This window comes from Aulonocara stuartgranti (assembly GCF_965226115.1).
Source record: "Aulonocara stuartgranti genome assembly, chromosome: 19".
Taxonomy (NCBI): Eukaryota; Metazoa; Chordata; class Actinopteri; order Cichliformes; family Cichlidae; genus Aulonocara; species Aulonocara stuartgranti.
Genome location: NC_138955.1, coordinates 30,670,368 through 30,742,456, shown reverse-complemented (window position 1 = coordinate 30,742,456; position 72,089 = coordinate 30,670,368). Strand labels below are relative to the sequence as shown.

General features: G+C 41.6%; 1 protein-coding gene across 4 annotated transcripts; it reads left to right on the top strand.

Annotated features, from left to right (window-relative positions):
* The first annotated feature begins 17,535 nt into the window (after positions 1–17,535).
* dicer1 (dicer 1, ribonuclease type III) lies at positions 17,536–50,319 on the top strand. 4 transcript variants are annotated; one of them, XM_082515712.1, is made up of 30 exons: positions 17,836–17,972; positions 18,065–18,198; positions 20,406–20,510; positions 20,657–20,858; positions 22,124–22,286; positions 22,401–22,531; positions 23,305–23,439; positions 23,544–23,704; positions 28,651–28,819; positions 30,333–30,805; positions 31,361–31,493; positions 31,978–32,220; positions 32,305–32,459; positions 32,953–33,085; positions 33,189–33,264; positions 33,346–33,485; positions 34,347–34,526; positions 34,636–34,849; positions 34,939–35,092; positions 35,204–35,386; positions 35,834–35,939; positions 36,525–36,700; positions 37,146–37,905; positions 38,224–38,376; positions 39,962–40,597; positions 41,504–41,762; positions 41,855–42,123; positions 43,163–43,325; positions 43,527–43,602; positions 44,472–50,319. In XM_082515712.1, exons 4-30 carry the CDS (start codon positions 20,745–20,747, stop codon positions 44,635–44,637), a joined length of 5,721 nt encoding a protein of 1,906 aa, XP_082371838.1. In that variant the 5' UTR covers positions 17,836–17,972; positions 18,065–18,198; positions 20,406–20,510; positions 20,657–20,744; the 3' UTR covers positions 44,638–50,319. The 4 variants fall into 4 exon arrangements, with proteins under 4 accessions (XP_082371839.1, XP_082371840.1, XP_082371838.1 ...); XM_082515713.1 differs by lacking the exons at positions 17,836–17,972; positions 18,065–18,198 and adding an exon at positions 17,536–17,734; XM_082515714.1 differs by lacking the exon at positions 18,065–18,198 and having other exon boundaries at positions 17,835–17,972.
* Positions 50,320–72,089: the final 21,770 nt, after the last annotated feature.

The following is a 72,089-nucleotide window of genomic DNA, read 5'->3' as shown; positions in this document are numbered from 1 at the left end:
ATTTCTGATTTTATCTGTTTTGATTTTATATACTGTTTTGTTTGTTTGTTAAGCTTAAATTTCAAAACTTACATTAACTACTGATTTTATCTACTGTTCTGATTTTATCTGTTTTGATTTTATATACTGTTTTGTTTGTTTGTTTGTTTGTTTGTTAAGTGGGTTTAGAGCTCTGGGTAGCTCCCCAGCTGGGTCTAGACTGGGTCTAGAGAGTATTTTAAATTCAGGGAATTTAAAATAGAAAGTAGCTCGTCCACAGAAGGACTGGTAGCTCCCCTTACAATAAGGGTTCAGATCGCGCGAACAGGTGTGAAATGTGTGTGTTTAGTTAGTTTGTTTGTTTGCTTGTTTTAATCAATTTTAAATCATGCTTTTTATTTGTTTTTGTTTCTAATGTCTCTGTAAAGCACTTTGAATCACCTTGTTGTTGAATTGTGCTATACAAATAAATTTGCCTTGCCTTGCCTTGCCTTGCCTTCTCCCGGAGCATCAAAGTGCTTTATACGACATGCCTGCTTCACCGATTCATACAAGCACTCTTTCAATGCAGAAGTGATCTAACATTCATACTCGCATCAACTTGAGGTTAGTATCTTACCCAAGGATATTTGGCATGCAGATGGAGCAGCCAGGAATCGATCACCACCAACCTTCCGATTAGTAGAAGACTTGCTCTACCTACTGATCTACAGCCACCCCAAACCAGCCATTCATTCCAGCTGAGTGCAAATGTGGTCATCGTCAAATCTAAAAAATTATTTATTTTACATTGGGGCAGAATAATCCTCTGATCTATGCAACGAACCAAAGGGTAGTCAACCCCTAAGGTTGAAGCAAGAAGAGGAGAGGAGCGCAGAGAATCGCCCGTCCTGGAAGATTAGTTGTTTAACTGTAAAGAAGGTAAAAAGCCCTAGTCTGAGCACAAAGGTGGAAGCAGGAAACAACCAGAATGGGGATTGGGGGAGGCTGGAAAATAATGAGAGGTCTGAGAGAATTAGCTTTAATAATAGCCTGTAATTTTTATACTTTGACAAGAGCCCAAACACAGCAGTCATCCCATATATGGCCCACCCGTTAAAGGGGGACAGAGGGTCCAGAGAGGGAAAGAAGCATGATAACTAAGAGAACTGACAAAAATTAAAGATTTCTGGTGTCGCTCCCCTGTCAGCACCTCAAAGAACTGTTTCCGGTCGCTACTCCTGTTCCCAGGGCAGCTGAGGCGCCACTGGTCCTCAGACCCGCGTATGTTTTCTGGGTGGAAACAGAGGGCGTCCAGGCAGTACCTGTGCCAGTCCTGGCTCCCAGGGTCAGGGTAGCCGCGACCCAGCCTTCTCCTGCACCCTTACCTACTCCTCAGGCTCCTGCACCCATGCCGGTTCCTAGGGTGAGGCCAGCCAGGGTACAGCAGAGCTCCGCACCTGTACCAATTTTTCGGGTGGGGATGGCTAGTGTTCGGCAGGCGTCTGCACCTGTTCATGTCTGGCTGAGCCTGTAGCTCAGACAGACATGTCCAGCATCCTGCACCCATCTGCAGCTGCCTTGCCACCATCTGGTCCAGCTCCATCTCCAAAGCAAAGCAAAGGGTGGGTATTTTGAAGAATCTAAAATATAAAACTTTTTTGAGTAATTTCACACCGCTGATATTTACTGCTCTTGGGAGGTAATTACTGAAATAAGCTAACTGCATCCTTGTAATATATATTAGTGCAATATTAGTAGACCACCCAAAAAATCCCACTAGCATGGGTGTATGTATCAAAATGATGAATAAATTGCAACCAATTGAGTTAATTGACTATTTTATTTCCTCAGAAATAAGAAGTGGCGGAGCATTACTCCATTGCCTTCTGGCTGCACTACACCCCTGTGGTGAGGTGACATCTTTTTTGTAGGGATGCACCGATACCGTTACCGAGTACTTAATAAAAACATGATTTAAATTTACAGGTAACAGCTTTAGTCATATAATTTAACAAAAAAACAAGGGACTAGTTTGGAATTAAGAACATTTATTTAAAATGAAAAGCATGTTGTATCCAACATATTACAGAATAAATAATTATTAAAAAAATGTAAACAGTGACAGCGCAACTCAAGTATTTTTTTCAGTTTGTTATAAACTCTGCCGCTTTGGACAACACAAGGGACATTAATAAACATCTTTGCTATTTAGTGCACAATATTTGAATAAACTAACAACCACCAACATAGAACTGTGACAGTCAGTGCAACTGAGGTAGGTATTAACATCAAGTCTAAGACGACTCACTTAATGGAGCATATTTAGAAAAAGTGAGTGGCAGGTTTTTTTTTTAAAGAAAAGTAGCTGTTATGGCCCTGTCCATAATCTGTTTTGGTGGCTGTTATTGTCTGTGTCTTTAAGTCTTGGCAGGCCCCGGATTGGATGAGCTGACGGCTGCCGATTGGTCCGCTGATCATGTGGTCGCATTCAAAATCCATCACCAGCAGTTGTCCCGGGGCAGCCACTGACAGCAGCAGCAGACCTGACCCTGGCCTCCAAAACCTGAGACATTTGTGCGACTTTCTGAGTTCTGTATATAGTGTGTACATTAGTTTTCATTGTAAATAGCACTGGAACAGAAGGGGTGAGCTGCCTTATTGTTTTCCTTGCACTGTTTTCTCCTGTTTATTTCAATTAGGGAGTTAGGTGTAGCGCTTGTCTTTTGTTTGATGTTTGATTTCACATAGGGTTTTAGATAGCACCTCCTCCTGACTTAGCTTGTTTTGTTTGTTATTTTGGCCTTTGTTCACCCCGGAGCTTCATTTTTGCAGTGTAGAAAAATAAACCACCATTCACTAAGAAATTGGTTTTCCCTCTGTGTATGGTTTTGGGGACCAATGCGGGGCAATCTTTTCAAACTTATGTTGCGTTCCTGTACCCCTAGACTGGGGCGTAACAGTAGCTTTTCTGCATTATCAGCAGTCAGCCTGGTTCTGTTTTCATCTATAATGTGTGACACTTGTTATGGTAAGGACTAACTCAAGGGTTCATGCAGCACCCTCTGGTGGTTGTGCCGTGTGTATTGTATGTTGCAGTTTGGCAATAAAGGGAGTCGCCACGATAAGACAGAGCTGTCCCAGTGTCGTTTATGGCGTTGCTATTAAAGTCACGAGAGCTACCAAAACATGGTGTCAGAAGTGCTCGGGAGAGAAGAAGAACATAACGGAACACGGAAACTTCCTCACCGGAGAGAACTCGCCCTGCAAGGTTGCAATAACAGCCACAGTAAGAGCTAAGCTAACAAATTAGCAAGAAGCGCTAACTAGCATCTCGCGACTAGCAACATGGCGGCCGCACCAGCAGCCTTTCAAGTATCACCGCCGTCGAAGTTTGATTTTTCAAAGCCGGAAGAGTGGCCGAAATGGATCCGACGCTTCGACAGGTTCAGGATAGCATCCGGACTCGAGCTACAATCGGACGAAAACCAGGTTAACACTCTGATATATACAATGGGCGATGAAGCTGAAGACGTGATCACCTCGTTGAACCTGACCGAAGAGGAGGCGAGTGAGTACCACACTCTCAAAGACAAACTCGAGGCACACTTTGTAGTCAGAAGAAATGTTATCTTTGAACGTGCAAAGTTCAACCAAAGGCAGCAAGAAGCAGGAGAGACTGCAGACGGGTTTATTACATCCCTATATGCCTTGGCTGAGCATTGTGGCTACGGGGCGCTGCACAGTGAAATGATAAGAGACAGACTTGTTGTCGGAATAAGAGACAAGAGACTCTCGGAGCAACTACAAATGGATGCGGAGCTCACATTAGAAAAAGCAGTGATACGGATTCGCCAAAGTGAACTTGTTAAGAAACAACAGGATCTTCTTAAAAACAACTTCAAGCAGGAGAATCTTTGCAACGTGGACATCGTTAAAGCAAAAACGAAACACTTCAAACCACGAAAGACTGTACCACAAACCACGTAGAGGAATGTGAAAAGCCAATGCAACCGATGTGGAAAGACACCCTTTCACAGCAAACACCAGTGCCCAGCCAGAGAGGTACTCTGCAATCAGTGCAAAAAGAAAGGTCACTACGCAAGAGTATGTAGGTCTGGGGCAGTGTGAGAAATACGTGCAGCGGGTGGTAACAGAGAAGAAAGAGAAATAGCATTTCTGGGAACGGTAGCCTCAGATAGAACAGAGGTTGCGTGGTTGACTAAAGTAAAAGTTAACAATGCAGACTGCTGGCTAAAAATTGATACAGGAGCGGACGTAACCGTCTTGCCTGAAAAAGAGTACAACACTCTAGCACAAAAACCGCAGCTGCAACCCACAGATCTGAAACTATATGGGGTGGGAATGTCTCCATTAACAGTTAGAGGGAAATTTACTGCTAACTTGAGCACTCCAAGCAAAGCTACAGTACAGCCTGTGTATGTAGTAGCAGACCTGACACAAGGATTACTAAGCCGCATAGCGAGCGTAGCACTCGGGTTAGTGGCTAGAATAGAAACTGTGTCACTCACTTCAGTAGAAACAGTGAAGCAGCAGTTTCCAACACTATTCAGTGGGTTAGGCCGGATGGTGGGGGAATACAAAATTGAGCTTAAAGCAGACGCCAAACCGTTTGCCCTGTCAACTCCAAGAAGAGTCCCGCTTCCCCTGTTACCCAAAGTCAAAAGAGAGCTTGCTCGGATGGAAGAGTTAGGTGTAATCTCCAGAGTAGAGCAGCCTACCGACTGGTGTGCAGGAATGGTTCCAGTACCTAAACCAAACAGAGTTTAGGTACTGTGCGTGGACTTGACCAAACTAAATAATTCTGTGAAAAGAGAAAGACACATGTTGCCATCAGTTGAGCACACCCTAGGACAGCTAGAGGGCGCAAAGTTGTTCTCAAAACTCGACGCTAACTCAGGGTTTTGGCAAATACCTTTGTCCAAACAGTCAGCTCTTCTCACAACCTTCATCACGCCATTCGGAAGGTTCTGTTTTAATAGACTTTGTTTTGGCATATCTTCGGCCCCCGAACACTTCCAAAAACGAATGTCTCAGCTTTTAGAGGGGCTGGAAGGAGTCGTCTGCCAGATGGATGACATTCTGGTTTATGCTGACACACAAATCCAGCACGACAAGAGACTGATCGCAGTACTGGAACGGCTCACAAAAGCTGGGGTGACATTGAAAAGTGAGAAGTGTGAGTTTGCAAAGACCTCAATCAAGTTCCTCGGACAGATCATCGATGCTGCAGGAGTCAAAGCAGACCCGGAGAAAGTGAAAGCAGTCAGCAACATGGAAGCGCCCACGGATGTGGGTGGAGTGAGATGATTCCTAGGAATGGTTAATCATCTAGGCAAGTACCTTCCCCACTTAGCAGAGAAAACACAGCCGTTGAGAGAACTACTCAGTACCAAAAACATGTGGTGTTGGAGTGAGGCTCAACAAACAGCATTTGACAACATTAAGGCAGAACTGAGTAAACCACCGAACTTGGCACTCTACAACCCCAAAGCACAAACAACAGTATCAGCTGATGCATCCTCCTATGGACTAGGAGCGGTGCTACTTCAGAAACAAGAGGATGACGCAACCAAACCAGTGGCCTTCGCTTCAAGAGCATTAACCCCCACGGAACAGAGGTACGCTCAAATAGAGAAGGAAGCGTTAGCCATAACCTGGGCATGTGAGCGATTCTCTGATTTTCTTATAGGCATTGAGTTCCATGTTGAGACAGATCACAAGCCTTTAGTACCACTTTTGGGCTCCAAGAACTTAGACGAACTGCCACCACGAGTACAAAGACTGAGAATGAGATTAATGCGGTACTCTTTCACCATCTCACATGTCCCAGGCAAACACATCGCAACTGCAGACGTGCTGTCCAGAGCACCAGAAAAAACTGTTTGTGACGAGACATTAAGAGACGAAATGAACCTGTATGCACATCAGGTGATTTCAGGTCTTCCTGCAACAGAGGAGAGACTACAACAAATAAGAGAGCAGCAAGACAAAGACGAAACACTAAAACAAATCAAACTCTACTGCAAGAATGGCTGGCCGGACAAACTCAAAATACCAGGTCCATGTTTCCCATACCACCAGCATGCAGGGGACCTGACTGTTGAAGATGAACTTCTCCTAAAAGGTATGCGTATAGTTATCCCAAAAATATTACAAAAAGATGTTTTGACACGACTGCACACAGGTCACCAGGGCATTGTAAAGTCCAGGGAACGAGCCAAGCAGTCGGTATGGTGGCCAGGACTGAGCTCTCAACTACAACAGCTGGTAGCAGAATGTGAGACGTGTGCAAAGGTGAGACAGCAACCCAGAGAAACACTCATGCCAACTGAGTTTCCTACACTGCCGTGGGAGTTAGTTGGTGCTGATCTTTTTGAGTGGAGTAACAGCCAGTATTTGGTTGCAGTGGACTATTTCTCACGATACATAGAAATAGCTAAGCTGTCCTCTACCACATCAGCAGCAGTGATTGACCACTTAAAGTCCATATTCGCACGCCACGGCATTCCAACAGAGTTAAGGTCGGATAACGGTCCACAATTCTCCTCAGAACATTTCCAAAAGTTTGCTTCAGGGTGGGGCTTTGCCCACACCACTTCCAGCCCGAGATTCCCTCAGAGCAATGGTGAGGCTGAAAGAGCAGTGAGAACAGTAAAGAGCCTTCTACAGAAAGAAGGAGACCCATATCTTGCTCTCATGGCATATCGCGCCACACCACTTGCCAATGGACATAGCCCTGCAGAGCTTCTGATGGGGAGGAAACTTCGTACCACAGTTCCCATACTTCCATCCTGCCTCAACCCAGGCTGGACAAACATCACTAAACTGAGAGAGAGAGAAGGGAAGGAGAGAGAAAAACAGTGGAAATGGTTCAACAACAGACACAGAGCACAAGACCTCACAGGACTACACCCAGGAGATCAAGTCTGGATAACAGACATGAAAACAAATGGAACTATATCAGGCAGAGCAGAGACGCCGCATTCTTACCTTGTTGAGACCCCGAGAGGACTTCTACGTCGAAACAGGAGCCATCTCATCACACTAAAAGAGACCAAGACGGAACCGACAGAACAACAGATCCCTGCCATACCAGAAGACAGCAGCAGCCCGGTTTCGAACCAGGCACAGCAGTGTCTTACACCACCGAATGACCGGATTACTGAGAAAAGATATCCCACCAGAGACAGAAACCCACCGAGGTACCTTAAAGACTTTGAAGTAGGTAGTAGGTACTCTCGAGCACCTGAGTGACCAGCCAGGGGCAGAATAATCCCCTCACTCAGCGGAAGGATTGGGAAGTCTACCCCACCTTCATAGTTGGATAAGTTCACACAGTTAAATAAAATAATTGTTATAAAGTGGAAACAATAAATGTCCGTTACAGAATAAAAGTTAACGTAACAGCATTGAAATATTCAGCTACAAGTTAAGTTGCAGTGAATGTAGTGTTGACATAAATGTGGATTAGCACAGGAAACATTATGGTTATAATGTACTCAGAAAGGGGGATGTTATGGTAAGGACTAACTCAAGGGTTCATGCAGCACCCTCTGGTGGTTGTGCCGTGTGTATTGTATGTTGCAGTTTGGCAATAAAGGGAGTCGCCACGATAAGACAGAGCTGTCCCAGTGTCGTTTATGGCGTTGCTATTAAAGTCACGAGAGCTACCAAAACAACACTGAGCTAATAAGCCTGTCACTTTCCACACTGCTCCATGGGGCTGAGAGGTATTTACGGGCCATTTTAGCCAAAATGGGGAACCTGATTTTGTTGACACCCCAGTACTTCAGGGGACTGTCTTCACGAGGGCTTGGGGCCTCTCTGAGGTATGTGTCGAGCTCAATGGCAGCACCTGCTACCAGCGGCTGTGGTGCCTGGGGCTGCTCCTTAGTGATTTCTTCAAATACAGTGTCCAGACTGCTGCTAGTGCTGGCCTGGGCCTTGAGGAACACTTTAGCAGGAGGTTCTGCAGCTCCTGCTTCAGGTGCAGCTTGGCCTCCGGAGGAGTGTTGTTGGGGAAGAAGCAATCTTTATACCTGAACAAAATTAATGAATGTATTAATATGTGGAAAAATAGGACTGATTTTAGTTTCCCCTAAACCACTGTCACAAATGCCAGCCATTTGGCTTTCTGGTAGTAAATGTATTTCATATTATACATATTGCATACTTTTGTATTTGTGTATTTTAGTTACAAAAATATAATATTTCAGATGGAAATTAATCTTACATTTAGTACTGTAGTTTATCATTGAATACCTATAGCACACAGACTTTACCTTGGGTCAAGTATGGTGGAGATGAAGTACAGTGGGTTGGTCTCGACGTCACTGAAGCGCTTCTTGACAGCTGCCAGTAAGGTTGCTTTCATTGTCTTGACGCCGTGGTCCTCGTCTGTTTCTCTGTTTAGAAGTCTTACTAGCACAGTCACAGCTGGGACGACATCAGAGGCTAGTGCGTCGTAGCTGCTCACTTTTTTAGTTAGTTCCTCAAAGGGGGCGAGGATGGCAACAGTCTTTTTCATAAGAGCCCATTGGTGAGCGGTGAGATAGGGAGTTCATGTTCAGACACATGCTCTATGAGGGACTGGAGCATGTAATACGTGCTGTTCCAGCGCGTCTGTACATCCTGCTGCAGTCTCTTTATTGGCTGGTTGAGCTGTCCCTGAATGTCCTCGAGGCGGGAGTAGGCTAAGGCGGAATGTTTAAAATGCCCAACTATTTTCCGCCCCACTGCTATAGCATCAGCTATGCTCCTCTGTGCTAATAAGCCCTCGTGAACTTGTGCGCGACTGTCATGAACCAAGCAGCCAGGAACACACAGGCACAAATGTAAACTTCAAAAAATGGGTTTTATTATACCCCCAAAAAGGACAAGATGATTACAAAAATTCAAAATAACAAAAAATAAAGTCTTTAAGAACCAAGTGGGCCCATAAAAGAGGTTAACTTAACAGACCGCTACTCAAAAATCACTTAACAAAAACATAACTCAACAAACTGACCTGCCCAAATGAGAAACAGCTCCAGTTATATAGCAAATGAATAAACCATTATATACACCAAAGGTGAAAACTAAAGAGATAACAGATAACCATCATTCAAGAAGAACCCCATTCCCCCTGCATGATCACAATAGATGGTCCATTCCACTTTATTGGCTTCTGCATTTAAACCAGCTCCACCCTCAGCCTCCTCTTTCAGCCAAACCAGGAAGGACTGGAGCGGAGGTCAGGTAACTCAGAAAGAGCAGAAATATAATCAATATAACATACCTGTATAAAATAACAAACAATGCAAAGGAAAGTCTATGCCACCATTTGGGCTATAGCTTAGTGCTGTCATGCATTACAGGTAAACTCAAAATATCAAATTAATTAACTTATGATCACAGAAACTTTAGAGCATAACGTAAACATAAGACAAAAGACCAAATGAATATTACCTAAGTATCTCAGTTGTGTGGTTGCATGCATCCATCACAGCGACACACGGCAGACTTGGGAGCCCTGCGTTATTCATGGATTTTATCATGTTTTTGGCATTGTCACCAAGCACAACATGTACTGATGTTTTAGGTATACCCCATGTCTGGAGCATTTCCGCAAACACATGCACTATAGCCTGGCTGGTGTGCGAGCCGCGGAATTGTTTTGCATGTAATATGGCTCGTTGTGGCGTGAAACTCTCGTCTATCCACTGGGAGGTTAGGCTAATTAGTGACACGGGGCTAACACTGCTTGTCCAAATATCTGTGGTGAAACTAAACGCAGAGGAGGCTTCCAGTAGGCTGTGGATATGTTTTTTCACGAGCCACTAAACTCGTGTAGTTTAGGCAGCTCCGTGTTAGTCATGTAGCGGCGGCTTGGACATCATATCTGGGCTCCAGAACATGGAGATGATGCAGGAATCCGACATTTTCTACCTCCGAGAGTGGCTGGTCACTCAAGGCAATGTACTCGATAATTGTCTGTGTTATTTTCACAGCACGTGGATTGTCTCTGGACATTTTCTCTCGTCTTGCAAGAGTTTGCTGCAGCATGGGTTGTGTTGGTTTAGAAGCGTGGGTAAACTCTTTGTACTCATTGCCGTGTTGGGATTTTAGGTGCTTGATTAAATCACTTGTGTTAAATGCGCTACCTTTTGAGCCTCCTCTGGACAATTTTGCTGAGCACAATTTGCAGTCGGCCTTTGTTTTGTCGTCTTCACTCACTTTGAAATAGTTCCACACGGCTGACATGTCTCGCCTCGCCTTCTCCCTGCTGTGAGCTGCAGCCGGGGCCTGGGGGCGGGGACTCTGCGCCTGTGATTAACCCCTTACACGCCGCTCAAACATAGACATTTCTCAGAGCGTGGAATCGGTCCCCGGTATCGCGGGACTTTTAAGGAGTACAAGTACTTTAGAAAATGTGGTATCGAGGCAGATACCAGATACCGGTATCGGTGCATCCCTAATAATTACTTACTCTTTTCAGTCGCTATCCACAACAGCCAATTGGTTTACTTGGCTTATTACACCCACAATTTAGTTGCTCTAACGCAGTGGGACAGATCATACACCGCCTCTTTGTCTACAACAGCAAATTGACACTGAGAATTCAAACAACTTGGGAAACAGACGATTTAGATAAGCTCCAATATGCACACTTTGATTTAACAGGTGGTGCTTACCTTTATTTGAAAATGACCCGGGCCTCTGTTCACTTTGCTGGTTGAGCCCCCAGACTGCCCAATCTGTCTTCCTTAGCCTATCGCAATCCCGGATGAGCCCCCAGTTGTTAAATATCAACACTTCAGAGTTCTTTTGATTCCTCAGAGGCATCCGATGGAAGACAAAACACTGCTCATGTCACGGTTCTGGGTCATTTCGACCCAGCATTTTGAGTTCTTATCTTTTGGTTTGATTTTGTATTATGGGCTATTCTTAATCTCTGGTTGTGTCTTGTTGATTATTATTATTCTTCGTCTGTTTCAGTTAAGGGTCTTGTTCTTGTACGCTCGTGTTTAGTATAGCTTTAGTCCTGTGTTAAGTCTGCGTCTTTGTGAATTGTTTCCTGTTTTACTTTGAAAGTCGGTGTCCTTTGTCAATGTATTGAGTTTTGCTTCCTCCTGGTCTTGTCATTTCTGATTACTCCCAGCTCCTCCTGTGCCTAGTTCCCCTCGTTATCCCTCTGTGTATTTAAGCCCCGTGTTTCTCTTTGTCAGTGTGGCGTCGTCTGTGTTTCGTCCCTCAGGTCATGTCAAGTGTTTTTTCAAGATTCGTTGCAGGTCACGTTCTTAGTGTTTATGTCAAGTCAAGGTTTTCTCATGGTTTTTTTCATGCATCTGCACCGAATCTTGTTCATAGTCCTCATAACCATAGTCTCCCTAGTTCTCATAGTTAGTCATACTGTTCTCCAGTTCAGGTTCTAGTTAAGTTTAATCTCTGTCCCGGCTGTTTTTGTCATGTCATTGTTTCAGCCACAATAAAAGCTCGCTTTTCGTTTGAGATTCAGTTTCATCTCATCTGTGTCTGCACCTGGGTCCACCTCACTCTCTCCACTCGGTCTGCCCCGCAGACTGTGACAGCTCAGTAGACCACTTAACACTTTATTTCGCTTTCACAGTACTTCTAGAAGGGAGATGCGTCCTGCATGACATATTGCTGTGGTTCTCAAAATGGTGATGCGGGCTTAACAGTTTTATTACGGAAGCTCTCTCATTCTAGTCTAAACAACAGTGTCCCTGTTATCTACTTTTTCCCAGGCAAGCGTGAGCAAGAGTCTACAGCATTCCACTCCCCAAGGACACATAGTCTAATGCCTTTATTTTTCAGGGCTGTGTCCACTTAATACTATACTATATAACTTTATAACACTTATTAATAAAAGCATAGCATTATTGAGGCACTTCAAATAATTTTATCTCAACAGGACAGACTTTCAGTCTTGAAAGGGGTCCGTTCGGCCACACGAAAAACACTTTTAACATCACTGTCCATGGAAACTACTTAAAAGTTCATAATCAGTTTCAGCCACACAAGACCTAGCCAAAGCATGGAAACATTCTCGAAAAGTCCATAACTTGGTCCCAAGTCAAACACTGAGAAATCTGTTATACCAGGCTCAGTGACTAGACTAGCAGGTAACTGCTGGGCACCAGCTGTGCTCACCCGAGGTGTTATGAAGCTCTTTAAACTACAAGTCACATTTCAAAATAAATTCATACAGGGCTTTATTCTATATACCTGAATTACTTTGTCTACCTCACACCCATAGTGTCACGGTTTGGCATGGCAGACTGTGGGGGTGTAGGGAAGGAGGACCCAGGCGCAGTGCTCGGTGTGCGAACAGTGCGTTTATTTACAGTGTATGGTGCAAAACAACAAGTCCCCGTGTTTCCCAAGACTCCCGTGTCGTGTCCTCCTTGTGCTCTCTGCTCCGTGTCTGCACTCCCGGTGCTCGCTGCCCTTGGGGCCTCCTATGCTCCTCCTGCGGGAAACAATAGCGGCAGCTGTCAGGACGCTTAATAGCAGGCATGCACTAAACGACTAAACCTAAACTGGGTGACTAACGTGGAGTCTCATGCAATGATCCCACGTCAGTGGGAGCTCCAAGACTCTCCTAAGTAGCTCCCCCGACAAGCCCTGATCAGCAGCAGGTGTGTGGCTTTGGGTGTGGCCAGTACCAACAGGGCCACACCCACCGGGCCTGAAGGCGCCCGCAAATCTGTGTTCACAGAAACACCGGCATCTGTACACACGTGTACACACATACACATACACACACACACACACACAGAGTTGTGGCAGCAACACCAAAAATACATATACAATACATATAATATAACATAAGTCCATAGTTGCTCAGAGGACCCTGACACACAGCCAATTTAGAATCACCAATTAATCTAGCATATTTGACCTAGCATGTCTTTGGTATGTGGTAGGAAACACCTGGTCTCCTCCTACAATGTATTCCAAAGAAGCACAGGGAGAACATGAAGAGTTAAGATTAAAAAAAATAAATAAGAGAGTGATATCAAATAAAACCTCTCAATGTGTAGTATATGATAATGACTTTTTTTTTCTAGACTAGAGATGTTGTGTCTGAAATCTGCGACAATGTCTCCTGCATTTATGCTTTAGGAGACTTTGTCTCCTAATGCTCTCATGACCAATGGGACCACTTTTTGTTTTTTTTCACACCCTTCTAGTATGTGTTGAATAGTCTCCGGGGCACCGTTGTACAGTCTGCAACATGGTCCTGTTTCCAAGTTCCAATAGGAGACACTATCAAAGATGGTTAAAAACCAGACAAGGAGCAGAAGACCAAAGCCTAGCAGATAACAACATCAAAAAGGAGGAGGATGAGAACATACAGAAGTACAATGGGGCCAAATGAACACACAAACACATGTATAGAGATTGACAGACCACGTGACTTGCACGCGTTGCATTGTAGGTACCAGTGGCAGCAAAATCAAAACACTGCATCAAGCGCTAGCATTTCCAGCACCGGTAACCATTCATTCTGCAGTTTTAATCCCTACTTGCATTTTATTTGCCCCCAAAACAGTTATGTACAAAACGAAGGAGAAAGCGGCAGGTCTGACACAGACAGACTTGATGAAAAGGCAAAAAAAAAAAAAAAAAAAAAGGTACGAGGAAAAAAATCAAAGGAGTGAAAGGGTTAGACCCATACAAGCATAAGAGTGGCCGTTAGCGTGCTGCCCAGCTTTCATCACGCTCATATTTATAATTATATGGTCTTAAGTGTGAGTGCATACACTCATGAAGTGTTTAGTAACTTCAGATCCCTGCAACAAGCCCAGTTCCAGTTTACCGACGGATGGTTACAGGACACTGACATGTTCAGAATAGCCAGATATGTAGGTGGTTTTATTCTAAGTGAAGGGCAACCCCTCAAAAAACGGACAGAGCAGTGGAGTAGCCAAGGCAAAAGAACAATATAAAACTCGATTACGAAAATATAATTTATTTCACAATTTATTTATTTTTTAAAACAGTTAAACACCCCTGGCCAGGGAGAACACACAGTAAAAACATAAAAACAACACAAAAAATCCAGTGGCGTCAGCCACAGCATTAAAATCCACTAAAATCGGAGCGAGGCAAAGAAAACCCAGCGATGTCCCCGGCCGTCCTGTCTCTTCGCTCTGGAGTACTGGAAGACAGAGGGGGCAGCGACAGTCACTGTTCTTTCCAGTGAAAGGGATTTCTTGTACTACCGTGTGTCTCAGGACTTACCCTGCAATCCAGTCCCTCCGTCATGTTGTCCGATCACCACAACATAACCTAATAGACCTACACCTTAGTTCACAGATTCACTTTGTCTCGGGTTTATTTCTGGGATTTCACACAACCCAGGATTCAAATCATGAATAGATAATGGACTTGGATTTACATCATTATGAATGAAATGCGCTCTATTTGGAAGCAGCCGCCCCCCTCCCCTTTCGATGGGTTGTGTGTGAGACTTTAAATCATCAAACTGTAAATTATAAATTGTTATTGAGCCCTTTACCCCTTTTGTTTTATTTTGCGAGTTGATTATTAGATGCTGCTCCAGCCAGCCCGAGAATCCCCCGCCGCCCCGCCCTCTCCTCTCTGCGCCGCAAGCAGCAGGCGCACCTCGCAAACGGAGGGCGCCCTTACTCCCAGCAAATGGGCGATAGAAAACCGCTCAGTGCCTGTGCCATTCCCAATATGCGCTGGCATGATGTCGGGGCAGCATATTTTTTCCCCCCGCATCTCAGAACAAAAGAGAGAAAGGATTCAAATTCTATATTTCTCAGTATTTGTATACAGCGGTCCCTCGTTTATTGCGGATGTTATGTTCTAAAAATAACCAGCGATAGGTGAAATCCGCAAAGTAGCCAACTTTATTTTTTACAATTATTATAGATGTTTTAAGACTGTAATGCCCCTCACTACACACTTACACTTTTCTCATACAGGCATGAACATTTTCACACTTTTCTCTGTTGTTTAAACACTCTCAAAGTTCAAACCTTTGTAGAAAAATAAGTCGAGTATTATAGAAAGAAACCAAAGATCAAACCCTGTTTTCAGGTCCAGAACATGGGAATAGAGCAGCTGCGAGATAATTCAACATCAATGAATCAGCGATTGATGTAGCGATTCTGTACTGTGCAGGAGAGAGGGCACGGAGGAGATCGACAGTGGTCTGCAGCCAATCAGGACACAGAACACAATGCACTGTAAAAAAAAAAGCATGCAAAATTGCACTAAAAAAATCCACGAAACAGCGCAGCCGCGGAAGGCGAATGGCGTTATAGCGAGGGACCACTGTAATTTTGAAGGTAAGTCACAACATACCCTTTGTAAATACTAATGTATAGAAATACTTACCAGCACGATACATTTATTTTTTGTGGCTTTTTTTTCACGGTTTGTTGACATGCTGTGTAGGTGTGTACTTGGCTAGCTGATATCAACATAACTGGAAACATTTGACTATTGTTCACCTGTAGTTTGAATGCTGAACATTTGCCGATGTGTCTTCTCATTTTGTAATGAAGTTCTGCTTGTGTTGACTGATGTAAACAACCAATCGATCTACAAGCTTCAAAAGTCAAAATTGATCATTTTATTTTTTTTTATGACAGCAGTGGTGAGTGGTTAGCATTATCTCGTGCGGTTTTACCCCGGAAATGACGTCATATTTTCGATCTCTATAGAGATTGAAAATGTGACGTCATTCAGGGGTAAAACCGCAAAGGATTCTGGGAACGAGTGGCAAGCAGTACTAGCACATGAAAACAGTCACACAGCGATAAAAAGAAACACAAAAAATGGCAAGAAGATGTTGTATTATTAACTGCAATAGCCGGTTGCATGACAGCCACGGGAAGCCGACGGGTAAAGAGATCGTTGTTATCGGATTACGTAGTGGAAGAGAAATTGTTCGAGCCATGTTTCCGAAGTAACAGAGCCGACGGATGGCCTGGATTGCAGCCATTCGAAGACCAAACATAACGTCCCAGAACACTCCAGCTCACATGTTAGTCTGCTCCAAGCATTTCCACAAAGGTAAGTCTTCTGTTGTAGTTACTACGTAATTTATCATAACATAATTGTTGATGTAGGTTACAAATAAGTCTTAATTTGAATTGAATTCGTTGCGCTATGCTGCTTTGTTCACTGTGGCTTTGCGGGCTAATGTTTGTTGTGTTTTGTAGGAAAACCGGCCTACAAAATGCTGGAATGCGATCCAGACTGGGCCCCTCTATCAACCTGGGTCATACCGAGTGTAAAGCTGCTACCACGGCGAGATTTGATCGGTTAACAGAGACAGCGATATCAAAACAGCCACGAAAAGTCCCGCTTATATGTGCCCAAGTGTTGTATTGAAGCAATCAAGAGATGAATAACGGTTTTCCAGTATGTTGTTTTGAAATTATTTTTTTTGCATTGTTGATTTGTTTTTCACCGAAGCAGCTAATAAAGCATAATGGAATACAATTTTGCCTCTTTCTTGTAAGATTCTATAATAGAATGAAACAATAATGCCAGTTATAAATACAGATAATAAATTGAATGAATTACGAAACACTCATTTTATTTCTATTAGATCTGAAAATGTTGTGTAATACTACAACCTGAAACGATAAATAGATTATCTCCTGCGCAGGCCAACGCAAAGGGAAAAAAATTAACAACAGCTGTGAAATGGAATAGTCCAAATCACCAAAGTAAACTGGACCTGGGCTTGTTGCAGGGGTCTGAAGTTACTAAACATTTTGTGAGTGTATGCACTACAACTTAGGACCATATAATAATAAATATGTGCGCGATGAAAGTTGAGCAGCACGTCCTTACTCAACTCTGTATGCTCGTATGGGTCTCACTCCTTTGATTTTTTTTTCCTCGGCTCTAGATCAGAGGTCGGCAACCTGCGGCTCTTTAGTCCTTATAGTGCGGCTCCTCGTTGTTTGGTAAAATAAATTAGAAGTATTTAGCTGAAGTGTATTTTGTTTATGTTACAAGTCCCATTGTAAACGTATCACGGCAGACCCGACGATGTTTACATGAACACGCTTTACAGCATCTCTTTATTGACCACTAACGTTGCAACCGACAACACAGCACGTTCGCTTTGTTTGGCCTACTAACATGGCGACTCGACCAAAAAACCTGGTCACGCCCCCTCTCGTGACATCACGCTCCAAAACCCTATATGTCCCTTCCCATTGCTTTTCTTAATTTTGATATTACTATCACTGTTTTCACAAAAAACCCAGAACAAACAAACAAACAGCAAATCCTCAATGATAGATTTTTTTAATGTTACTTTTATTTAACATCCATTGGTATGGCTCAGAAGCAGAGAAGTTATGGTACTTTTCACCCACTGAAAACATTTGTTAAGATGTGAAAGCAACAGTTTGATGCTATATCAGGTAAGAATCGAGAACACAGCATTTGGTGACGTTTGCTGTCAGGGTTTTGTTAAAAGAAACCAGTAGCCAGGCTTCTGCTTGTCTGAATGCTGTCATTGCATCCTGTTTTCACTTACATTTCACACAGACCTATTTCAGAATCAGAATCAGAATCAGAATACTTTATTCATCCCGAGGGAAATTAGGGGTTACAGCAGGCAGCACGCTAATGGCGCATGCGCACTCACAAAGGAACCTTCTGACCAACTTTACACAAACATCACATTGGGCAGACATGTCAGAAGGTAGGCTGATAGGAAAAAAACAACGAAAATACACTACATGAGGTAAGAGGAGGAGAAAAAAAACTCCACTCAGACTGAGCTCCTAGAGGGAGAACAATTTATTTATAGTCTAAATAGTAGTAACGATTAATCCAACAGCAGAATGAAATATTAATAACCTGTAAACTGGGCAGCGTCAGGTTCAGTGTCACAGGTGTTCAGTGTTGCTTTGGTCTAGTTAAATCCGTTAGTGGTTTCCTGTCTGAGATGGTCGGAGGGGGACCTCCACACTTCGTGCTCGGTACGGGGACTGCTATTCTGGTTCGTGTTAGTAGACTGGTGCGCCACTCTTTGACTAGCGGTTGCGTAGCTTACGTGAATGTTTTGTCGTAGCAGAGGCCCAGGTAAAAGGAAGTGGTCCCCCGTGGACGAGTAGCTACCAAATCGGGACGAGAGTAAATGGCACTTAAAATATTCAACGAATGAGTTTAAGCTAATCGAGGTGATAATCAGAAAAGCATCCAGTGGTGAGTTTATAGTCGAGTTGCTTGTTTCTTCTTTGTAAAATACTGCTGTGGTGTTTGGCCTCGCTAGCTGTTAGCTAGCTGGCTGACATGATGATGGTGCATGGTGGCCGCAGTAACCGTACAGATGTTGCACTACATTTAACGCTGTAAATTTCAAGTGAAGCCATGGGTCAGATTCGCCTGTAGCTCAGGGACAATGCGAGGAAAAACACACAGCCAGGCCATTTACCGCCGCAATACACAGGCCCAGTCTTTCATTTATCGTGTGCTAGGCATGCTACGTTCACTTACTGTTTTGGCCGCTGTGAAAAGGTTTTCATTGCAATTGTACAAGTCTCTGCTCAGTCGGCAACGCTTTGTACAATGCTAACGGGTTCTTAGAGACGTTTGGTTCTTTACATCATAGTGTAAGGCAGCATTACGTAAATAAGTTATTTTTTGTAATATGGCACACTTAGCAGTAGCTATCGTTGTACTTTTATAGCAGTTCTCAGGCCAGGGACTTTAAAGTTCTCGTTTTCTTCTAGTACATGTTTTTAAATCACCAGTATTCAAATGTTTACTCAAACTAATTTAATGTCGAGTTCGTGTGCATCAGCTCGACTGGTTGTCTGAAGGTGTTCGGTGGAAATGTGACATTTAGCTGCTAACTAGCCATCCAACACACATTGTGCTCTTTGCCACTTGCTGACAAGTGGAGAAATGCCAGAGTTCGGCCTTGGATTTAATGTAACAATTTAACGTAATATAGAACCTGGGAAGTGGACTTCAATTTGATCAACTAATGATGAAACTGGGACAGCATGGCGGTTAGCACTGTGGCTCACAACAAGAGTCCTGGTTCAAATTCACCATCTGGCCTTACTGTGCAGAGTCTGCGTTGGCTTTCCTCCCACCATCCAAAGACTTGCAGTTAGTGGGGTTGGGTTAACTGGTGATTCTAAATTGCCCATAGCTGTGATTGGTGACATGTTCAGCCACCTCTTGCCCTAAGGCAGCTGGGATAGGCTTCAGTCCACCGCAACCCTGAAGTGGATAATCAGAAGAAAAAGATGTTTTGTGATTTACCACCACCTTTTCAACGGCAAATTATATTTTTTACTATATTCTGTTTTTTGGCTGCAAAATGAGATTGTCAAGCACGCCTAAACTGCTGCTAAAACTTCCCACAAGATAAAGTCAGTCTGCTAAATCATTTGTGACACTGGCGTTGGTCATTGACAAAGACTCATTCAGACTGATGACAACATGTTGGCAGTCTGTCCCCTTTGATAACTTAGCAATTATTTGCTTCAACAATCTCTCTCTGCGAGTGACTGCTGTCAGTCTACTTTAGAAAAAATGCCTCTTATCAGGCAACCTGTGCAATCGCCTTGCGATCAGGAGTGGTTGTGAGTGTGCCACACTCAAACTCTGGGCAACCATTTAGTCATCACAAGTTGCAGTCGGTTTCAGAACGTTAAAAAAAAGTCAATACGGTTTCCAGGTACCCAGTGATATATTGTTTACATTTTTATTATTAATTTTTCATTTTTGTGTAGATGTAAGCAGGTTAACACATTAGCTTCCTCAATTTTGTGATCCAAACAGTTAGCACCATGCACCTGTGTGTTTACATCTGTGTGGCCATTTTTGAGGTGGACTTTGTCCCATGATAAGCCACACAGAGGTCCACACTTGGTTTATAAATGCTACAGAATTTGAGTCTTTCTTTCTTTCTTTCTTTCTTTCTTTCTTTCTTTCTTAACCTTTTTTTCTTTCTTTCTTTCTTTCTTAACCTTTTTTTTTTCTTCTACCTGCATGTTGACATCTTGTATATGAAATGTTAAGGCTTCCAGTATTTGCGTTACCAGTGTGGTCTGCTTTAATTTCAAACACTTACTAGATTTGTGTATGTGAAAGACCTCACTTCAGGCCTGTTGTGTCAGGTTGTAATCTTTTAAATTGCAAGCAAATGTGAACTGCTTCATTTACAGCAAGAAATGCTTGCTGCACCAAGCTGACTGCTGGGAATGGTTATAGCTGCCAGGGCTGAACAGCCTTCAGGCAAGCGTCAGGTGGTCTGGTGACGATTTCAGGTTTAAGATGTGTTGAAAAGTAGTTGATTGATGGATCAGAATAAATGATTCTCATTTATAGATTACTTGAATCTTATTGACTGAGCTATGTTTGAAATACATGATCATAACAATGTTCTGATTTCTCAGGTCTGTTTTGAGCCAAATGTGGGGAAGCATTAGGAGCTGAAGATATATTTTATCATGAAGCCCAGATTAACATTTGTCTGCCTAGCCCATGTGTCTCTGTTATCAGTAAGTATTTATTTATTTTTGCATTTTCCAACATATACTTAGCCATTCTTAAGTCTTAAATTTAACTTGTTTATACCTTAAAACACCCTAATGTTATGTCTGTCATTTGCAGCACCCTAACAAAATCTTTTCATGTCCACTGCCAGTGAACTGTTGAAAAGAAGAGGATGACGAAATGAGATAAAGTGGACGACTGGAGGAGCCTTAGCCCCCTCACCTCCACCAGTTTGAAGCATGGCTGGCCTACAGCTTGTTACTCCTGCCACCTCACCCATGGGGCCTTTCTTTGGTCTTCCATGGCAGCAGGAGGCTATTCATGATAACATTTATACACCTAGAAAATATCAGGCAAGAAGGCTACAATTCATGAGCATTTGAGTGATCATTTATTACTGCTGATTTCCTGTGTGTCTTATTATTATGTTTGTTTTAACTGATTAGACGAAATAATAAAAAAAAAAAAGAAGGGCTCCTATGGCTCTAGTGCAGTCAACTCTATCTTTAGTCTTTACTCTGTGGTCTTCTGAGCAATGTCCAGAGCACAGGATGAGCATGGAAGGCAAACGACCACATTTGCTGTCAGGAGCAAAGCTCAGCTCTTCTGAAGATATGGAGGCAGACATCACTGATGTTGTACAAAGCACAATCCTATGAAAGTGTGCTCCAAGTATCATACATCTTTCTACCAGTAGCAAAAAAACTGAACAAGTAGCATAAGCGGCAAAGCAGGCATTCAGTGACCTTAGCAGAGGTACAGCCACAGGACTAGGACAAGTTACCGAACGGCCACTTAATTGCACAAACCTGTCAATGGAAAGCAATGAAACTAACACCTTTGTTTTGTAATTAACAAGGGAAAGTGAGGACTCAGAATTGTCATTTGAATGTGCCATATTTTGCCATATAGACTTTTTTTTTTATCTGTAAGTCTTTGCAGTTTGATGGCTTATTTAAAAAAAACAACCCTAAAACAATAAAAAAACAAAAAAGTAACACACTTATATAGGGACATTAATGATAAAGAAAGCGTACAATATCGTAGTTTGCTTGTGTAGTCATTCCTCAGGATTTTGAGATGTGTATATTGACCTGTAATTGTCATAAGTAATCCAGTACTCTAATTTTAAAAGACATCTACTACTTTTGTAGTAGACGTCTTTCACCCTGTTTTTATACCAAGGTGTTTTTTTTGTTTTTGTTTTCTTTTGGGGGGCGGTGGGGGGTGTCCACATATGTATACCAGTCCCACGTACTGGTTATCAGTCTAACTCATAATGCTGGAGTCCTTTTCCTGAGTAATACTTGCTGATTGCTTATGGCTCAAAAAGCAGAGGAAAAAAAGGTTCAGGACTATGACATGTGAACGTTCAATTATTCCATCACACACCTTAGTATATTTTAGTGGTAGAAGTATTAACAGAATTTAAGTTATAAATAGTGCTAGATCACACTAATCAGAGTGTTCTGGATGTTGGTTTTGAATCATTTTTGATGAACTGCCCAGCCTTAGTGATCAGTGATCCCCAGTAGTTTTAAAAAGCACTGTGCTTTGTCACTGTGTCCCTAGTTCTGCTATGGGCTTGCTGTCTCTAAATGTGAAACTGCCTCCACAGGTTGAACTTCTTGAAGCAGCTCTTGAACGCAATACCATCGTCTGCTTGAATACTGGCTCAGGGAAGACCTTCATTGCAGTACTTCTAACAAAAGAGCTCTCCCACCAAATACGTGGACCTTACCAAGAAAATGCAAAGAGGACTGTTTTTCTAGTGAACACAGGTACCTGTGCCAGAAATGTCTGTGAACTTGTTGTTTATTCGGATTCAGCTGGTGTGACATTGTGCTTGATTTTTGTCTGTGTGTCATTCTGTATCTCTGCTCTGTGCTCCACAGCTGCTTCTGTAGTTCAGCAAGCAGCTGCAGTCAGGACTCACTCTGACCTCAGTGTGGGAGAGTATACAGATCTGGAGGAGACCTTAGCATGGACTGACCAACGGTGGAGTCGACAGATAATAGAAAATCAGGTGTGCTTAAGCTGATGCTAGTTGCATGCTGGGATGCTCTTACAAGTTTGTCTTCCTTTACACACAGACTTGGAGAGTAAAACAAACTGTATGAAGGGCAATACTGGTTGGATACAATAATATGTCAGATTGTTCATCTTTTTTTCACCCTTTTAACATATTTATACAAACTAATTGTTTTAGCTTCTTTCAGTGTACTCACTTTGAATGTACACAATATGAAACTGGGTCCCATTTAAACACAGATGGAAGTTAAACTTTGGTCATTGTTGTTCCTGAATGTCATCACATTCACATAATAAGCCAACAGCATCCAGTTAAGCAAATATTGTCTGATGCCAGTGTTTTTCTCAGAAACACCATTACTTTGTCATAATAAAAATAATATCTGTACTTGCATTTCTTTTTTCATACCTTTAAACACTGACTTATTGGGCATGGTAAGCCCAGCACTCTGTTTCCCTTCATGCTTCAGGGGGACTCTAAATCCTCCAGTGTACTTTGTCTGTGATTTCACTGGGGTCTGCTTGGGACAGGGTGATAATTGTGTCATTAGATCGTGAGTGCGAGGGTGATTGCAGATGTTTTTGTTTTGTTTGGTGACTGTTCAGATTTGGCTGTGGACAATTTACATTACATACATGGCACCAAATACACATCCAAGGAAGGAGAGCAGGAGAGAGAGAAAAATAGAGATGTATATCTGATAGTTAGATATCCTGTACTCACTGTTGGTAATAATCTATTCCATTGTCCTTGTCACTTTCTGTAAGGTGCTGGTCATGACTTGCCACATATTCCTTCATGTTCTGAGGAATAAAATCTTACCATTGTCGAAAATCAACTTGGTGGTGTTTGATGACTGCCACCTGGCCATCACAGACCACCCTTACTGTCAGATAATGAAGGTGAGATTGTAGTCTTTAAGGAAATGGGATTACGTTTATTGTAATAGTGGCAGAGAATCATGCAAAATCATTGTGGGTGACCTGGTTGTCCTCTGTGTGTGCAGCTGTTTGAGGGCTGCTCCTGCACTCCTCGTATCCTTGGTCTCACGGCTTCCATTCTGAATGGAAAGTGTGACCCATCAGAACTGGAGCAGAAGATTCAGAATCTGGAAAGAATCCTTAAGAGCAATGCTGAGACTGCTACTGATCTTGTGGTCCTGGACAGGTAAGCCTTATAACTGCGTGCATTTGACACTTTCCTCGGCTTAAGGCGCTCACATAGCAGGCGCTGGGGTGAGCATGAGGTTCAGCAAAAATTTGCTTCGACTAGCCACTTGCAGGTTTATACTGCTGTGTAGGACTGGGTTTTGTCACTGATTTCTAGAATCGATTCGATACCGATTCAATTCGATTTGAATCTGGGAAATTTTGAGTCAGAAATATTATAATTCAGATCAGTACATTTACATATTTTTGTATCTATTAAAAGGAAGCTGACACACGCAAGACTTTATCAAAGGTGTGAGCATCACAGCAGATGTCTTTGTGTCAAAGTAGCTGAAGATAAAACACAGAAAAACATGAAGGTGATTTTCCTGGCCTGGATTTTATAAAAATATTCTGCAGTACATCAAAAACGAAAGAAAACCATTAATCAACATATGAACGTTACCTCTGACATTACAGCGGTTTTATTAGAGACACAGCTAAGCGTATTGCATGTTGCATAATTTTAAAAAGTTTAAATTTGTTCAGTATTGAACGGCAGAAATTAGGTTTTCTTTTCGGAAGTAAGTAAAAGGGGAAAAAAAGCAGCGGCCGACAGCCTGTAAACAACAGTAGACTTGTGCGTAACAAGCAAGCGAATAATGCAGAAAACAGATTTTTAGACGGGAAACTGTTCTTGAAGTACAGAGAGAGGGCTGTGCATGAAGTGTGATTTTATCGTGGTGGAAGCAAAACAGCAAAAGTAAGAAGGAATTCATGACGATGTTTATGTGAAGCATAGTTTGGATCTTCTTTTGCTGCTGGTTCAGTCAATATTGTTTGGAGAGAGATAAAACTTACAGCTTTAGAATCAGCGTAAAAGGGCGTGAAAACAAAGCGCGGACCCGCCGAAACATCAGAATCAGCGAGCTGTCGGCTTTCAGCCCCGACCGTGTCCGTGCCGTCGGGTGAGAAAGGCGACATCTCACTGATTCTGATCCGCGGCTCCGCGCTTTGTGTTTACGTCTTTGTGCAGAAGTCGTGTTCCTGCTCTCATTTACTGTTTTAGCTGTTTGGTGGTTGTTGAAAATTTGTGAGGTTTCACCTGAGATTCTGCCGTTTCGGGCAAAATAAATTTATATTAAAAAATCGATTCAGGATTTTAATGAATCGATTTTCACATTATCCAAGACAGAATCTATTTTAATCGATGAATCGATTATAAAAACCCACCCCTACTGCTGCTACTGTGTGTCTGTTTTTTGTTGTTTGTTTGTTTGTGTTTTGTTTTTAAAACAAAAAATAGGGTTAGGGTTCTAATTAGGGATGGGAATCGGGTTCTCTACAAGAACTGGTTCCCAGTTGTCCAGTTGCTTGGAATTGTTAGTGCCTATCGGTTCTTGAGCTCTCACTGCAATCAGCTGATTTCAGTTCACATGTGAGAGGAGGAAAATAGTGGAGTGGTCTATAACCTGAATATAGATGTTACTTTTATTTTTATTTTTATTTTGGTGAAGCCAGCTGCTGCTGAACTTCAACAGGTAACAAACTAATGAGCAGTCAGGCTGCAGCCTCCGTTTCTACCAGTTCGTGTTTCCACAGTAGAATCACTGTGACCATCACTTTGAAGTGTCTTTGTGCTGGTTTTCATCTTTGTTTTGTGTCTAAACTGAAATACTAAGAGAAAAATCACATATGTACTCATTAGGGTGTAATTAAGTAATGTACTGCATTACTTTTAAGTGTTCTGTGTAATACCTTTTTTACTTTTTCAATAATGACTCCAACACTGATCACAACAAAGATGGAAAATTTGACCACACAGCATGTAATTAATTTGCATGAATATATTGTCATTGATATGCTGCGTAGAGATGATGCTGACTCTGTGAAGCCAATGGGAATCGATAAGGAATCTAATCGATAAGCGATATCGACAATGGATTTGGAATCGCTAATTTCTTATCAATTCCCATCCCTATTTATAATAGTGTGAGAAAGTGTTTGCGCCCTTCCCGATATTTAAATAGTAGACACAAAGATAACACAAGTAAACACAAAATGCAGTTTCTAAATGAAGATGTTTATTAAGGGGGGAAAAATTCAAACCCCCACTCCTTCATTATAATGTAAATTAACTGTGGTGTATCACATCTTTGGAAAGCAGAGTTCAATTTCTCTAGCCACAGTCAGGCCTAATTACTGCCACACCTGTTCTCAATCAACAAATCACTTAAATTAGACCTGCCTGACAAAGTGGAGTAGACTAAAAGATCCTCAAAAGCCAGACATCATGCCGTGATCCAATATTTCATCAGAACAAATGAGAAACAAAGTAATTGAGATCTCTGTCTGGAAAAGGTTGTAAAAGCCATTTCTAAAGCTGTGGGACCCCATCACAAGTAATGAAAACATGGAACAGTGGTGAACCGACTAAAATTACAAGAATGCAGCAAAGACTCATCCAAGAGGTCACAAAAGACCCCACAGCAACAACCAAAGGACTGCAGGCCTCATTTGGCTCAGTTAAGGTCAGTGTTCATGACTCCAGACACCCTGGAGTCACCACCTGAGTCAATATCTGAACCCCTGTAGCTTTGTGGGGTGGCTGTAGCTCAGGTGGTAGAGCAGGTCACCTACTATCCGGGTGGTAGGTGGTTCGATTTCAGTCTGCATGCCAAATATCCTTGGGCAAGATACTAACCCCATGTTTGCCCTCCGATGGATGCATCGGAATGCGTGTGAATGTTGTTGTTAATAATAATAATAGTAATAATAGTAATAACTTTATTTATAAAGCGCTTTCAAATAAAGTGCTGTACAACTAAAGGGATAAATGAAATAAAAGTGATACATAGCAATACAGGTAAGAGACACAATACAAGTTAAAAACAATAAAAATTTAAAAACTAAAAGCCATATAATTAAGACATGTAGGATAAGGTGAACAAATGTGTCTTCAACTTAGTTTTAAAAACCTCCACAGAGCATGCCTGCTGAATATCTTGAGGGAGGTTGTTCCACAGAAACGGGGCACGAAAAGAAAAAGCTCTCCAATTGTCTTTTTTCTGGCTCTAGGAACTTTTAGAAGGCCAGAGTCCTGAGATCGTAGAGCACGAGATGGAACATAAAGGTCTAAAAGGTCGGAGAGGTATGAAGGTGCCAATCCGTTTAAAGCCTTGTAGGTGAGCAGCAGGACCTTAAAATCTGCTCGAACCTGACAAGGTAGCCAATGCAGAGATCTCAGAACCGGGGTAATGTACTCAAATTTCCAGTTCTTGTTAAAATGCGAGCAGCTGCATTTTGCACCATCTGTAGACCTCTAAAACTTTTCTTTGGTAGGCCAGAAAGAAGAGCATTGCAATAATCAATGCGGGAAGACACAAATGCATGGACAAGAACCTCCGCAGTGTCGCTTGACAAAACTTGTCTGATTCTGGCTATGTTCCTCAAATGATAAAAGGCGGTCTTTGTTATCTCTTTTACATGAGATTCGAAGGAGAGCACCATGTCGAACCACACGCCCAAGTTTTTACCTTGTTCCTGCAATTTATGACACTGTCATCAATTTTCAAGATGAAATTTTGGGACAAGTGCTGAAATTTGTGTGGCCCAATGACCATCAACTCTGTCTTATCAGTATTTAGGAGCAAGAAATTATCCAATAACCAGCCCTTAATTGCAGATAAACAGCATTCTAGTTTAGAGACTTCAGCACAATTTCCAATGGTTAAAGGAACATAAAGCTGCAGGTCATCAGCGTAACAATGAAAGGTTACATTAAAAGAATGTAAAAGAACACCAAGAGGCAGCAGGTACATAGAAAACAGCAATGGTCCAAGTACGGACCCCTGAGGGACCCCATGCCTCACTGCACAGGTCTCAGAGAGATCATTTTTGAAACTAACAGTCTGAGACCTCCCAAGCAGGTAAGATCTCAGCCATGATAAAACATTTCCTGTAATTCCAATAAAATGTTCAAGCCTATCCAATAAAATGCAGTGATCCACAGTGTCAAACGCAGCACTTGGATCCAGCAGTAATAAAACTGAAGTGCGATCATTGTCTGCATTTACCAGCAGATCATTTACCACTTTGACTAAAGCTGTTTCTGTGGAGTGATTTGGTCTAAAAGCAGACTGAAATGGTTCATACAGATTGCTTGTTGACAAATGCTCAGTGAGCTGCTTAAAAACCACTTAGACAGAAAGCAGTTAGGAACAGCACAGAAAAAACTGCTGGTGTGAATGTACACGTGTGCTCAGAGTAGAAAAGCGCTAAATAGGAACGGGTGTTTTGCTGCCTCACGACCTGGAAGACTTGGTAAGTGGAACCTGCTGTCTACCAAAACACCTTGAAGGAGAATGTCCAATCATCTGTTTGTGACCTCAAGCACTTGGGTTCTGCAGCAGGACAATGATCCAAAGCACTCCAGCAAGTCCACCTCCGAATGGCTTAAGAAGAACAAAATGTAGACTTTGGAGTGGCCAGGTCAAAGTCTTGACATGAATCCGTTTGGGACGCATTGCCTTAAAAAAGTGGTTCATGCTCAAAAACCCTCCAATATGGCTAAATTACAACAATTCTGCAAACATGAGTGGGTCAAAATTCCTCCAATGGCAAATGCTTGATTGCATTTGTTGCTCCTAACGGTGGCCCAACCAGTTATTAGGTTTAGGGGGCATTCAGTTTTTCACACAGGGCCATGTAAGTTTGGATTTTTTTTCTCCTTTAATGGTAAACAGCTTAATTTAGAAACTAAATTTTGTGTTTACTTGTGTTTGTTTTAATATTTAAAATTGTTTGATGATGTGAAACATTTAAATGTGACAAACGTACCAAAATATAGGAAATCAGGAAGAGGGCAAACACTTTTTCACACCATTGTATGTGACACATGTGAAACTAGACTGAAAACCAGTAATGGTGGCAGTGAAATGCTCACAATACAGGGTCTTGTTTTAGATACGCCTCTCAGCCAAGAGAAGTGGTGTTGGACTGCGGTTCCTACGTGGACAAGAGTGGCCTCTCCTCCCGTTTGCAGGCTGAACTCAATGAAGCTCTTCACTTCCTGAATGACTGCAACATATCTGTGGTCAAGGAGGACCGTGATCCCACATTCATCTCCAAACAGGTCAGAGTTCCAAAGGTTTTCTGCCTTTTAAAATTTAGTGTTTCTTCATCTCAGTTTTATTTATCCTACGGTTATTTACTTCATCATACTCTGGAGGTGGTTTCTGTGCCTCTCACTAACCGCAGAAAAGACCAGCATCGTTTTTGCAGGTTTTGTATATTTGTACACGAAGGTTGGGCGATATGTCAAAATTTTCCAACCAACAACCATCAGTCCAATAACCGGCGATAGTCACGCAGGTCAGTTTTTGATGGGTGACCAATGTAATCGTACACAGACTGATTTGCGCATTCAGAATTTGTTTTGTTTGGAGGGAATATTTTACCTTCTTTTCTTCTTTCTTTCAGGATTAATATAGTTTTTGGAATATTCATTTATTTATTTAATTGAGATGCGCCAACTTGCACAGAAGACTGTACATTACGTTGGCGTTTTTTTTATTTTTTTTATTTTTAACTTTTTTAAAATTTATTTTTAACTTACTTTTGGTTTAATTTTGTATTTGTTGTTTGGTCGAGTGTGTAAGTCAGACAAACACTGGAACGGCCTGTAAACACGGTTATAGTGGAAAAAAGAAGGCAGTTTCTCTTTGTTTCCCTCCTCACCATTGTGGGTTTTTTCTTAATTTAAATAAAATGTTTTAAATTTTTTTCTGAACGTAGGCTACTGCCTTTCTTTTTTACTGTTATGAGTTTGAGTAAATGAATTGCTGCATTTGTTTGCAGCTAGAAGAGGATGCTGTTAAAATAGTGTCATTATTTTTTTCGTTGACTGCTTCTCTTAGCTTCAACCAACATTATTAGAAAACTTACTCATGGGCAAATAAATAAATAAATAAATTGCTCTTGTAAAAACGATGGGTGAAAGCCTCAGCCTGTCGGTGATAGTCGATATATACGTCCATGCCCAACCTTACTGTACACCCATGTGTTGGACTCATCAGGCTGTTGCTTTATGCATTTTCTGATCCCTGAGCGTTAACCATCGATGTAATGCCTGAATTATGCTTCAGCACTAAATCTAAGACATAAGTGGACGTGCGCCTCCCGAGAAATGTAACTACTCATCGGGCCGATGCAGTCAGCAGCTATTATGATTTCAGCACCATTAGTGGATTCTTCGCCGCACTTTTTACCTCTCAGCCATAAAATGTTGTGGTATTGTCGTCACCATGCCAAAATTGATACCATACTAGAAGGCTGAAGGGTACAACTGCCAGTATTTTTGAATTCATCAGTGAGAGAATAATGGTCATCATCCCTGGATAAGGAATAATAATTTTATTATCAATATAAGGGAGGTTGCTGAAACAGTCATAATGTGGTATACTGGGTATACCTGAGAAGATTTTGTAATTTGCCATGCTTATTTGGGAGATTTTTACTGGTGGCTATCCAGCCATGATGATGGAAAAATGTCCCCAGAAAAGATTCTAAAATTACAAGTAGAAAGGTGAGCTGTAGAACAGCCTACTCTGTGAACTTGTTGTTTATACTGTGCCCTTCCCGTCCAGGTCCTCAATGACTGCCGGGCCGTACTGCAGGTGCTGGGGCCCTGGTGTGCAGATAAGGCAGCAGGCATCATGGTGCGCGAGCTACAGAAGTACATCAAACACGAGCAGGAGGAACTCAGCCGCAAATTTCTACTCTTCACGGACACTATTCTGCGCAAAGTGCACGCTCTCTGTGAGGAGCATTTCTCCCCCGCCTGCCTGGACCTCAAGTTTGTCACGCCAAAGGTCCTACGGCTGCTTGAGATCCTGCACGAATACAAGCCGTTTGAGCGGCAGCAGTTTGAAAGTGTGGAGTGGTACAACAACCGCAACCAGGACAACTATGTGTCCTGGAGCGACTCTGAGGATGAAGATGAGGATGAAGAGGTGGAAGCCAAAGAGAGGCCTGAAGCTAACTTTCCCTCTCCATTCACAAATATCCTGTGTGGAATCATCTTTGTGGAGAGGCGTTATACAGCTGTTGTCCTCAATCGGTAAGGACTTCAAGGAATAATTGCTTCAGCTTAGAGACTGGTGTTATTTCGTGTGTGTCAGTCAGTCAGTGCTGCAGACATCAGAAGGAAACTGGAGTAATACCAGCAGGAGAGAGCACTGACTCGTGGTTAATCTGCCTGTCATAGTCTGTAATTAGTGGACATAAATGGATGATATCATATAAAATTCGTCTGCGTTTTTACAATTTTTCGAGGTGTTTAAAAAAAAAAAGAAGTATTTTTAAAGCAGTAACAGTGAGGCAAAATAAGATACACTGGCTAGCTTAATGATCGTAGCTTTGGGATTTTAAAAAAATCCCCGGTGTTTAGAGCCATTGAGTTTACATCTTAAGGTACCAAAATACCCTTTCTGTTCTTACTTTGGTGGCTGAGTGATAGAGGCATGTGGTGAGAATGAACGCGCCCTCTAAATCGTCAGTGCAGCAGGTAGTTGGTGATAAATCATAAAAGTTTGGAAAGATGGCGTCTGTTGTTTGACTGGCTGCATGTTTTTGTCCTTGGTGAGTTATCACTGACACTCTTTCTGTTCTCCAGTCTTATCAAGGAGGCAGGGAAGCAGGACCCAGAGCTTGCTTATATAAGTAGCAACTTCATCACTGGCCACAGCATTGGCAAGAACCAGGCACGCAACAAACAAATGGAGGTGGAGTTCAGGAAGCAAGAGGAGGTAAGTGAGAGATAACTTGGGGATGTCAGCCATCACACTCTCTCCATATTAGCTTCTGAGTGGTGTGGCACTCTGTGAAAAGTCAAGTGTAACTATTTCTAAAGAGTCATTCTGACCCCACTGACCTGTGAGGACCTTGGAACAGGTCTTAAAAATGTGTTTGGAGTTATTTAATGGTTTTCTCTAATCCTGTGAGCTAGCACTTGTGGTTGTGTGCACAGTGAGCACCATGGCAACAACACTTTCTCTTTCTAGACTTTTCTCGGTCAGGTGCTTTTCGCAAATGTTGTGCACCTGGTCACCGGGTTCAGACGCTGCCACTGAATCTGATAAGATAACTACAGGAAGAAATTGTGCTGAATATAAAAGAAAACTTGGATTTTGAAAATGAACGATGGAGAGATGTGTGGATACCGTGCTAAATTCTTGGTTGTTTTGTTGTTATCACTTCCTGAACTCAGGACCCCTTTTCCTTCTCTGACAGGTTCTTCGCAAATTCCGGGCTCATGAAACTAACCTTCTGATTGCCACCAGCATCGTCGAGGAAGGCGTAGATATTCCAAAGTGTAACTTGGTGGTGCGGTTTGACTTGCCTACAGAGTACAGGTCCTACGTCCAGTCCAAAGGCCGAGCTCGGGCACCTGTCTCCAACTACATCATGCTGGCTGACACTGGGAGGACCAAAGCCTTTGAAGAAGATCTCAGTACCTACAAGGCCATAGAAAAAGTAATGTTTTCTCTTTATCTGACAAGACTGAGATGCTTAGTCTGTTGGCTTAGGGGCCAAATGACCTAATTTTCTCTCAAACAGATCTTAAGGAATAAGTGCTCCAAGTCAGTGGAGGTGAGTGAGTTTGAAGTGGAACAGGTGATGGATGATGACAACATTCTACCACCCTATGTCCTGCGGTCTGAGGATGGAGGTCCTCGAGTCACCATCAACACGGCCATCGGTCACATTAACAGGTGTGGTTTCTGATTTTCAGAATGTTTTTCTTTCCAGCTCAAATACTTTGTTATTGATCGAGACTGCCGGTTGCTCCAAACAGCCTCTTTTTGTTTGTCACTTTAAATCCATGTGAACTGCTGCCCACGGTTTCTGCTTGCATGGAGCCAACATATACATGATACTGCTGCTTCTTTTTCTCTCACTCATCATTTTACATGTCAGTATAGCTGAAGACAGTACAGGGTTCCCAATCCAGTGAAAGTGTCAGACACGCAGTCCAATCGCCATCGCATCAGCACTAAGTTTGTAATAAAGAGATGAAGTGTTTGCATGTTGTCTCTGTGCCAGTGTGAGTTTCCTCGAGGTGTGTGTGTTTCATTCATGATTCCTGGGTACAAGTGGCAAAAAACAGTAAAGCACTTTGAGATGTGAGAAAGAACCAGCAGAGCTCTGTATCTATCAAAATATTGCCATAAATATTTGAAAAGGTCTTTCTGCCCTGGTGTTCAGGTATTGTGCTCGGCTGCCCAGCGACCCATTCACACACCTAGCACCAAAATGTAAAACCGTGGAGATGGGGGATGGATGTTTCCAGTCCACTCTCTACTTGCCTATAAACTCCCCTCTGCGAGTTCCTGTCAAGGTAAGGAAGGCTGTTATAGTTTTCAAAATTGCCAGTGTAAACATTTTGACGTGCTCCTTTTATATTTCTAAAGGATGATTGATATTTTGACTTGCACCTACAGGGTCCAGTGATGAATTGTGCAAGAGTGGCAGAGAAGGCAGTTGCACTAGTATGCTGTGAGAAACTCCACAAAATAGGTAAAACCACAATAACAATCTTGCAGACTAATCTTGTTATTTTTGTCTTCATTGCTTCATCTTTTGCCTCTTCCTTCTAAGGTGAACTGGATGATCACCTGATGCCCGTGGGAAAGGAGACGGTAAAATACGAGGAGGAGCTTGATCTTCACGATGAGGAGGAGACCAGTGTCCCAGGCCGGCCTGGTTCTACGAAGAGAAGGCAGTGCTACCCCAAAGCTGTACGTCATGCTCATTACAGGCAGGCATTTGATGCAGGGAGGGCACGGCTGAACCAGTTTACAGACTGTTTTTGAAGTAATTCAGCTGCAAAAATCTGAGGTGATATGGGGGGATGGGGGGGGGTCAACTGGCTGTATCCAAACTCATCACTGACTCTCTGGATTGGCAGAACCTTGCTATATCGCACCAGTAAGTAAATGTGTTGGCATATACAGCACTGTGCTCCCCTCATTTCTTTGTATTCTGCTTCCTCTAAAGTAGGCTTTAGCAGTAGTACTCCAGACTTCTTTAAAGAAAAACTGTGAAACACCTTAGATGCTGGCTGCTTTCGTACTTATCAGTCCAGTTTCAGTGCCTGACATTTTCAGAGCCAAGTTAAGCCATTTAACACTGACTTTTACATTAGCAAAGACTCATTTTTACATTGTATCTTTAAATGCTTTACTAGCAGCCTGTTGCTAAAGCACACTATTTGCTTTAGTTTAGCAAACTGTAAACTTGCCAAAATATGACATGGTGACCTTTAAAAAAGGAAGGAAACTGGACAAGTGGAGGTCAACACAAGTAGCAGGCCTAGAAAAAATAATCAGCAGGTGAACGGTATCTGAACGGTGCACTTCATCCAGTGTGGTTGGAATTATGATTGAAGGAATTACGAATGCAAGAAAAGTACAGTCATATTTTGATCCGCAGTGCACTACCATATGGAAAACATGTTACTGGTTAATGTTGAATGAGTTTTCATCCCAAACGCACTGCCAGTGCAGTAAAGGCAAACCCGGATAGAGAAACATGAGGGCTGACTCAATGAGCATACAGTACTGTGCAAAAATCGTGTGTCCCGTTTCTGCCATCTCCAGATACCGGAGTGTCTGTGTGACTGTTATGCAGTACCGGAGCAGAGCTACTACCTGTATGTGATTGGGATGGTGCTCACCACTCCCCTCCCTGATGAGCTCAATTTCCGTAGAAGAAAGCTCTACCCGCCAGAGGACACCACCAGGTGCTTCGGCATACTGACTGCCAAACCCATACCTCGAGTACGTTGCTTCGGCACATTTGAGTACCTCAGTGCTTCACAATATTCTTCAGCATTTATTCTGTAGACGTGTTATACATGTGAAAACGAGCAGCTTTGCTTTGATCCAGATTCCCCATTTCCCGGTGTACACTCGCTCTGGTGAGGTGACCATCTCCATCGAGTTGCAGAAGTCTGGCTTCACGCTCACCACTGCCCAGCTCGACCTCATCACTCGTCTCCACCAGTACATTTTCTCCCATATTCTCCGCCTGGAGAAACCTGCACTGGAGTTCATGCCCACAATGGCTGACTCTGCTTACTGTGTTCTACCTCTGAATGTTGGTGAGTGCTCAGTTCAGTTTGTAAATTCATTTCCACCTGTGTTAAAATGTTCGTTAACCATCTTTCCTTCTCTCCTTTGGCTTCTTCAGTTGGAGACTCCAACACACTAGATATGGATTTTAAGTTTATGGAAGACATTGAGAAGTCTGAGGCCCGCACTGGCATTCCTACTACTCAGTACACAAAGCAGAACCCCTTCACCTTTAAGCTGGAGGACTACCAGGATGCTGTCATCATTCCAAGGTAGTGGAGCGGCACGTGTCTGTACTGGATTGATTTTGTGTGAACGTGTCAGCTGTATGAAGTATACGCTGAGCCAAACGACGTGATAATCGCCTCGCTGCTACTTTCCAGGTATCGCAACTTCGACCAGCCTCATCGCTTCTATGTCGCTGATGTGTACGCAGACCTGACACCACTCAGCAAGTTTCCTTCGCCAGAGTATGAGACTTTCGCTGAGTACTACAAAACAAAGTACAACCTGGACTTGTCAAACCTTAACCAGCCGCTCCTGGATGTAGACCACACCTCCTCCAGGTCAGTGGCACCAAATCTGGAGCCAGGTTCATAATTATGTGGACAAGGACAGTTTTCTCAGGCATGTGAGAAAACACAGAAAAGCACAGAAGCAGATATGCGATTCCACTTGGCTTTGCATAAATATTGTGTTGTTAGGAATTGGAGCAATTTTTATTTTTAGGAAGTACCTCCCTTCCTGAATAATAATGTTATAGCTAAGAGTGGAGTCTGTACTGGTTATTTCATGAAAGGCAATAAACAGATTAATGCAATTTCCAAGTGTGAATATGCTTACATGCTAGCTTTTATGAGAACTGTCAATATGTAATCCACAGAAGTGTGGAATAAAGGTCAGGAGGAAAAAGGCAAACCTGGGGGGGTGCTTGTTTGATACTATGCGTATATATATAAATTTAAATGTTCACTATGGTGACCAGGCTTTCCAACTCTCTTGTCCCATCGCAGACTGAACCTGTTAACCCCTCGACACCTAAACCAGAAGGGCAAAGCCCTGCCACTCAGCAGTGCAGAGAAGAGGAAGGCCAAGTGGGAGAGTTTACAGAACAAACAGGTACTCGCTGCCTCTGTTAGATTGTAGGGTGAGGAGATATCCATCAGTGTAGGAAACCTAGTATAATTTTGTGTGTAAAGGAACATGGGACATGCTCATATTTCATTTTTGTGTGTTTTTAAAGAACGTTTCTAGATATCACTTTACTGCTGGTTAGTACAGTGGTCCTGTTTCCATCCACTGGTCAGCTGGAGTCTTTCTGTGTAGAGTGGGCATGTTCTCCCTGTGTCTGTGTCCGGGTGCTCGGGGTTCCTCCCACAGTCCAGATACTGGTTCTGAATTGGCTGTGGGGTAAACGCTCGTCTCTCTGGCTCCAGCCCTACTGTGAATTTGAACTGGAAAAGAGGATGGATTGATGATGATGATGATGATTATTATTACTGATTTCTATAACCTATTATATCAAAGAATACTATTCTCAAAGATGCATTATTTAATATGGCATGATCATGTGTGTGGACAGGGTTGATGGTGATCTGTTAGCTTTCAGGAATTATTAGACCAGTGAGTGCCAGAGACGAAGTCTTGTTGTGAGTTGCTGTTTATTCCGACAATCCCAGTCTCATGTGCTTTGTTTGTCGTCAGATCCTGGTCCCAGAACTGTGTGCCATCCACCCTATTCCAGCCTCCCTGTGGAGAAAAGCCGTGTGTCTGCCCAGCATTCTTTACCGCCTACACTGCCTGTTGACTGCTGAGGAGCTCAGAGCTCAGACAGCTAGTGAGGCCGGAGTGGGAGTCCAGACCCTCCCCCCTGACTTCAGGTTGCTGTTACATACACAATAGAATAACAGATTTCTGCGTCACACTTTCCAAAAGATTCATACACAAACACAATTAAAACTGTTCATTGGAGTGCAAGTGTAGAAAATGGGTGACTGTTGGTTAGATTGTAAAGCCTTTTGACTTATTAGACTAGGAAAGGACTATATAAATGTTGGTGTCCTCAAAATTGCACATTTTTTCCTATTGCACAGTAAAACGAGTTGATTGCATGATAAAGTTGTTAGAATGCTGATGTGGGTGGCACATGTCAAAGTAACATCCACAAGAATGGCCAGACCAAAGTGTCCCATTGGGACTTGATGAGTTAGTGTTAATGTCTGATCTTAGTTAAGAAAACCAAATCTTCTCTTTTAGGATTTGTTGTTTGTGAACAACTTGTGTGTGTGTGCACACGCTAACATGTAGATGCTCTGTATGTGGCAGATATCCAAACCTGGACTTCGGCTGGAAAAGGTCTATTGACAGCAAAACCTTCATATCCTGCCCTGAGTCCTGCAGCGAGGAAGGTGCCAGTCACTGTAAGCACCAAGAGACTATAAGCCCTGATCCCAGTTCCCTAATGCTTCCCAGTGGTGAGCACTCTTCCATGTCTGAGCAGGAGGACTTCAAAGCTTTAGATTCTGAAGAAGCCCCCTGCACCAGGAACCTAACTAATGGCACTGCCTTCTTTGCTAGCTGTGACGATGGCAACCAAAATGAGCACCTTCCCCAATGTGACAATTGCCAATGCTCCCAGCTCAGCTTTGCTGGGCTGCAGAGCTCCAAATCAGTACAAAGCACTACCTCAGTTCTTGTGCAGCCCCCTCACACCTTGAAGAAGCCCAACTCCAGTCCTCCACAGCCTAGTGATGAATGTACATCGGGGAGGACTTCAGACCACACAAAAAAAGCTACCTCAGTCTGCAGCCGAGCAGCCACGAGTCCCAACACTCTCACAGCACCTTCTGATGTCTGTGCTCGTCCCCAGCATGGATCCCACGCAGCAAACTCACCCAAGAGCTTGGGGCCCAACCCCGGTCTCATCCTGCAGGCCCTGACCTTGTCTAATGCCAGCGACGGCTTCAACCTGGAGCGGCTGGAGATGCTCGGTGACTCTTTCCTGAAGCATGCCATCACTACATACCTGTTCTGTACCTACCCTGATGCTCACGAAGGACGTCTCAGCTACATGCGCAGCAAGAAGGTGAGACGCATGTTATTTCTCTGAACCGTGTGGCAGTAGTAAGGTACAGGCCGTGCATGTGTGTACACAGTAACAGTATATAATGGAATGCAGCCCAGCTGAAGATGTAAACACTTTCATCGCTGTCTACAACAAGGCAAATGACACAAAATGACTTGGATGCATTAGCATTTGGTCTGTTGATTAGTGTCATTTGGGAACAGCTGCAAACCTGTTTAAGAACTCATCTTTGCACTGTGTCCTGGCTTGGCTGATGTCACAGTGTCCATTAAGACAAGATGACTTCATTGTGTTACTCACACTCTGCCTGATGTCCAGGTGAGCAACTGTAACCTGTACCGTCTGGGAAAGAAGAAAGGGCTTCCTAGCAGAATGGTGGTGTCCATCTTCGACCCTCCAGTTAACTGGCTGCCTCCTGGATATGTGGTCAACCAGGACAAGAGCAGCACCGACAGAATGAATTCAGAGGAGGTCAGTGGATTACTGCAGCTTTATACGCTCTGTTTTTTTCTCTTTGTTGTGTGGTAGTCGATCGGTGTGTTCGCTGAGGAGTTTCCAAAGGTTGTTTCATGTAATGACGATGACGGGCCAGTAGAGGGCAGACTTTCTCCGTGTTTTGCAACTCGTGGTGAGATTGTGTGCTTGCATGTCGAACAGGTCTGAACTCTCATCTGAACTCCTGGAGCTCAGATAATGTTTTTCATAATGAAGGTTAAAAACCAAAATCCTTCGACACACTCTTTTATACACCACTTGGGAAAAACGGCTTGAAATAAAACACAGTTAATGGTCAGATGTGAGCTAAAAAGGAACAACCTAAAACAGAAAAGACTAAAATCTTTTCCTTTTAGATAATAACCTTCAGTGAATCAAACCATATGCCCAAACATCCAGTCGTTGAACATTTTAAGGAGATCTATTTTTGAAGTGATGATGATGATACATACCATAAAATTAGATGTTCACCTGACAGTTTGTTCATGGTTCGTGTGGTGCTAGCTTTCTATATACTTTTCATCCCTGGCATCCCTTTTCGTCATCCACATATGGAGGTGGGAAATTACACAATGCTGTATAGCCTTTGCTCCAGATTGTACCAATAATCTATGAAAGTCTGTTGCTAAGAGAACAGGCCAAAGACAAATTCAACTTTATGCTGAACTGAAAGTAACCTGGTGCCCCACATGATTTTAATTAGGCACATTATGTGCATCAACAGTGCTTAAAAGTGGCATAACAAACGAGATGGACTAATGCTGTGTGAATGCAGGAAATATCCAGAGTGCTGAAAACAGGCCTGCGATACTGTGTTTGTGTTGAATGATATACTGTCCCAGAAATAACTGCAGGAAAATGTAAAACAGAAATAAATTGCAATAAAACTAATGCTTAACAATAAAAAGCAGTAAAACACTGAGACAGGCTCATTTTCTAATTTAGTTCAGATAGCAGTCTCCTCTGTGTTTTTACAGAAACACTCACAAAATGGAGCAAGACACAGTCGCTGTGCACAATTAGACTTTTATTAAGAGTTTAGTTATGTTTTTTGATAATGCTTAGGACATATCGTCTGTTAATGTCAATGTGTAGTCTATATATGCATACTTCACTAAACACACATTAAACTGTAGGCTATGAATGACAGCTCACATACTTAAAGTTGCATTTTGATTAATTTTGCCTCTGGAAACCTGCTTCAGCAGACCTGATTACGTTATTGTTATTGGTTATCGATTTGATTCCTTATCAATTCTCATTGGCTCCACAGCATATCAATGAGATTACATTCATGCTAATGAGCTGTGTGCTCAAATGTTTGTGTGCGTTGGAGGCGTTTCTTCTCTTTGTTGTGTGATCAGTGTTGGAGTTATTATTTTTAAAAAGGTAACGTATTACATACATGACACAGAACAATTTTGTTAAACCTAATGCAGTACATTACTTAATTACTCCCAGGAGAAAGTAATTTGTGCTGAAGAGACTTCAGTGATTATACTATAGAAATATGAACTATTGATTTTTGGACTATATTGACTTTTTTTTTTTCCTCATGCAGGCCAAAGAGGAGCTTTTGGCTAACGGGCGATCTGGACACGAATATGATGAGGATGATGACGAGGGCGAGGATGTAGATGAAGATGGCGAGTTGATGCTGAAAGATGAGCCAAAAGATGAAGTGAACATGGAGGATGATCTTGAGTATTACAAGGAGCACATCCGCTTCATTGACAACATGTTGCTGGGATCTGGAGCATTTGGGAAGAAGATCTCGTTGAGTGGCTTCCCTCCCAATCTTACTCCAGCTTCAGGCTCCTCACCAGCTATGGAATCTCCGTATGATTGGAAGACCCCCAAGAAGCCCTCCCATCCAACCGCAGCTCATTACCCCACAGAGCAGGTGCCCAGTGGGCCCTCACCTGAGGAGTTTGACTACAGCTCGTGGGATGCAATGTGCTACCTGGACCCCAGCAAGGCCGGTGAGGAGGATGACTTTGTGGTAGGCTTTTGGAATCCATCGGAAGAGAACTGTGGCACTGAGCTCGGTAAGCAGTCCATATCCTACGACCTGCATACAGAGCAGTGCATCGCAGACAAGAGCATCGCTGACTGTGTCGAGGCTCTGCTAGGTTGCTACCTGACCAGCTGTGGAGAGAGAGCTGCACAAATGTTCCTGTGTTCACTGGGCCTCAAGGTGAGCTCGGAATGCATCGCAATGCAGAAACAAATGAACACGCACAAAAATGAATCAATTGAGAATCCTAATAAAACCACATGTCCTTTTGATGAGCATAAACATGATGTGGAATATTTCCTGCCACTGCTTCTCCCTAAGTTTTTTATTATAACATCTATAAAAGAGTTCCCCGATTTTGGAGAATGCACTTTTTCCTTTGCCTGTTTGTTCTTTCAGGCTTGTTTAGCATTTGCAGAGAACCTGAGTAGTCCAAAGTGAAAACCACAGATGAAAGTGGCTTCTTCAAATTTAGATTTCACTTTTGTAACAGTGGAAAGTGGCAAATACTTTGTTACTCTGTTATTTAATAACTATAGAAAAAACTAAACCTGGGCCTGAACTTAATACATGAATTATAATACTGATTTGGATGTACTTTACCAGCTTTCAGAACAAACTTTTTATTACTGTTCATTGTTTTGCTGTTGGCCTCAGCTTTGCAACACGCTTCACTTTTGGTCTTATATGTTCCTGACTCAGTTCAAATAAATAGTTAATTATATTTGATAATATTTTTATATTAATTATAAATAATTCAGATACATGTCAGTTACTGAACATGCCAGTTAGGCGATCGCAAAGTTAAGCAAGCTCCTCCCCCTGCGTCCTAACATGGAGTTTATGGAGTTTGAGTGGCGACATGCATTGTTCAGGAAAACATTGCAGTGATGTTAATGATGTTAATTTTTGTGATGCATAAAATATTGAGAATTATGGACCGAGTACTTGCATCAGCTCAAATCTGGAAGGACCCAAGCTTTACAGACATGGCACTGTTTGAAAGTAACGTTTTAAAGAATGCAAGGCAAAACTCTCTCTCTCTCCTATTATTATTATTATTATTTTTTAATAAAACGACAACAGGTTTTACCATTGGAGAGAGGTCCACCGACTGGAGCAGCGGCACAGGTTCACACTCATACTCAAGTCGCAGACCTGTGTTACGGCTGGCTCAAGATCCCACCCCGCTGCATGCTGGACCATCCAGATGCAGAACGAACTCTCAACCACCTCATATCTGGCTTTGAGAACTTTGAAAAAAAGATCAACTACACTTTTAAGAACAAGGCTTATCTCCTGCAAGCCTTCACTCACGCTTCCTACCATTATAACACCATTACAGGTCAGTAAACCTTATGCTTTACTGACTTTGTCCTTCATTCTTAGTTGTGCATCTCCAGTTGACAAATCTGTGCTTCTTTCACTTTTTCTTAGATTGTTACCAGCGGCTGGAGTTTCTTGGCGATGCAATTCTAGACTACCTCATAACAAAGCACCTTTACGAAGACCCACGGCAGCACTCTCCTGGAGTACTGACCGACCTGCGCTCAGCGCTCGTCAACAACACCATCTTTGCCTCTCTGGCTGTTAAATACGATTATCACAAGTACTTCAAGGCCATCTCGCCAGAGCTTTTCCACGTCATTGATGACTTTGTGCAGTTTCAGCTGGAGAAGAATGAAATGCAAGGCATGGACTCTGAGGTGAGTCCTGCTTCTCTGAAGAATGTGGTTATTATCGCTTCTGCAGGAACAAGCCTAATCTTTGTTGTTGTAGCTTTGCCCTCTGAAATAAGTTCAAGAACCGCTCGCCGCGAATAACGAGGCTGCCAGCTTTTATTAAGCTGTTTTCATATTCCAACGTTTGGGTTTCATTCGTCTGCAAAAGGCTAGCTTGGCACCAAAATCTCCTTTCGTTGTGCTTAAGGACTTTTATGCCTTAGGGGACAGCAGGCATATAAACAAGAACGCATTTATAAAAATAAAAAAGTGAGAGAAAGAAATTAAGCAATAACTCGCACACTCTTTCCTACCATAGCCATTGGCTTAATCCTTTCTCAATGTTTCTGCAGAGTGCCCTAAGCTGAACAATAAAATAACATATTTGGGGGTCAAATCAGACAGAAAAAGCTGTAAAAGCAATGGAGAGATGACTTAATGTGAGTTGGTAACGCTAAACAGACAGAGGCTTAAATTCTGCAGCTTTACAGGAAAGTCACTCACAATGTCCCCATTACACAGAAGAAGATTAGGCTGATAGCATAGAGTTAACACAGGGTGGCTGCAGCTCAGGTGGTAGAGCAGGTCACCTACTTAATTGGAAGGGTTATGGTTCGATCCCTGTCTGCTTGGGCAAGATGCTTACCCCATGTTGCTCTCCGGTGCATCCATCGGAAATAAATGCATGTGAATGTTAGAGAGCATAGAAGAAAGTGCTTGTGCAAATGGGTGAATGAGTTGTGTAAAAGTCTTTGAGTGCCAAGAGTAGAAAAGCACTATATAAGAAGCCTCAGACTGGGAACAGTACTGGACTCCATATGTAATTAACTGGGATCTGGTTATTGTGTTGCCATCAGTGCAACCTGTCAGAGTGCAGATAGACATTGAGAAGGGAAAAACTCCCTTTTAACAGGAAGGAACCTCTGACAGAAAGGGGCTCAGGGAGGGGCAGCTGTAACTGGTTGGGGGTGTTACAGCTGTCAGTGTGTCAGCTGACGCACAGCTTTGTTGTTTTTGTCTCCAGCTGCGACGCTCCGAAGAAGACGAAGAGAAGGAGGAGGACATTGAAGTCCCTAAGGCCATGGGAGATATCTTTGAGTCGCTAGCTGGAGCAATTTACATGGACAGCAGGATGTCATTGGAGACTGTGTGGCAAGTGTATTATCCAATGATGAGGCCACTTATAGGTGAGAAAGAGTGGAAGCATGTTTCTCTATTTATTTCTGTGTTTCTTGTTTATCCTCCGTGATTGATGGGCAGCGCATGCAGAGAGCTTGAATGACTGCAAACATTCATGATAATTTGCCACTTCTGTGGTTGTGTCAATTGAATCGTCATGATACCATCTCTTTCTACCTCACCAATCTTCATCCCCTCACCAATTACAGAGAAATTCTCTGCCAATGTGCCACGCTCTCCTGTGAGAGAGCTGCTCGAGATGGAACCAGAAACTGCAAAGTTCAGGTAGGACATGAAGAGCACAGCTTCGCTACACTGACTGTACATACAGGGGCAAAAGTGCAGTGCTTTAAATTTATTAGGCCAGCTGTGATTTTAAAAACAAGGAAATTATTTTGTGTCTTTCAAAAGGATTTTTAAATATCATCACACATTAATCGAGCAAAATATTCCACCACTAAAAGTAGTTTTTTCTGTTCAGGAATATATGTAAATAACAGCTTTACATGTACAAATTTATAGATAACAAAATAATTATATTTTCTTTAAGATGGGATCAACTATTAAAGAAACAGAAGAAAGGATTTGGTGGATGCTATTAACTCAGGGCAGCTGAATTTAGTGGTATTAAACTTTTGGACAGTGTGTAATTAGCATAATGATCAAAATATAAAAGGTATACTAATCATACTGGACTAACACTGGTCTCTGACATCTTCTTACTTATGCAAAACTCCATCTCTGGAAGCGTATCATATTTGATTACAAGGGTTTTTGTGTGTTTTTGAGACTTCTACATCATCAGCGTGACTTTTCTTTTTCCTTAAAAAAAATGATATAAATTGCATGATAAATGTTTAATGGCTGAATTGCAAAATGTGGCTAATGTAGCAAATGTGATACAAATTAATACTCATATATGCAGATTCAAATTTGATATATTTTGTGTAAAGGTTCAACAAACACTGTTATCAAAACAATTAAAGATTTCTGGGAGTTATTTCATGGTTCATGTTTTAAAGGGTTAAGCCTCTATATAATCACCTTTTTTCCCTACCTTTTTGAATCATTTCTTATTGGACGTGTGATATTCAACTCAAAGAATGCTGGTATATTACTCAGAATAACAGTTGTTCCCGCTCCTGTCTTTGCAGCCCCGCAGAAAGAACGTATGATGGGAAAGTCCGCGTGACGGTGGAGGTCGTCGGAAAGGGCAAGTTTAAAGGTGTTGGCCGCAGCTACCGGATTGCCAAGTCGGCAGCGGCGCGACGAGCTCTGCGCAGCCTCAAAGCCAATCAACCTCAGGTCCAAAACAATTGAGCTCTCTTACTGAGCTGTCAACATTAGCACCTAAGTTACCGAAGCCGACAGAGCAACGTCGGCTTCCGAACACAGCACGATACTAGCCCTGTATCTTTAGCCTGTGATGGCACAACAACGGCACCCAGGGAACACTGTGTGCAGACACAACAATTGAAGAAGACTGATATCACAGCCTATTTCACATTAGATATTCTACCTTTCTTTTTTTTTTGCGCAAACACAATCTTTACTTTTCCTTTCTGCTTTGTGTAATCATGAGTGCTTTATTAACGTATAGCAAGGTGTTTATATATAAAAAAAAAAAAAAAGGTCAGGTCACAGTGTCAATTCCCCACTGTTCTTTTTGTTGTCATCTGTTTTTAACCTTGTGTCAGTGAGATGAGGCTTATGCTTATTGTGTAGTATTAGATTGTACATAGTTCAATCAGAGGTGTATGTAGGAAGAAAAAAAAAAAAAAAACGCTAAACCCCTCAGCCTGTGCACTAGTGCCAGTCAGTTTTAAAGCGGTTTGTAAAATGCTAACGGCAGACGTGGCTAACAGATACCACTGGAGCGAACACCTGGTGGCATTTCTGTCTAATCTGTCTTGAAATGTATTCTTGATCAGTTTTGCACTTATTCCATTAGGATCTGTTATTTTTAAAATGGTGTGGTCAGATTGACACCAAAATCATATACGTAGCAAAGTATATAAATATATATGAAATGCATAAATGATATTATCGGCCTTAGATGCTAAGGCTCACCGTCATCCTGCAAAACGGATAGGAATTACAACATTCCCAGTTACTGTAATTTAAACTAGTTTCTAACCGCACTTGAGGTTGCATGTTCTTGTAGCTTATGTATAAACCGAGACAACTGGATGGCTTCTATAAATGTTTCAAGTCTACGGCTATATGTAGTGCGACAGCCAGGTGAGATGTTTAAGGCATTATCTCTGCGATTTGGTTTTAGCGATGCTAAGAGTGGATGGAGTCGACTTGGTCAGTCTTGCGCAATAGATGTCTTTCCACAGGAAATCATCCAGTTTTGATACGAGGAAAAAAGAGAAACTCACCCGTTCAATATGCTGCAGAATTTTCTATGAGTTGGATACTCGTGTGTGACACGGAATCTTTTCAGACCGTCTTTGTGAACAAGACCAATTCATTTCAACAGTGTTCCTCACATCCCTTACCTACCAAAGCTATAGTAGATGTGACACTATGAGAATGAAGTCAGTTCCCGAGGGTAAGGATACCAGCCTCGTCTGTGGTTTTTGCTTCTTGCTAAATGTCTCCCCCCTCGCCCTCATAAATAAGCCCTTTTCACTTGAATACCTCAGTTAATTGCATGCATTTTCTTGTCTTTGTTTTTCTTTTTTGTTTGGTGCTAATTTTTTTTTGTATTAAGCTTGAACTTCTCATCTTTTTTGCACTGTAACTATAATACCTCTTTATTTGACCTCCTTTTTTTTTTTTTTTTTTTAACTGTTTAGTTTGGTGGTCCTGTTTGTTTGCTATAGAGCTGTAAAGGAAAGCTGTGTGGTCGACTCTTCTCCCCTCTCATACTTGAGGCACTTGATGATTTTTAGAGGGCGGGGATAGGAATTGTTTTCTCTGCACATAAATTAGTTTCATCATCTATTCATTTCAAACAATTTAGAGTTTCCTTTCGAATTCAGGGGTAAAACAGACGATTGATTGATCACACGAGGATACGTGCTTGTAGAGGTAATCGGATTGCACTCTTAAATTTGCTCCAAAAAATAGGCGGTGAAAATACTTGACTTGACTCTTCAGTTCTGTCTTCATAAATAAGGGTTGGAAAAGACTTTTACCTGTGTGACACCTGAACTGTTAGTATAGCGATCTGAAATCTAATCGGTCACAAAATCCTCCACACAGGTCTTCTACCTCAAAGGACCGTCCTCTCAGTGTTAATTTCTGCACAAGACTGCAGTTCAGTTCAGTGCACTCTGACAGCGCCGTCTACATCAGATCTTCAGTATACAATAAGCCAATCTCCAGTTCCATCATGATTTGCGTCGCTTGTCTTGAATCAAAGATGTGACTCAGATCTTAGTGCCTTCTGTGGGAGGAAACCAGCGTGTGCACGGACTAGATCGCAGGCCCTGCTCGTATCTGATGTTAACAAGGCTATTCAGTGTTCTGATCCAAAGTGGACAGCCCACTTCACTCCGTCATTAGAATGCATCTCCGTGGGTGTAGAGTACCACTCGTGATTGGCTCTCAGTCCTCCACTCTGTATGCAAATATGTGCCTGCCTTGACGCCGTTTTCAAAAACCACATGCCAGATCCTGCACGGGTGCATTTTCCAAACCAGCGTTTGCCCGTACTCGGACGGCTCGGTCATTACCTGTAGTCGTCTCCAAATCCAGATGACTTGCCATGTATGGGCTACGGACAATGTTAGCTATGATGCTTGGCCAAGGTGGGTCATTGTTTAGAGTGGGTCTGTGGAAACTGACTTGGGGAACACTGAAAAGGAAAATGCCTGGTGAAAGCATTTAGCTGCAGGATTGGATTTTTGGCCTGGAGTTTTGTTTTGTTTTACTGGCAGGGTTAGTGGAGTCAGTGGAGTAGCCTCCTGAGTAGCGTTGTTCACAGCATCTTCAGCGACACACTGAATACACAAATCAACATGAATGTATATGTTCTTGCTTTTGATCTAAACTCCGTAATTAAACTGAAGATTATTCCTAAATAAATCATGTCACTGATTGGCTCCAGTGTCCTTGGCTGACTGAAGACCCACTGCAGACATTTTCTAACTCTGACCCATGCTAAGTGTTACTAGAGAAAACATAAACCTGAGAACTCAGGACAGGAACTGGCTCTGTTGTTGATCGAACCCTTTCGGGCACCCAGTCAGAGGGCAGAAGTATTCTGTGTTACAAACACCCAAACGAAGTTCAGACTGATAGCTGCTGCAGTACGGTAGTTTTGAATATGGCCACAAATTCCAAATTTCTGTTGACCCGTTTGTTGCAGCAACCTGATTCTTTCTTTTTCCCAGATTCCCATTCACTTCCTTTGGTCCAACAGAATACTACGTGAAGAGTAAATGTGAAACTTTGCAACACTTCAGTCCACCTTTTTCCAGCTTATCACTGTCAGAGTGCAATCTGTTATTATTTCTCAAGCAGGCAGAGTGGAACTATGAAAACCAGGCTGTGATTTCTCATTCCCCCATTAGACACTGTGGGCTATCAGTTTCACCCTGCCACTCCTCACTCTGTAGTAAACACACAGAGCTGAACACACTAATCATCAGTGAGACTCTGGGAGGGACAGAAGAGGGATTATTTTAAAAAAAGAAAACAAATGTGAAATCGCTCGCGGTGCCACGCCCACTGTATTATGTGTGACCGATGGAAAACAAGGATCCTTTTCAGATGGAGATGAAGACGTGTGTGGGAGTGCTGAAATTAAGGTAGCCCTGGATTATTTGGAGTGGACGATGTTTTCTTCTACTGGCAAAGTTTTTTTCTTTTTGTTTTTTTTTTTTTTTTCTTTTTGTACATGTAGCACAATTGAGCATTGCACTTGGGCGCCATACCTTACCTCATGTCAAAGTGTGAAAGGGACTGAACAATGGAGGAAAAAGCAGTGTGTGTATATATGATGCCATGTTATTAAGGACTAACTTGTGGTTTGCTGCTGTCTCAGTTGCTGGTGTTACACAAATCTATGTTTAAAATGAGAGAATGAGACGATTGGAGAGGAAAGATAAAACCGTGCCTGCAGGCTCTCACCTGACAAATACACTGTAAGAAGAATCTCTGTAATTGGGGCTAAAATGTCTGGATGTCATGTGTCGGATATCCTGCCTTAAATGTGTTTGGAAATGAATTGTAAAGTTAAACTGACACTTTGAATTGAATCCTGCTTTGTCACAGAATGCAAACTAGCCCACCACAGGAGGAGAAATGAGGCTGGCACATGTAATCAAACTTCCAACCTTTTGAGAACCTAAAGGAAAAATCTACTCATGCCTGTGAGAAGCAGCTCACATGAGCACGTCTGCTCTTCAAGTGTAGGCTGAAAGTGGTCTGTCATTCAAACGAATTGGACCATAAACTGTTTACATTTGATTGTCTGTGATCTTCTGTGAATTCTTTGCCTGTAAAATTACTGCTCGTTTTCGCCGTGGATGTAATTAGAATGTTTTGACACCAATCATGAAAAAAGTGACACTTTGAAGTCAAACTATATAGATTACTGTAGTAACACTGTTTGGTCTTCAAGTTGGGATTTATCAGAACACCTTCAGCATCAGCAGCAGTCTTCTTTCTGCAGCTGTTATAAACGAGCAAACACTGCACTTCTTGGTCCTTTGTGCAAACTCCAAGAGTTACTATGGAGACTCTAAAGTGGGTCTCCTCCAGTAGGTCAAAGTATCTAGCCCATGCAGCTTTGTGTCCACAGCTCACTCTGTAATTTTCCATTTAATTGATGTGATTACATAAAGTCTGTGGAAACAACAAATTGTCCTTTTCAAGGTAGAGTAGAGCCTAACCAAAACAGCAAACTTTCAGTACTGATATATTAACTGATACTGGCTTTGTAATACTTCACCATTGTGTACTGTGGATTTGACAAACTATGATTGTCATTTCTTAATTACATCAAGCGTTCCTGATCTTAAAACAATACATTGTCTCAATAATACTTTATTTTATTTTGAAATGTCAGGTGCTATTACTGATATGGAAATGTTGATGCAGGGTCCACATGTCAGTTTCCAACATGTGTTCCTAATGGCTCTGCTTTAGTGCGAGCTTAGACTAATGGATCTGACGCCTGATTACAGAGTCAGTGAATTTTAAGTCTCGGCGAGGCGTGTGCAGTTTAACAAACAGGGAAGATAAACAAACAGCATATTGTGGTGGTAGAAGTGCTTTAACGTTTATGGTGCTGAAGGTGGACGTGGACTCACTACGGTGTGCTCGTGTATTTGTTTAAGACCTTACAGTGGATATCAGTGGGTACTGTGATGAATGGTATGACAATCTTGGAAAATGGGTAAGGTTTTCTACAATGCTTCATTACAATCAAGTTTCCAAAGTGTTTACATTTTCTGTGAATGACTGTCAGAAAATTCTTTTTTTTTTTTTTTTTGTTTACATCCACCGTGACATCAGAGTTTCAAATGTTTTTATGTTGGGCAGCCACTAGATCTCTATGTCAGGTCGGCCACATGCATTTGGCTGATTGGTTGTAAATTTGTAAAGCAAATGTCACCGTATCCAGCATTATTGGTGTTTTTTAAGGTGGGTTTTTCCTTCAAGGATCAAATATGGAGTGTAAGAAAACCAACATTGCTTTGTTAAATGTTAAACGGTGAAAAGTGGGGTAAAGAGAGAACTCTTGGCAGCAAGATATTGGTCTCATGAAGCCAACATCGAACATCCTGTTCACCATGCAGCAGAACACCAGCAGAATGGAGCTACACAGATCGAGTGAACTGTTATCAGTATGAGGAATTATGGGCCATCACAACCTGCAGCAAATATATTTAAGGGACTTTGGAATAGAACTCAGTCATACTGTAATACCGTGCTGCAGTGGTTTGCGGTCTGCACCTTATGGGTCACAAATACCTTTAATTCCCCCCCATGTTTTTATAATTGTAGCCTGTTATATCTACAATAAAAATAATGGTATGGTTATTCTGTGGAGTTCATTTTTTTTCTATCAGGTGGAACCCTGCACAGAATCAGGTTGAGTATGTTGATAGGTCAAGCTATAATTAATGGGCAATCAGTTACACTATCACCACCAAATACCAATGTTCTGTTAATGGTAGTTACGGCTACTATAGCCAAACTAGACCCTGGATTTGAATAGTTAGATATATTGGTCAGTGTCACACTCCTCTTTTCTTTTTGTTTGTAATGAATTTATAAATGTGTAGAGAGCCTTTCTGGCTTTCTTCATGAACCATCATGGTGAAGCAGTCCTTTCAAAAACTTGTCCAAACCTTGCTAGCAGTTAGCATTTAGCCTTGCTGCTCTCCCACAGCCCACTTGCAAAGCAATATAATATTCTACAAAGTTGCCAAAAAGTTTATTCTGTTCATCTGGACGCAGGTTTTAGTTGGTTTAGGTTTTAGTGAGAGAAATGTTTCACTCATCCAAGTGACTTCTTTAGTCTCAGCTGACTCCAGGTTTCCCCAACCTTATAAACAGTTCATTGCACAATGACTGAAACTAGCACCACTGAATGAACAATGGGCTGTGAGGTCAGTTCCTTGATCTTTAATATGCAAATGGTCATGACACAGCCCATTGTTCATTCAGAGTTACTGTTTTTTTCCCACATGTGAGGTATCTTATATATGCTGTCTTTATATTCTGATAAAGGTTCTGAGACTGAAGTTAATTTTGCCAATACTTCTAAGTAACCACTCAGCCACTGAACATCTTTGTTATAATCCCCAGTTTGAGAACCAGGGGGTTAAACGTGTCACTAATCATATTCTGTTTAAAATAAACCTATGATGATCATTCCAGAAAGTATTGTAGGATTTATTTTTACATTTATACATTCAATGGTGTATTTACTGTTCTTTTTCTCCTTCAAACAGTTCAGGTATCACTTTCTAGACTCTGGAGAACTTTCTTGTGGGATCTGCATTGTGTGCCGAGTGCAGCCTGAAATATCATTTTCCACTTTGGTTTTTGTCCTTCAATCATTGTAATGAATGATTAACTGTTACTGTGTGACACAAAGATGAGCTTTATGCTTTATCACACCTACACTGTTTCAAACTGCATCTACTAAGTTCAGAAAGGATAACCGTTCAATATTGGAACAAGTATAAACAGCAGTTAAACCCTTATAATCCAATATTGATTGTAGATGGTATGCATAATCTTAACCACGGATTTATAAAGATAATGTTCATAGATGGTTTACAAACCATCAGGCAATAATCAAACACTGATTTAACATAAACGTTCCTTTGAGATAATGTACAGAAATGAAACAACTGTGAATGTATTTAAGTTGGTTTTTTAAGGTCTTCTAAATGCGTAGGCCATTTATCACTTTTAAGTCTGTCCTCTGATTTGAGCTTGGATGGGTCTAAGCTGCTGAATTCAGCTCTGTATGGAGGTACAGCCACTCGGGTCTGAAACTCATCAACAGCACCCACTATACTGGCTCCATCTCAGGTGCCTGACAACATACCACAGCAGTTAATTCACCCCCTGGGAACCAAACAGGAATACTCAAAGCAGGTTCACCATCAGGGTCACATTTCACTGGACTAAACCGGCTTAGAGGCAGGTAATTTTTCAGTCAGACCAATGTGTCAGTGAAACTTCAAACTTCAATTTGTCTTTTTTTGTTGTTGTTCTTCTTCCCATGTTGAGATGTTCATTCCTATCTGGAATTTATAAAATCTTAAAGGCTAACACATTCTTATAAACCTGTCAAAATGTGAGTTTGTAAAGGAAATCCCCCAAAGGAACAGCTCAGAGAAAAAGGCTTGTCAACCTGTGAAGCACAGTTCAGGCTACAATCTATGAAAAAGCCTGTAGAAATATTGATTTTTCCATATTTGCATGAAAATGTAATTTAGGATAGAATAGCCCTTTTTGTTATTGTACAAGGAAATTGTTGGTGCTACTCACCAACTGTGCAACAAATACAAATGGTATGACAACAGGAATAAATAACAAGAATAAATACAAAACAAGAGAAAGGAGCACATTAAAAGGACAAGTTGCAAAGTGCTTAAATCTAGTGCAAAGGACTTGGTCTGAGTCAGGGGCGGAGCGGGGGGGTGGCTTATGGGGCTTAAGCCCGGGTTGTTTTGTCAGAAGCCCGGGGTCTTTTGGAGTGTAATTTTTTCATAGTTAGATGCCTGGCTGACAACTGTATAAAACAAAAACTACACACAATATTCGAAGCACATAGTGCACACTGTGGGAATTTACGACTGTGCGTAAATCCCCCCTAATATTGGTATGATCCGAGCTCAGACACTAAGTGACTGAGCGAGGGGGCGGGGCAGCTGCTGCCTGCGAGTGCGCTGTTGGAGAAACTCAGCCAGGCAGACAGAGGAGAACTGAAGTTCGACCAGGTACCAAAGCAAATCATTCATACTGTACAAATAATGTAAATATGACGGTGAATCATGAAAGATATCAAAGTGATCACTTGACCCATGTTACGTTACTTGCTCTTCAAGTGAATCAACAAATGAAAAGCCGAACAACAACAATGCTGTTTCTTTAGAGAGTCTTAGCTTACACGTGTGTTTATTTCATATTTTCAGTTGTTTCCCTCCACGGCTAAATAAATCGGTTTCAGTAATGCACTGATATACAAGAATGGACATAAGGAGCTTCTTTCAAAGAAAAAACTCTGGTAGATGTTATTTTATATATTATGCTTTGTATGTTGTTCAGTATATTTCTATGCAAAACAAGAGGAACTTCAATACACAGCAGTATATTCACAGCTGAAACCAGATATTTACACTTTATGGAAAACGCAAGAACATTTTTTTACTGCACAACATCAATTTAGAGTAAACTTGTTTTGTTTTGGATAAATAAATATTGAAATATCTTTTGAATTAGTTAAATGTCAGAATACAGAGAGACAGTGTATATGTGCTCCTAAATTTGATGAAAGTGATAAAAATAGAAGCTCTAAGTTTATTGTTAATTAATAAGAAACTGCAGACGATTCCATTCTGAGCTGAAGAAGCTTCTGATAGGTTCGTAGAGTCCATGTGAGTAAACTGGTGGCACAGCTGTGGATGCATATAAGGCAAAACACAGAGGCTGTTTCTTTGACATGGGAACATCAAGAGATGTTAACCAAAACACCAGGAAAAGAACTGTGGAGCTCCATAAGTGTGGCTCAAGTTTGAATACAATTTGGTGCCATTTGCAATTAAGAAATACAGACAGTTTATCTCTTTACTCTTAAAGTTAACAAATATGTTTTTTATATTTATCTAAAAAATAAACATTTAGTCTGATTTGATGTTACAATTAAAAAAGTGTTTTTATCCGAAGAGTCTGTAAATATCTGGTTTCAACTGTATATTTGATGATTGTCAGCACAGAGAGAGAGGGGGGGGAACAGAGAGGGAGAGAGAGGAGAACGAGGACAGAACAGAGATGAACAAGAGCAGGTGAGACACACATGTTAGTCACATGGTTGTTTACCAAAAGTATCAGCGTATCATAGGTCCTCATGTATCTCGTACCTAGTGTTTCTTTTTAGGTTTGTTATTTTTCAAATTCTATATTTATTAAGTTTTGCAGCTTGTTTGCACAACAAGGCTAAATAATTATATAAACCTTTCTCAATCTCAATCTACTACCCTTTAGGGCTAAGCCCCGTGTGTATCAAATGTCTGCCTCCGCCTCTGGTCTGAGTAAGCAGTCTGCATGTGAGTGGCCTGAAGGATACTCAGAGCATGGCTGAGATTGATGGTTGGAGGGGTGTGGAATGGTGGTTGTTTACAGTCTAAATGGCCCAGGGGAAGTAGCTGTTTGTGAGTCTGTAGGTGTGGGTGACCTGAGGGAGGGCAACGAATCAAACAGATGATGGGATGGGAGGAGTCACCTGTGATGCAGCACCTGAAACTACGGATACTGGATGCCTGTGCTGGCATTTCTCCTGCGGTGTTGCTATCAGTGTGTGAAGAGTGGGAGAAGAAGGTTGCATTGACAATCCAACACAATGGGCAGCACATTGAACACATTTTATAAGTGATCAGAAACTTGTAAATAACTCATGAAAGAATAAAGTTACGTTGAAACCAAGCACACCATTGTTTTTCTTGTGACGTTACCAATAAATTTGATGTGTCACATGACCCTCTTCCTATTGAAAAAACAAAAGTTGTATCCAAGATGGCCGACTTCTAAATGGCCACCATGGTCACCACCCATCTTGAGGAGTTTGCCCCCTCACATATACTAATGTGCCACAAACAGGACTTTAATATCACCAACCATTCCCATGTTATTACGGTGTATCCATATAAATGGCCCACCCTGTAGTTTTAAGAATGACAAAAAATCTTGCTGCATGTTCTCACCAAGCTTTTGCTTTAGCATTCCACTTGCTTCTCATCAGCTGTCATCTGCCTCCAGAGTCCCACAAGCTATTGAAGCTTGACCTGTTCTAGTCTGATGTCTCTCTTCGCCTCAAGTCCACGACAGTAAAAGAAAACTAACCTGCAAAGTCAAACAGAAAGTAATCTCTGTCCTCCTCTCTCTGTCTTTCAGAGATGAAATAATAATAGATGGAAATAGATAAACTAAACAGAACAGAGTACCCCGATTGCCACCGATTTTAATGGTTAAATCATACAAATAAGCAAAGGAAATTCGTCTTTGTTTTTTAGACACATGTGCACAGCTGTTTTAGTAAACATAAGTGCCTCAAAGCTACTGCTGTTACGATCTAGTGCTATATAATTTAAAGTGAATGAAAAAATAGAAATAAATAGCTTTTTTCAAGAGGGTAGGCTCCCACCTTCACTATCTGAAGCCATCATTACACTTATCCTAAAGAAGGATAAGGACCCCACTGACTGTAAAAGCTAAGTCTGACCTCCTATGATAGTAAGATTTTATCTAAAATTCTGGCTAATCGATTAAACCGGGTAATAACCTCTCTTGTACATGTAGATCAAGTTGGTTTCATAAGCTCACGCTCTTCAGCTGATAATATTAGGAGGTTAATTGACATTATGTGGGCGGTTCAGGACAGCCATTCTCCCATAGCTGCGATTTCGCTGGATGCCGAAAAGGCATTCGACAGAGTCGAGTGGAGATATTTATTCGCCACTTTGGAGTGTTTCGGTTTTACCAAAAGCTTTATTAATTGGATTCAGCTTATATATGTACACCCCAAGGCATCAGTACTCACAAATGGAATAATAGGCCCTTCTTTTGAACCAGGTAGAGGAACCAGGCAGGGGGATCCCGTCTCTCGACTTCTTTTTGCTCTGGCCCTTGAGCCGCTGGCAGTGGCTATTCGTAGGGAGCCCAATTTTCCAGGTGTCAGTATAGGGAGAGACTGTCATAAACTGATGTTGCACGCCGATGACATTTTGCTTTTTATATCAGACCCAGAAAAGTCTTTAAACTCCTTGCAGGCAATAATAAATACGTTTTCAGCTATTTCTGGTTATAAGGTGAATTGGACCAAATCAGAGGCCCTTCCGTTAACTAGTTATTGTCCTAGGTCACTTTTTCAAACCGGTATGTTTTCCTGGCCTCAGGAGGGCATTAAGTATTTAGGCATCACCTTCCCGCCTCATTTGTCAGACCTGATAAAGATAAATTTTGAACCTTTACTCAGCGCTCTGAAAATTAATATTGATCGTTGGGCTCCGATGTATCTCTCAATGTGGGGAAAGGTAAACGTAATCAAAATGGTATGTACACCTAAGTTCAATTATTTGTTGCAGGCTCTACCAATTCATGTTCCTTTGAAATACACCAAACAATTTGACCAGCTCTGTAAGGCATTTATATGGAATAATAAAAAGCCTAGATTGAATCTGAGAAAACTGCAGAAACCAGTGGACAGAGGTGGGTTAGGGATGCCTAATCTACTTATATATCATTATGCTTTTTCTCTTCGGCATTTGGCACATTGGTTCTTACCCCCTGAGAAAGCGCCTCCTTGGTTTTCTATTGAAAGTACTGCTTGCTCGCCATTTACACCATTATATAGCTTATCAACTAATTTGTCCCCCCGTATCCAATCACATCCGGTACTTTCTCATTTGAAAGAAGTATGGAAAAGAATGTCCAAATTATTCAAATTTGATCCATATCTTAACCAATCTGCTGGTATTTGGTATAATCCCAAACTTTCTATTGCTAAACTACCCTTCTTTTGGAAGCTCTGGTTTCAGAGAGGTATAACAGTGTTGGGGGATATTTATGAAAACAGTATATTTAAATCATATGGAAAACTTGCAGAAGAATTTGATTTACCTAGACAGGAATTTTGGAAATACCTGCAACTAAGACATTTGATGGCCAATACATGTGGTTCATTCGCAAAGTTCACTTTAAGCTAAGATAAGATAAGATAGAACTTTATTAATCCCTCGGGTGGGTTCCTCTGGGAAATTCGACTTCCAAAAAGCACAGCAACGACCGAAGTTACAGTTACAGAATTGTTATATATATATACACACACACACACACACACACACACACACACACACACACACACACACACACACACACACACACATATATAAATACAGAGACAAATATAAATAAAATATACAAAGGGGATAAATAGAATAAATAGGAATAAAAAATAAAAATACAAGTGAATTGCACATTTCAAGTATTGAGGTCTATTGCACTGTTGACTATTTACAAAAAGTATTGCACAAGGTATTGTACAGTGAGGTGAAGAGGCACTACAGCTTAGTTGTTCCCCCCTCCTTTGTCCTCCTGTCTCCCCTCCCTCTCCCCTCCAGAGAGGAGTTAAACAGTCTGATGGCGTGTGGGACAAAGGAGTTTTTAAGTCTGTTAGTTCTTGTCTTTGGGAGAAGCAACCTGTCACTGAACAGACTCTTCTGGTTGTTAATGGCCGTGTGCAGAGGATGCCCAGCATTGTTCATAATGTCCATCAGTTTCTTTAATGTCCTTTTCTCTGCCACTGTCACCAGAGTGTCCAGCTTCATGCCGACCACAGAGCTAGCCCTCCTGATCAGTTTTTCCAGCCTGGATGAGTCCCTCTTTGCTGTGCTGCTCCCCCAGCACACCACAGCATAGAAAAGTACTCCAGCAACCACCGACTGGTAAAACATCCTCAGGAGCTTCCTGCAGATGTTAAAAGACCTCAGCCTCCTGAGGAAGTACAGTCGGCTTTGGGCTTTTTTATACAGGTGCTCTGTGTTGCATGACCAGTCCAGTTTATTGTCCACCCACAGCCCGAGGTACTTGTACTTGTTGACCACCTCCACCTCCTCCCCCTCTATCTGAACCGGCAGTGGACCTTCTCTGGACCTCCCGAAGTCCACAACCAGTTCCTTAGTCTTTGAGGTGTTGAGTTGCAGGTGATTTGTGTGACTCCATGCGACAAAGTTCCTCACCAGACTTCTGTACTCCTCTTCCTGATCATCCCAGATACACCCCATGATGGCCGTGTCATCTGCAAACTTCTGAATATGGCATAATTCAGAGTTGTAGCAGAAGTCAGAGGTGTACAGGGTGAAGAGAAGAGGGGACAGCACAGTTCCCTGTGGTGCTCCTGTGCTGCTGACCACAGTGTCAGACGTGATGTCCTTCAGCCTGACGTACTGTGGTCTGTCGGTGAGGTAGTCGGAGATCCAAGCCACCAGGCAGGGGTCCACCTCCATCCTGTTCAGTTTTTCCTGAAGCATACAGGGCCGGATGGTATTAAAGGCACTGGAGAAGTCAAGAAACAGGATCCTGACCGTGCCTTTTCCCCCATCCAGGTGTGAGTGGGCTCTGTGTAGGAGGTACAGGATGGCATCCTCCACTCCGACACCCGCCTTGTATGCAAACTGTAGTGGGTCCTGGGCATGTTGTACCTGTGGTCGGAGGAAGTTGAGGAAGAGCCGCTCTAGAAGAGCCGCTCTAGAGTCTTCAAGCTGCGACTTTCTGGGGGAAATAAAAAAAACCTTTGGGCGTGGACAAGAGGCATCAACTTATTACAAAATGCTTTTATTAGCTTCTGATCCTAACACACTGTCCCTCAAAAGAACGTGGGAAATGGACTTAAATCTCAACTTTACAGTGGAGGAATGGAATGGCATCCTCAGGAATCTGAAAAAAATGTCACGCGAATTGCGTTCAAGATTGGTTCAATTTAAGATTTTAAATAGAGTATACTGGACACCCTCACGGTTGCATAGGGTGGGTCTAGCGACTGACGATGCATGCTGGAAATGCCAGCAAGGAAGTGGCACACTTTTACATTTGCTTTGGGGGTGCTCCAAAGTCCAAGATTATTGGATTCATAGGATTCATATTCACACTGTAGTAGAGAAGGTTGTAGGTCAAGGGGTCCCATTTATGAACAGTCTTTATGTATTAGGAGACCCTTTAGCTTTGAGTCACTTATCCACTTCTCTTGCTCATTGGGTACAAACGGCGATTATGCTGGGGAGGAAGCTGCTAGTGAAAGAGTGGAAGGCCTCATCGACTCCTACCTTCTCTCAGTGGTATACCTCTTTGGGACAAGTGGCAGCTTACGAAAGATTATCATATAGACTGCTAAATAGACTGGACGACTATAATGATAAGTGGGCTAACTACTTTTTACATACAGGTCAGTGACGTATCCGGCTAAAGTAGTTAAGGTCGGACTAATTAGGATAGCTGTAATCTGGTCTATGTGAAATGTTGGCATCATTTTTTTTTTTGGGATGGAAATATGCATTGATTCTCAATTTGTTCTGTTGTTGTTACTGGGAATGTCCATTCTGCTATCTTTTTTTGGGGGGGGGGGGGGGGGGGGGGGTTGTATATTAAAATCGAATAAAGTTTGAGTCATAAAAAAAAAAAAGCTTTTTTCTCTGCATTTTTCATCCACAACCAAACAGATTTTTTGGTCTCTGTAAGTGAAGCTTTTAAAAAGCTATTTTGCGGTTTACAGTTTTCAGAAACTTAGCTTTTGCAATAGTTTGTAGACAATGAAAACAAATATTTTAATCATGCAGCATGAAGGGTGTATGCATTCATCTCATTTTTTTGTTCTCTTATTGTTTGGAGGCGCTCAGGATAATGTTTTCTCCTTGAAGTAAAATTGCAAAGACTTTCTAGATTTCATCATCTACAGTACATAGTATCATCTAACTATTCCAACAATATAATTTAGATAAATCTCTGAGCACAAGGGACATGGGTTGCCCTGCCTGCATTGAAATAAAAAATACAACCAAAAAGAGCCAGGACTGCTGAGAAACTAAAATCCTCCATCAGACTCCCCCGAAGCGCAGCAGCTGCTGTCCTCACTTCCTACACTGTTGTTAAACAGGGGATACAAAGTGTGAAACATTGATGCTGTTTTTTTCCTTAAGCTGCATTTTCTCACTTTAAATATTTAATCTGTTTTCTACGTTCTCTTGTGAATTAAATATGGGGTTATGAGATCTGCAAATCATTGCATTGTGTTTTTCCTAACATTTGAGACACCTTCCAGCTGTTTTTGGAATCGGACCCATGGTTCACATCATTACCAGCATAAACCAGTCAACACGCTTCTTAGTGTAGAAGGTCCAATCTACATTGATGCACATTCCAGAAGGAGGTTTCCAGGAACATTATATCTTCAACAGTCCAAGAAAGGAAAAAAAACAAAAACAAAAATTCAAAAGTCAGTCAGCTGACAGTTCATTCAATGTAAAAAAAAAAAAAATCAGCTTTATTTATTTCATTTAAAAAAAAAAGAATATTGTGCTTTGAAGGCCGGATCATTTATTTTTTACAATTTCAAATTAAGAACAATTTTCTTTTACTGCTAAACGGTTTCCCTTAATGTTAGGAACCTCTCCACAATGTCTGGAGCCAGCCTCTGTGTCTGCTCTTTTTATACCCAGTATTGTTACTGATTAACCTCATTAAAGGAGATGTTCCAGTATGCTAACCTTAGATAAGGAAGTCTTATTTAGATTTTAGTCCACAAGTTCAGATGTACTTTTAAGTTGAGAAAAAATGCAGGGGTGCGGGGGTGTTGTCAAACAGTCTCATATTCAATTGTCCCAGATTTCCACGGAGCTTTCAGAGTAGACGATATCCACAGCGTGGTGAGGTTGGAAGTAGAACTGTACAGAGTGACAGACTCTGCAGCACTGCAGCAGGCTACAGTGAAAATCCCCAAAAAACTGTTCAGGCAAGCCCTCCCTCCTCTTCCTTCCTCTTGCATATTTATTCATGTTTTCCTTTGATTTTACTTTAAAATAAATCGCTGATGTGACACAGCAGCAGTCTGTACATTATCAGCACAGGCAATAACTCACCATTAACCCTGCTCATTCCCCCTCTATAACCCCTGATTCCACCTCAACTCTGTTTTCAACAAAGCTGACCCTATTTGCATTCAGCTTACAGTGTATCCACAAGTGTGTGTGTAAAACACGCAGTTTAAAAAAAATATGGCTACTTAATGAGAAAAAAAAGTACACAAGAGTGACAGTATAGATTAAAAGTTTACAGTTTTACCACCAGATATGTTCAGTGCCACCATCTTGGTTTGCTATCTCAAGGTTTGTTGATCTGTTTCGACTTTCCAGTTGGGAAATCTGAGTTGATTGGGTGTTCCACATAACATCTCTGACTGGGAACTTGGACTTTCCAGCTTCCACGCACCAATAGGCCTGAGCTGCTGAGGGACTTGCCCTCTCACTGAGGGTTTCTCACTCTGCTCGTTTCTCACCTGATGTGTTTATATGCCTTTAACTTTTATCTCCCACAGTATGTTATGCATCCTCTGTTTAGTTCTGTTCTTTTCCCCCTCATTCCCCAACCAGCCGACACAGATAACTGTGCCCTGCCTCTATATAATTAAAATTGAAGTGAATGGAACTGAAAATACAACTTTGAAAAAATTAAACATAATTGTCAGAGGCCCCTTCTGAAAGTGTCACGGTCCTGGGTCAGTGACTCAGTGTTTTGAGTTTTGTATTATTATTGAACTTTGTTTTTGTCATTATTTATCATTTCTAGTCTTCTGGCTTCTGTCTCTGTGTTCTATGGTTGCTCTGTATCCCCTTGTCAAGTCCTGTGTCCTCTGTGTTATGTTTCCTGTTTTACTTTGAAAGTCCGTGTCCTATGTCAGTGTATTGAGTTTTCCTTCTCCTTGGTCTCGTCATGTCTGATTACTTTTCATCCCCTGTCTTACCACAGTCCCCTCGCGTTTTCAGATTTGCTAGTTGTAGTTTCAGGTTCGCGTTACTTTATTCTTAGTTTTTCCAGTTTAGGTTTTGGTAAGTTTTCTCTGTTTGTAGCTTTGTTCAGCTCAGTTCAGTAAAGGCTCACCTTTTGTGATCATCCACCTTTGCCTGCATTTGGGTCCACTCCTGACTCTTTCCACACGATTTGGCTCTACAAATCGTGACAGAAAGTTCTGAAATGCTGGTAAAAAAAAAAAATAAAGCTTGTTTCCTAAGAGAAGAGGTAGTAAACATATCCCTGTCCTATACTTTTTCAAGCATGTCGCTGACATCAGTAAGCAAGCAAAGGAGAGTGAGAGAATTAGCTGAACCTTTCAGCTAATTCTGTCACTCTCCTTTGCTCGCTGCTTTTTCTCATCACACCTAAAGAGCTGAGACGGCTGTCATAATAAAAACTTGTGCAAACCAGAAGTGAATAAGAATCAAGCTGCTGATTGAAGCCTTAGTCAGTGTTAGCAAATAGGAAAAGGAGCTGACAGTGCTTGCTTAGGCAGATAATTAACACAGTGTCACCTTTCTGCAATACTGCGATTGCTGTTGTTTGTTTGTGTGCATGATGCTACATGGGGATACTCATCATTCTCTGCCAAAGCAGTATTTGAAGGCTGGAGGAGGACCTCTAACCTTGAAATGCTGTTCCCCTTTATCTTTGTCTGATGAGACGCAAATATTGAAATGAAGTCTGGGCACTGGAGGCTTGAGAAGCAGCATGGGAGCAGTGGGAGAGTTGCCACATAATTAGAAACATCATTTCAGCTCCTGCTTGGCCTATTTTCATTCAGCATTACCACATCTCCACAGGTAAATTGCTCCCTGTATTCCTGTGATGATGGTAATGAGCAGTGGTTAGGTCTGACACCACATCTCTTTGATTTAACATAAATGAGAAATATGCCATCAACAGGGGGGACTAAATCAGAGTGACTTTAAATATGATATGAGCCTAGCTGAACTAGAGGGGGTGAATCACAGAGTAAAAGTATGATATTAGGTTGGCTGATGGAAAGAGGTACTCACACCATCAGAGGTGTGTGTTATCATTTGTAAAGTCAACTCTTCTTGGAAAAAAACTTATTATGCAGATAATAATATATGAAAACCATATCAGCTTTGGTGGTAGCTCTGGCTTCGTTTTCTCAGATCACAGCCTGTCACTGCATTTCGCTCGCACTACATTTCAGCTAATTGTGCACTCGTTCAAACAAGAGGGAAAAATCAAATTTGATCTCCTCCTACAAGAGTATTCGTTCGACAAGACATTTCATTGAATCAGACATTAGACTTTCTGATGTCAAATCTCTATTTGTCACAAATCATTAATAATATCAAAAGAAGTTTTGCTTCTGTGAGTGTGTCTCGGTTTTTGTTCCACAGCTCAAAGCACCAATCCTTTAATAAGAGTGGCTACATGTTTCATAAGGACTTTTAATTGGGTTTGTCGTGCTTCTCAGTAAAATGCATCTTCAACTCTAGAGGCGAATAGACAATCAGGAAAAAAACAACACACAGGAAGCCAAAGAAGAGAAATGTGTGTACAGTTATGGCCTAAGCGCTGAGACCTGAAAGTTAACTTTGATTTTACTGTAACCCTATAATGCCCTATGTATCATATTTAATACATGAGTTTGTGAGACCTCTCTCATCAACATGAACAATACTTGCCATAATTTCAAAATGTTACAGACAATTTCTTTGTCTAAAATTGACATTGTTGTTAACAAAAAGTTGCCAGAAACATCCACTGCATCAAAAAATATATAATTAAAATATATCATACACAACATGATATAGCAAAAAAAAAGTTTGTGGATTTTTTAAATAAAGGTTAATAAATTCCAAAAAATCTGAATTTTTTCTGCTATTTTTTGATGGGTTGGGTCTTACAGGGTTAAGTGATTGAATGCACAAAGCTGCTTGAGCTCAAAATGATATGAATGCGATAGTACTTACTGCCACATGCCACATTACCTTGCTGCACATGGTGATGGTACTATTGTGGGTTTTTAGGACCCTAAAAACAGGTACTGTAGAAAAGTACTGTAGATCATCTGATACCAATACTTTTAACTTGTAAAGGCAACTTGAGCAGCGTGTCATGATTTATGAGATGAATCATCATGAATGTGCAAATTCTGAACACACTTTAATATAAAAAATGTTAGCACTTGTCAGCGTAGGTTAATGAAAGAAAACACACCTTTCAGCATTTCACGTATTTTAAAACTAATTTTCAAATGTAAATATAAATGTGTCTGTCTTTAAAGCACTTTGGGTCAGCTTCTGATGTTTTAATATACCATATAAATAAAACAGACTTGACAGTCAACACAAAAAGGTTACTCTTTCAGACATTTTTCTTAGTTAATTTAGAGGTAAAGAAAAATAATAAAACAATTTGTTTAACCTAATTCAGTGGCTAATCATATTATTTTGCCTGAATAGACATGTAATCACGGTTCACAGGTAATCTGTCTGATAAATGTTAAGTAAGGCTGAAGAGGTGACCTTTGTCTCAAACGTCACTTTCATTCCTATATGAGCTCCCTGGATGTTCTTTACCTCTGTGTGCTTTGGCCTGTGGGTCTGGGACAAAGCTTTCTTTTTTTTTAAATACTCTGTCATGTCTTTTTATATGTTAGAGGTTGTTGCCACTGCAGAGAATTTTCTTCCAACATGCATCACTGTTTGCAGTTGTAAAGTATTCCTACACAATGCTTTCTCACTGCAGGCTGCGCGCTCTTCCTCAGTGCCACTGAGTCACATGACTGCGGGACAACTAAAGACACCTAGGCATGGAGGAATGTGTAGAGCAAAATGTGCTTGTGTGAGACAAGCACAAACATGAGTACTATAACACCGATGAGTGGGAGCAGTGTGTTGAACTTAAAGACAAACAAACTAAAGCATGGATCCTATTGTGCTAGTATCGATCTGATACAATATCATTTTGGTATTCATATTTGGATCAATCCACTAGCCCCTACTTCCTATCGCTAATATATCCAGCTTCTGAACAATCATCCGAGTATTTCTGTTGGTGGCATGACTCAGAGATGTTCTGAAAATCTGAAGTATGAAGGTTCAATGGGCATCCATCAGGACAAGCAAGGCAAGCAGTGCTTGCCTTTTCAAAACTAAAAATAGACATATATTAAAATGTACCAAAGTAAATCATTCTCTCTCTCCTTTCATCTTGGACACTGCTGTCACAAACTCCTCACCTGTTTGCACCCAGCTTCTACATTACTGCCATCTTGTGACAGCAGTCAGCTATTGTTGGCTTATTTGTAGACTGCAGCTCTCTCTGTCTCAAGGACGTGTCCATCTCTCATTAAAGTGGGATTTATAGTCCTGGAAATGTGTCTGTCCATGTGCACTTTTCAGTCGGACAGAGGGGGGAAAGAGGTTTTTACCCACGCACGATTTGCTGCCATGCAGTCCTCTAAGATCCTGCATGGGAGTTGCTGGAAGCAGATAATCTTTGCCACTGCCAAATGTTGATTTTATAAAATCTATTGCTTCCATCAAATTTATAATTGACCTTTTTATTTTTAAATGATATATTTTCCAACTTGTTTTAAAAAAATTGAGGTTGTATCATGGCATTATCTTCTTCACTGGTTTTGCTTGAAATTTCTTCTTGTTAAAAGGAGAAATTTTCATTTTTTCTTCATTTTTTAGGGAACCATCTGATTTTTGGAGTTTTTGCTCTAATATTGTAAGGCCTTTAAGAATCCTGAAACCACTCCCAACACTATATAAATAAATATGACCTGAATTCAGAAGTCAACTGTCAAACTAACATTGACACACAATGTACTGTAAGCAACTCAGAGTTGTGTATCTTGATGATACAGCATTAGGACTGGAGGTGTCAGAGATCGATCCACCAAGCTTGCAACTTGTAGATGGACTCTATGAATCAGATAGTAATTTGGATCACTCTTACAAGTGTAAATGCGAGAGGTCATGTGCCTTCATGAAATGTAAATGTAAATAAAGAACGTGATGGTCACCCCGACAGTGAGTACTTACGTTTTTCAAAGGTTGTTTGTTTTTCTCATCATTGACTAATTACTGGCAGTTACAGTGAGTTGCCATAACTACAACCCTCCCCTTACCCTAATATGCCATGGGCAGAGATTTGTTCTGGTCTCTGGGTTGACTATGCCACATTTCGAAGCCACTAGCATCATTACATTTTCTAAACACATTTGTGTATCTAGCAATGCTACTACTTAGTGTCAAACACTTTTTTTTAACACGTCCTATATTTACTGCTTTGCTGTGGCCCATTGTTGCTGACATGTTGTGCAGCAGGATATTACTATGGAATGTAATGACACACTACAGTAAGTAGGAGACAGCATGGCTTTAATCTTATTTTTTCCTCAACAATTTTTACTCAACTGGCTAAATTGTTGTTAATAAAACAAAAATCATTCATGGAAACAATTGTTCCTGACATGCTCAGTTGGATGTATTTTCTTGGACATTCACACATTCGCAATCCTTCAGCCACTGGATGAAATAGACAGCATACATGTAATGCTTCCAGTGGCTTGTTTGTCAAGTAACACATGTTGCCTGCAGTGACGGAGTGAAGAAATGAACCGTGAAAAGACAGGGATGAAATGAGGTGATGAGCAATCAGCAAATTTTTACTTCAAATATAAAAACTTAAGATAAACCCCTGGTCTTTGGATGTTGGCTGTGGTGACTGATGGAAATTTGCATCCAGATGGTTCTCCTGAGTGTTTCAGTGACATCAATACCAACAGAGATACGCCTCAACATCTCCCCATGCAGCGCAACTGTGACAGTATACGCCGAGCTGTGTTGTGATTGGTAATGTGGTACAGCTGTGACCATGAAATCAGGACTTAGCATAATTAGTCACTTTGAAGCAGAGATTTAATACCAAAATCTTCAACAAAATACCAGGGCATCTTTTGCTTCTTGATGATAATCTGATATCTAAAACACTCCTCTCATGTGTTTTTCTTCTATAAAACCATGCCATTTTGGGACTGAAGGATGAAACCTGGGTTCCATTTGAACTGACTGTTCATGAGCCAGATAGAAATATTGCGGTGAAATACCCTCAATTCCTATTTGTAGGCGGGAGCCCAATATGACACATGCACTTTTTGAAAAGAAAAAATAAGGAGCCCAAGTATAATATTACAGTGTTATTAAAGAGGGTTTTTCCTTCTTCTAAATACTTGTACTGGCCCCATAGAGCTTCAACATTGAGTTGATTTGCAGCAGTGTGTTTGCGTGAGACCTTTGACAGAAGCCATTCACATTCTAGCGATATTCTGGGTGGTATGTTCCTTGCATAGTTTTAGTATGCAATATTTCATTTCATCAGGGCTCTGACACAATTAAAACAGAAAGTTATCCACTAAAACAGCAGTAATGAACACTTTTACCTAATAAAAAGCATCAGTAAAATGCAGAACTAGGACAGGAGTGCAGTCCTAACCAGTTACCCATTTCACAGTTTAAAAAAAACAAAACAGTCAGACGACACTGTGTCTAGAAACAGTCCTCATCCAAGAGGCAAGAAATTGCGTCCTCTAGGTGAAAGCCTGGTGGTACTGTATGCTTGCTTTCTTTGGAATTTTACCTTGTGTGTCACTTTGATATTGAACAATATGCTTCTCTAAAGCTCTACTCAGAAAGAGTGTTCCCAGCATGTTGACACATCACAGCAAGGGGCAGTATGTCACATAGCGAGAGTGAGACTATGTTGTAAGGCAAAGAATCTACAATGATACAAAACAGAGAAAACGCCCCAAATCATACGACCCCCCATGAATAAGCACTTTGGCGACAGTGAGAAGGAAAAACCTCAACCTGAACCAGGCTCAGTGCGGCGCAGCCGTCTGCCACAACTGGTTGGGGGTGGATTCTTGGTTAGTGGTAGATAGGGTTATTACAAAACAATAAGTTAACAAGAAAACAATAAAATAAATATAATATAATATAAATTTGTAATAAATTTCCAATCAAATAAATAAAAGAATAAAGGCTTTTTTCAGGCTGATTATTGGGTGACCTCTGAAGCCCAATGAAGGCTACTGTAGTGGGTGACTTTTACATACTTGTGTGCTGGTGTGTGTATGTGTCACTTTTACAGAATTAGGACAAACAATTTACGGGGCTGAAATTGTGAGCAAGATCAATACAATTATAGCCAATTACATGTAGTTTAAGAGAGGGATTAACCATGTGTTAATCGAAATACTGTGATTTTCTCCAAAATTCATGGATATAACTTTAAATTGTTAATATACAAATGTGACTATAAATATCATAAAAGTAGGAATGTTTCTATATTATGTTTCATATACTTTATATACTTTATATCTTTTGACACTGTTCTTTCTGAACTGTTTGTGACTGCATCAAAGCTAATTTAGTAGACGGTGAGTGTCCTCCAGTGGTGTAAGCTGAGACCCTTGCAGTCGATGATGAGGCATAAATGGCCCAAATCAAGGTTCCCCTTTGGGCTGAATTGGCTCCAGCCACTCAGCTTTCACTCTCAGCTGTTTAATGCCTTCCCAGAGCAGCCGGGGCAAAGCTGCAGCACGGGAAGGCCTTTAATGAAGTGCTTTCAGATGGAAAGTCTTTTCATGCCTTGCAATGCTCTTATCAACCCCCCTTCAAGTCCAGAATAAGAGAATTAGCTAAGCCTTGTCCAAACCCCCACCCACCACCCCATCTTAAACACCAATCTTAGAGGCCCCCTGCACAACCCGTCTCAAATCCCCCATCCATTCATTTTCCCGCTCCAGTGCTGTCCATGTTTAATGAAGTTGTGATATATTTATGGCCAGCCAAATCCCGCTCTAATCCCACCCCTGATAATAATGGCTCTGTAACTGTTTTCCTTAAACATGCTGCATGAGTTCTGGCTGGAGACTCACAGATCCAGCTCTGTGAATATTGTTCAGTAACCTAATTTGCACTTTGTGTATGTAATGCACACCTATGCACAGAGAGACAGGGAGGTAGCTGCACAGCTCTGTGGCAGGCTGCTCAACTGTGAGGAGGTGGCTCTGGAAAAAAGGGGTCCTGCTGGTGTCACGAAATGGGCACCTTGTGGGGTTCAGAGGGCAAAGGCAAAAGCAGGGCTACCTCAGCCAGTAACGAGGTGTTGGTGGACCTGTTTTTTAGAGTTGGATTACATCAGAGCTCATGAGAGCCATTGTAAACATGAATAAACCTTGCCGGTCTCCAAAACGATATTCGAGAGAAAACAATAACATGCTTGTACAGAAATGACGTAAAGGCATTAATTCTGTTTCAAAAAACGTTCTGAAATTTCTGTTGGCAGAGATGGAAGTGATTTAACTTTTTATTCTCCACTAAAAACAAAATATAATGAACATAAATGTGTCCCGATCAGCCAGCACTCACACTGTTGATATAATGTAAAGGAGATTTAGAGACACTAGATTTTAAGTGTTGGGGTCTTAGTTAAGTTCAGGATCGCAGCGTGTGGGTTTACTACAACCAAGCCTGCGTCATATCATCTTAATATTCACAAATAACATTGCCAAACATTTTCAAGGCCACACAGTGTTATTATAAATTCCTCTCTAAAGAAAATGTACAAAAAAATCTACATCAGAAAATCTGTTAAATGAAAACCCTTCCATTAAAACCAAAATCATCCATTGTTATTGTAATCATATTCATTTGGGTGTTTCTCTTAATTGTTTTTAAAAGTACATCTCTCTCTCTCTCTCTCTCTCTCTACACACACACACACACACACACACACACACACACACACACACACACACACACACACACACACACACACATGTCTGGTTTGCTATCCTCGTGGGGACATCCCATTGACATAATGCTAACCCTAACCATCAAAAATGAATGCCTAGCATTAACCATAAACCTAACCTTAACCCAAATGTAACCCTGACACTAAAACCACATTTTGAAAAATGCCTTCAAACTTGTGGGGACCTGGACTTTGGTCCCCACCAGTATAGTAAAATTCCAATTTTAGGTCCACACAAAGATATTAATACATGTACGCACACACACTACACAGTCTGTTGATCTCAAACTGAAACTGAACCAAGTTAAATTTCCTTTAGGGTGCAAACACGTTGATTGTAGCTGGTTCGAATGACAGCTCTGATTTGGCATGGTCCTGATTCGAGGTGCAGGAGGGTGGAGGAGGGGAGCTTTGGTCCTCTAAATGTAAAACTTTTACACCTGAGCTGTCAGTTAAGTGAGAAAGTGTGGATGACGGAGTGCTGGCCTGCACACGCAGTTAGCTCTGATAGGCCAGGCCCTTGAGGAATGACAGAGTCCCTCTCTGTGGACTCATGGTGCTATTTCAGGCATTCTGTTTATTTTCACCATTTCACTCAAGAATTTTAATTTATTTCATCGTCCTTTCATTTTTCTCAGCGATGCTGACTGTTGTTTAAGGTTACCTTGCCTCCTCAGGCAATTACTGTGTCAGGAAGACTGAGCTTAAACATCTGCAGTCACTGAACGACACTTTGCTGTATCGAGAAAAGTCCTCCGTCTGAGGCTTATGTATAAATCTTTACGCAAACCTCTCATAGTGGAAGCGATGTGATTTGTGGTTACTTAAACTGATGAAATGCAAACAAAAAAAGCCATTGTTGTTCTCAACACTAACTTAAAAAAAAGAAAATCTTGCCTCCACTGGAGTTTTCTGCAGGCCTTTTATTTGCCAAGCCACTGCCAGAGACTGACTGTGGATTAGCATTTTGAGCTGAGAAATACCTCCCTATTACCCTTTTACATTGTGACAATTTCTGGGGCGATTCCTTTGTAATATTTCTTTGTTTAAGCTCTGTGCCTCCATTATAAGAGTGGGTGAAGCAAGCACACATGGCCAGTGTCAGCTGTAATTAGCTTTGACAGGGGCATTTAGTGGTTGTAATTCAAATCTAATTCAGAACATCTTAACCCTGAAGTCTGTCAAGACGCTTGAAATGCACTGGAACACTCATGGTCCCAATCAGGTCTGCATTTCTGTAGCAGCACACTGATGTGTCAACAAGGCCAGTTAGAAAAACAGGCGCAGAAACCTCATTTACAGTACAGTTGGATACATGCAGTTTTTGAACCACCACAGACCAATGAGAAATAAAACTGCTAAATCTGCTTTAGATTTTGGCTCTGCCAGTGTTTATGTTTAACGCAGGAACCGTTTCAGCTTCATACCTCGTGATACCTTTTGAACTTTTCTAGCAAACAATGAAACATCAGTTTGTAGAAAAGAAAACAGACAGAGGTCTGACTAACAGAGGGAGCAGAGGAGACTACGCTGCCCAGCTGAGGCCACTCCTCGACGTTGAACTGCAGCACTGTTGTAATCCTGTTGAAGTACTTCTGCCATGCACTGTGCTGCACATGCAAGGTTTGAATTTGGTTTCGTTTTCTGTGATCCCGCATATGCTTACTTTCAACATTAACACAGAGACAGCATATTCATTGATGAATTTGAATAGGCCAATCTTCAGTATCAATATTTCCAATATTTCCTAGCATTTGGAAATCTTTAAGTATCTGATTTGCAGAGCTGGACAAATCTGTCTGTTTTAATTACATACTGCCTGAGAGTAGTGTCGTGCCTCCTGCCAATCCCGGTCTTTATTCAGCACGGACAAATCCTCTGCCAGACGACTACTTGTAATTTTCTTTATAGCGAAAACTGTAAGCAGAGATTCAGCGAGCCTGAAAAAGCCAGCTGTTCGACAGCATGCATTTAAGACAGCATATTTGCATTTCCCCTATAACATAACACTTCTGTTAAGTGACACATGATTGATGATGGGGAGCGAGGTGGCTTTTCTAACCCCTGTAAGTGCTCTAAAAACAAATTAAAGCTTTCATCATTGTAACATCTCTATTACAATATGTGGTAATAGCCCCTCTTTCTATCAAATTATTTGTGTGTCTCAATAATTTTCAAAAATTAAACTATTAATCATTCCCTAGAGTGTCTGACAAAAGATCACGGTGAGGTTCCAGCGGAACGTGCTGAGTCTATTCATAATACACTTAGAGGTGTTTATGGCTTACTTTGTGAAATGGGTGTAATTGCTTAATTGCTCGTCTGCTGGTGGCTGTGGTGTTTTGGGGGTAAAAGTTACCGTCTGACTTGAGTTTCACGGGAATTATCCTAAGTAAAACCAAATGTTCGCTTTGAGGTTTTCATTGCTAATTTCAAATGAGAATGTGTTTGTAGGATTGCCCCCCCACCCCACCCCCTCCAGCGCACACAGGGTATCATTCAAGCTCAAGCTCATAGAGCGCTATACAAATACAGGCCATTTACCAAGGTGGCTATTGTCAAATTAAATTCTCATACTAACAGAATAATACATGAAAGAAAAGAAATCCTTAGTTAAATTTCCTGCTTTGTAGCAGCTGGCTTGTAATTCCTCTCTCTGTCAGTCATGCAACTCACAAGATTGATTTCCTCAACATGCT

Excerpts from the sequence above, each read along its gene's own strand:
- dicer1 (XM_082515713.1), top strand. The coding sequence starts at position 20,745 with ATGGCTGGCCTACAGCTTGTTACTCCTGCCACCTCACCCATGGGGCCT. Across the intron at positions 31,494-31,977 it reads AGTTCAGGAAGCAAGAGGAG|GTTCTTCGCAAATTCCGGGC; the intron begins GTAAGTGAGAGA and ends CTTCTCTGACAG. Across the intron at positions 34,527-34,635 it reads CTGCCAAACCCATACCTCGA|ATTCCCCATTTCCCGGTGTA; the intron begins GTACGTTGCTTC and ends GCTTTGATCCAG.